The sequence below is a fragment of the Oryx dammah genome, unplaced genomic scaffold, assembly GCF_014754425.2.
Source record: "Oryx dammah isolate SB20612 unplaced genomic scaffold, SCBI_Odam_1.1 HiC_scaffold_26, whole genome shotgun sequence".
Taxonomy (NCBI): domain Eukaryota; kingdom Metazoa; phylum Chordata; class Mammalia; order Artiodactyla; family Bovidae; genus Oryx; species Oryx dammah.
The window spans coordinates 37,640,854-37,712,942 of NW_024070210.1; the positions used below are offsets into that span (position 1 = coordinate 37,640,854).

Genomic DNA, 72,089 nt, shown 5'->3' on the forward strand with positions numbered 1-72,089 from the left:
GTTAATCCACCCCACTCCCAGAGAGTCAGCGACATCACTGGTCCCAGCAACATCATAGAATGATTTTCAAGACCATAGTGTAAAGAAGACCAGCCTCCCCAGCCTGTCAATAAAGGATAGAATCACTCTTCTTGTCTCCCACCCCTTAATCTGCATTTTTCTTAATTTTTTTCTCCATATAATTGGGCTGATGGAAAGACCTTTGGCAGGAGGAACAGAACTTCTCACATCTACTTTCTCGTTCTTATGAAAGGGCTATTCTTTGTTGATTTACCAATGTTGGCCCCAGCTGGGATCATGTGAAAAAACTCTGCTGCTACTGCTAACTGCTAAGTCACTTCAGTCATATCCAACTCTGTGCGACCCCGTAGACGGCAGCCCCCCAGGCTCCCCCATCCCTGGGATTCTCCAGGCAAGAACACTGGAGTGGGTTGCCATTTCCTTCTCCAGTGCATGAAAGTGAAAAGTGAAAGTGAAGTCGCTCAGTCATGTCCGACTCAGCGACCCCATGGCCTGCAGCCTACCAGGCTCCTCTGTCCATGGGATTTTCCAGGCAAGAGTAATGGAGTGGGGTGCCATTGCCTTCTCCGAGAAAACTCTAGTGAGCACAATAGGAACTCCCCACTTCCTTTTCCTCCTGTTAACCGTTTGGAAGATTACAATCTTAGAAATGGGAATATTTCGTTAGGGTCATAGTGAAGGCCCTAATGGAACATTTGTTGCTAATACAATGCAGAACATGAATACTGAATTTATTTAAATGATCAGGAACCAGGAGAATAGAAATGGTGTCAGTTCCCTATGCCCTTGATAAGTAGATGAACAGAGTATCAGTAATGGAAGGCAGAACAAAATTGTGTTTCTTAAGAACAGTTAAGAAACGTTGGAATAGGAAAGGAACAAACTTTCCTTTGTTCTTTGTTGAAATTCAAAGAAAAGAAATAAGAGAAGAGTCAAGAGATAGATGTTTAGGAGTATTTTAAAGCACCAGTTTGGACTTTTGCTCTCATGGGATAGGTTTGGCTTAGATTTGCAAAGCTAGCATTCCAGAAGTTGTTTTATTTCTACCTAGGTATTAATTAAGCTATCACTAGGTGCCATTCTCACAGATAGTGGTTTTGAGGGTCAAAGATTGACATGCTTTTGATTTTTTAAAAAAGAAATAATATTCTCATAAAGGAGCTAGGCACAAATAATTCCTAGAATTATCCTTAAGTGTAAAGAATTATACACAATTGGAAGCATTTTCAAAAAATACGTAGGTGTGTCATTAATTTTATCCTATACTTATTTCAGTGTTATCAGCCATTGCTTATTCTAGTATTATCTTTCTTACTTCATTTTATCCAAGCCTTAAGAAGAACAAAATTTTCAAATTTACCCTGAACTCTTCTTGAATTTGGACCTCCAAGGGCCCTCATCACATTTCTGGGACTTTCAGCAGCTCTGTCAGCTACCGAAACTTCTCACTTCTTCCATGGAGGCTTTAGCAGCTTCAGACTGGTGTCTGCCAGTTTTGAACAAGCTTAGGCGACTCCGCCCAGTGTGCCCAGTGCCCAGTATCCAAGTACTCAGAGCTCTTTCCTTCCTCGGCCGAAGAAGAACTAGAGGGAGGAAACACCTCCTTGACTCCCTTTGTGATGGTTAACTCTGTGTGTCAGCCTGGCCCAGTTGTTTGGTCCAACACCAGTCTAGCTGTTGCTATGAAGTTATTTTTTTAGATATGATTAACATTTAAATCAATAGACTTTGAATAAAGCCGTTTACCTTCCATAATCTAGGTAGAGCTCATCTCATCAGTTGAAGGCCTTAAAATCAAAGACTGAGGTTTCCCAAAGGAAGAGGAATTCTCCTCAAGATGGCAGCATAGAAACTCTGTCTGCCTGCCCTAAAGACTTCAGACCCTCCACCCTCTCAAATTGCATGAGCCAGTTCCTTAAAATAAGTCTCCCCTTCTCTTTCTCCTATTGGTTTTGTTTCTCTGCAGAACCCTGACCAATATAACCTTTCTAAAGTTATTTCTAGTGAAATAAGTCAGAGAAAGACGAATAGCAAATGATATTACATATTTGGAATCTAAAAAAAATATATGGACTCATAGAAACAGAGAAAATGCTGGCGGTTGCCAAGAGGAAGCAGATGATGGGGATGGGTGAAGGGGTCAGAGGTATAAATTTTCAGTTATAAGAAGTAAGTTCTGGCATCTTCCCTGGTGGTTCAGTGGCTAAGACTGTGCACTCCCAATGCAGGGGGCCTGGGTTCTATCCCTGGTGGGGGAACTAGATCTCATTAAGAGTTTGCATGCCACACCAAAGATGCGTGTCACAACCAAAATCGAAGGTTCCGTGTGCTGCAGCTAAAACCCGGCACAGTCAAACAAATAATAAACATTTTTTTAAATAAAGATGTTCTAGGATGTAATGTACAGCGTGATGACCATAGTTAATAATACAGTATTATATATTTGAAAGTTGCTGAGAGAGTAGATATTGAAACTGTAATCACTAGAAAACAACATATGATTATATGAGATGAAGAATGTTAACTAGGCTATTGTAATTGTTTTGAAATGTTTACATACATCAAGTCATTATGTTTTACACCTTAAATTAGTACAATGTTATACTTGGGAAAAAAGAAAGTTATTCCTCTGTTTTTGCTTTTAGCATTTTTTTCTTTGAAACCAGAATTAAACTTCTAATCTGCTTCAATTACTTGCATTTATTTTCAAGCATTTCTTCATGGGTTCATGAGTTTCCTTAGTAATAGCTCTAACAGATTTCTACTGTGCAGCTTTTTTTAAAAAACCTTATCATTCATGTATCTTTTCCAGAGAAGAACATCTCAAAATTACATTTAGTAGAAAGTACAGTTAAAACATAAATACAAAGTGATTTCTTCATATTCCTTTGTCATGATTTTTTCAGCTGAAGCTCTTAAAAGTATTTCAAGTCTTTGAGGATATCTATTAGATAATGTCCATCTTTTTTTTTCCCCCTTTACTCCCTGAGGTTAGAGTTTAATTTATTTTCATATTTTAAGTAAAACATTTTTGGAAAGTTTTTAAGTGTTTTTGGTGGCATATTTGGCTTCATAAGTGCTTTGAGTCTGGAGCCTGTTTGGAATTCTCACTTTTCCACTTAGAACAGCAGTGGGACTGGACAAGCTACTTGTCTCTCCTCAGTGTCCTCATCCATAAAATAAGAATGACAGGAGAACCTGCCTAGTAAAGCCGTTGCATGGATGAAAGCTCTAGGATTGTGACTGGGGCTCATCAAGGGATATGAAAGAGTCTTCTGGGATGTGACATATTTATTAATCTGATCTACTAAGTGGTTTAGCTCTTCTGGGTCATGCTTACCGCCCTGAGCTTAACTCAGACTTTCCTGGCTATTTTATTCATTGTTTCTCCTTGGTTTTTGTCAGTTTTCTTGACCTTGTCAAAGTCAACTTTCATTTTCTCTAATTTTTTTTGTTTGTTTTCTACCTCCCTTATTTCCAACTAATCTTTTTATCTCTCCTGCTTGCCATGGGTTTATTTTGCTCTTTTTCTGGCTTCTTAGGTAAAGGATTAGGTTGTTGATTTAAGATTTTTTTTTAAATTGGAAGATAGTTGCTTTATAATGTTGTGGTGGTCTCTGCTGTACATCAACACTAATCAGTCATAATTATATATATATCCTCTCCCTCTTGAGCCTCCTTCCCAAGATCTTTCTTTTTTAAGGTAACCATTTACAACTTTAAATGTCCCTCTATTGTGTTAGCTCCATCCCATAAATTTGATATGTCGTGTTTTCATTTTCATGTATTTCAAAATATTTTCTAACTTTCCTTGTGATTTCTTTGATCTTTTGGATATTTTGGAGAGTGTTGATTAATTTCCATTTATTTGTGAATTTCAGAAATTTCCTTCTGTTGTTGATTTTTAAGTTCAGTCCATTATGATCAGAGAACATGCTTTGTATGATTTCGGTCCTTTTACATTTTATTGAGACTTGTTTCATGGCCTCGTACATGATTTATCCAGGCTCCCCTTGTGGCTCAGTGGTAAATCACCTGCCAAGGCAGGAGATGCGGTTTTGATTCCTGGGTTGGGAAGATCCCCTGGAGGAGGATATAGAAACCCACTCCAGTATTCTTGCCTGGAGAATCCCATGGCAGACTATAGTTCATGGGGTCACAGAGTCAGACATGACTGAGTGACTAAACAACAACAATCTCTTTTTAAAATCAGAAAAGGTATTTAATAAGTTTAAAGGTATTTAAAGAAGAGATATTTAAGTGAATTTAAGACATCAAAGACTACAGAACTGATAGTAAAAATGACAGAATACAAATGCAATTTGTAAAGGAGAAGGTGGAGCAGTCAGTAGTGATAAACTAAGAATTCTATGGGAATTTCTCCTAATAAACTGGTAGCATATAGAACATGTGACTACCTTAAGTTCCTTTTTCCTCATCTCCCCTTTGTCTAAAGCCTCAGTGATGTCCCACCAGAAGGGCAGCTTTCCAAGACTGCAAGAATGCCTTCTTCATGCACATACTTGCTGGGGCTTGTGTGGCATGTAGGTGTTTCTTTGGGTAGGGAGATAGAAACACCTAGAAATATGATTTAGTCCTTAAAGAATAAAGGAACCCACTCAAAGGGGAGGATAAAGTTCCAAACAATCAGCAACATTTTTTTGAGTACCTATCAAATGCAAAGCACCTCACTCAGGCTCTTGAGAGTGGTTCAAAAGGAAAAAAAAAAAAAAGCAGGAAACAGTTTATTTTCAAAGAAATGGACTGATCCTCAAAAGCAGAAGATACTCTTTACTATTTAACAACTCCCAGTGGGATTTAAAATCTACATTCTACCTGTGGGAGCATTTTTGCCCTTTACTCAAGAACCCTATTGTAGGTCCCCAGAGGAGACGAGGCCAGCTCTATTTCCCCAGTACAAGTGCCCGGCAGCAGCTGTGCCATCTATGTGCTCCCCACAGGACTTCTGCAGAAGTTGATGTCTCCAGGGCCACAGAGCTCCCCCTTAGCACTTAGTGGGAGAGTTGACCACTTGAGAATAAAGGAAACGTGTGTGAAAATATTTGGCATATTTAAGTGGTGTGTGTAAAGGGAATGTGATGTCTAGCTTTGTGTTTTTCCTTCTTTCCTGGGACCAGTTTGACCAATTGTTATCAGTTAGTAGAAGTTGCAAGTCTGAATAGAAGCTCTCTGTTCTGTCCAAAGGGTGAAGATAGCTGATGACTGAAAACTTGCCATTTCTAGAGAGAAAGAGGTGGCAGTAGCTCTTTTGCAGATGTTAGGCAGTGGTGAGAATTCTGGCCCTTTGTCCCTAAGTGTCATATTACACAAACTTCAACTTTTTCATTGAGCACTTTATTCAAGAGAGAGGAGTGAAGGACAAGTCGAGTTTTTAGCCTGAGGCACCAGAGGGATTGGGGGCAGGAGGAGAAGGGGACGACAGAGGATGAGATGGCTGGATGGCATCACTGACTCGATGGACGTGAATCTGAGTGAACTCCGGGAGTTGGTGATGGACAGGGAGGCCTGGCGTGCTGTGATTCATGGGGTCGCAAAGAGTTGGACACGACTGAGCGACTGAACTGAACTGAACTGAACTGAACCAGAAGGATAGAATTACCTTAACTAAATAAGCAGAGGCAGACTCAGGGGGAAGTTCACTTTGGGACATGTGAAAGGTGAGACATCTATCAGATATGCAAATAGAAATGCTGAACAGGCAGCAGAATATGTACGTGGTGGCAGGTCAGGGCTGGAATGTACATTTGGACATCATCCACATATATGAGACTGAGATTCCCCAGGAGAAACTGTAGTCTTCAGACGAAGAGCCTAGGCTGAGACCTGGAGCTGTCCCGTGTTTCAGGTCAGAAAGACGGGAGGAACCAGGAAGGAGACTGAGTAGCAGCCATTGAGGAGAGGAGGGAGTCCTGAGAAACAAAGGCAGAAAAATAAAGTGATCATTTGTTGAGGACGCTGTTGATGGGCCAAGTAAGGACAGAGAAGATGTGCCTTGGGTTTTACTACGTGGGAGATGTTAGTAGCCAGAACAAGGGCAATTTATGAGGAGAGGTGGGGGGAGAGGCCTGAGGGAGTGGGCTCAGAAGAGGAGGGAAGAGAAATTTCAGACAAGAGGAGTAGATTATTTTGAGGAGTTTTTCTGCAGAGGGAACAAAAAGAGTAGTAAGCTAGAAGGGGAAGTGAGGTGAGGAATGGAATTTTTTTTTTAAGTAAAAGGAATAATTCTCTGTATACTAATGGAAATGTCTTTTGGTTGTTGTTTAGCACTGAGTTGTGTCTGACTCTTTTTCATCCCCACGGAGGGTAGCCTGCCAGGCTCCTCTGTCCGTGGGATTTCTCAGGCAAGAATACTGGAGTGGGTTGCTATTTCCTTCTTTGGGGGATCTTCTTGACCCAGGGATCAAACCACGTCTCCTGCATTGGCAGGTGGATTCTTTATCACTGAGCCACCAGGAAAGCCCAATGGAAATGTCTAATAGAGAGGGAAAAAAATGTTAAATTGCTAAAACAATTCTCAGAATACTCAACACGTTCTAACTTTGTGCCAAAGTTTGTTCTTACTCTACACAACAAGTGCCGGCAATTCTGGTTAAGGAAATAGTTTCTGTAGAGACAAGTGGAAAGGCTTGTAGCGCTCATTTGAAAGCCACAGCCTCTGTATCCTGGAGCCCAAGGACAGGGCAAGTGGGTGAAAATGCTGACCTCGTTGTCTCAGCTTTGACCAGAGGATGCGTTTGTTTTCTAGGCATCCACACAAATATCACCCAAACATCCTTTCTGTGCAATGAAGGTCATAAGAAAACCTCCCTAAAACAAATTTGACTGTTTCATTTGTGATCAGTTGAAGGTACAAAAATCAAAGTTTCCCTTTACCTTATAAATAAGTGTTTCCAAAGAAAAAGCTGTCCACAGAATTATACTGGAAATTTTGTTGTTGTTCAGTCACTAAGTCATGTCCAACTCTTTGAAACCTCCATGGGCTATAGGATGCCAGGCTCTTCCGTCCACCACTATCTTTTGAGTTTGCTCAAATTCATGGGAAATTTTATTAGTCTGGTGCAAAAGTAATTGAGGTTTTGCATTGTTGAACTTTGCTGTTTGATATTGGAATACATTCTTAAATGTGGTTATGTTATATATCATTTTAATGCACATTTCTTGCAGTATGTTTTTTTTGCTAATGACTTATTACTTGCTGTTTATTTTATATTTATTTTAGACTATAGAATGATGTTAGACGAAAAGCAAATTTGAGTGATTTTTTAAAATTTTATTTTTAATTGAAGGATAATTGCTTTGCAATATTGTGCTGGTTTCTGCCATACATCAACATGACTCAGCCATAGGCACACATATGTCCCCTCATTCTTGAACCTTCCTCCCACCTCCTATCCCATCCCATGCTTCTAGGTTGTCACAGAGCACCGGTTTGAGCTCTCTGGGTCATAGAGCAAATTCCCATTGGCTGTCTGTTGTACATATGGTAATGTATATGTTTCTGTGCTTCTCTCTTCATTCATCTCACCCTCTCCTTCCTCCTCCCCCACCCTTATCCACAAGTCTGTTGTCTATGACTGTTGTATATATATATGATGGAATATTACTCAGCCGTAAAAGGGACCACATTTGAGTGAGTTCTAACGAAGTGGATGAACCTAGAGCCTATGATAGAGTAAAGTAAGTCAGAAAGAGAAAAACAAGTATCATATATTAACACATTTATATGAAATCTAGAAAGATGGTACTGATGAACGTATTTGCAGGGCATCAATTGAGTGATTTTTCTTTGAGTTCAAAATGGGTCATAAAACAGCAGAGACAACTTGCAATATCAACAATGCATTTGGCCCAGGAACTGCTAACAAAGATACAGAGCAGTGGTGGTTCAAGAAGTTTTGTTTTTTTTTTTAACTTTTGTGTAGCAGTTTTATTAAAGTGAAAAAGGACAGAGAAAACTTCTGACATAGACATTAGAAGGGGGATGGAGTGTGCTCCCAAGAAGTTTTGCAAAGGAGACCAGGCCCTTGAAGATGAGGAACGTAGTGGTGGCCATTAGAAGTTGACAGTGACCAATTGAGAGAATCATTGAAGCTGATCCTCTTATAAAGATGAGAAGTTGCTGAAGAACTCAGTGTTGACCATTCTATGGTCATTTGGCATTTGAAGCAAATTGTAAAGGTGAAAAAGCTCCATAAGTGGGTGCCTCATGGGAAAGTTGCTCAGTCGTGTCTGACTCTTTGTGACCCCATGGACTATACAGTCCATGGAATTCTCCAGGCCAGAACACTGGAGTGAGTAGTCTTTCCCTTCTCCAGGGGATCTTCCTAATCCAGGGATTGACCCCAGGTCTCCCGCACTGCAGGCAGATTCTTTACCAGCTGAGTCACAAGGGAAGCTCTGGGTACCTCATGATGTGACCTCAAATCAAAAAAATTGTCATTTTGAAGTGTCGTCTTCACTTAAAATGTAGGCAGCAACGACGAACCATTTCTCGACTGGATTGCTAAGTGCAATGAAAAGTAGATTTTATACAACAACCAGCAATGACCAGCTTAATGGTTGGGCCGAGAAGAATCTCCAAAGCACTTCTCAAAGCCAAACTTGCACCAAGAAAATGTCATGGTCCCTGTTTGGTGGTCTGTTGCCCGTCTGATCCTCTATAGCTTTCTGAATCCCAGCTAAACCATTACATCAGAGAAGTATGTTCAGAAAATTGATTAGATGCACCAAAAGCTGCAATGCCTGCAGCTGGTATTGGTCAACAGAATGGGGCCAGTTCTTCCCCAAGTCATTGCCCGACCACACGTCCCACAACCAAAGCTTCAAATTTGAATGATTTGGGCTACAAAGTTTTGCCTCATCCCCCATATTCACCTGACCTCTTGCCAACCAACTGCCACTTCTTCAAGCATCTCCACAACTTTTTGCAGGGAAAATCCTTCTACAACCAGGAGGAGCCAGAAAATGCTTTCCAAAAGTCCATCAAATCCTGAAGCATGAACTGTTATGCTATAGGGAAAAACAAACTTATTTCTCATTGGCAAAAATGTGTTGATTGTAATGGTTCCTATTTTGATTAATAGAGGTGTGTTTGAGCCTAGTTACAATGATTTAAAATTCACAGTCCAAAACTGCGATTACTTTTGTACCAACCTGAAATATTAGTTCTAAAAAAGGTTTCAGGCATTGTCTTCAATGCATATGCAAATAGTAAATTTCAATTTAGGAATTGATTTGTTATGAGCCCAAGTTTTCTTATATCAAATCAGTTCATTTCCTCCCACATTTCACTGAGATTCTTTATTAGGCAATGCTTTCTTAACCTACTTTGAACACACTAGAGTGTTAAAAAATATTGAAACTACTGTTTATATAAAAATATTTTGTTAACCTGATTTTTAAATAACTGAGAAAAACTTCTCCCTATACATATGCTTTAGAGAAGTTTTAAATAATTGATACCTTCCTAAGCTTTACTTAAAAAAAAAAAGAAAACCAGTTCAATTAGGACTTTTCAGTATTCCACCTGTTACCATTCCTAGCAGAGGAGAGCAAATCGTACTCTGGAGAATACATAGTTATGGTCAACGTACCCAATAAAGTCATTATATTTCTTTGAAATCTCTTTTTAAAATATTAACAACCCAATGACTATTTTGCTTTACACTATAATAACATCATGCTTTTTAAAGTATATTCAAATGTTTCAAATGATAATTTGAAAAGAAAGAAATGTTCCACTTGTCCCATTGGTTGAGTGAAGAGTCTGCTTTTCATGGATTCTGTCCACGTCAGAAAACTGGGCTGCACCGCAGGCAGCTGACATCAGTACCAGATTCACCATCTTGGCAATTCTCTCCTCTATTTTGGAGTCTCAGTGTCTCTAGAACCCACACCGACACCCCAGCAAAAAGGCAAACATTTTTTTCACTGCTTTATGGGCTAATAAAGGGGAAATGCTGAGGAAATATTTTTAGAATGCTGCTGGAGAGAGAATTACGGTGCAGCGTTTTCAGGTTCCCGAGATAAACAATTCCAGTAGTTGCGACATCCCACTCACAGGCCAAGTAACCAGTGTCATACGATCTGCTCTGGGATCCAGTCAGCTTTCTTTTTTTCTTTTTTACTGTTTCCACAGAATTCTTGTCAGGGCCCTTTTATGTTGAAGAAGATGACTAATGATGTTTTCTTGTTTTAAAGGAACATTTCCCCCCCTCCCCCCCACCCCACTAGCTGTGCTGAATCTTTGTTGCTGCTCTCTGGCTTTCTCCAGTTGCAGTGAGCTGGGGCGCCTCTCTAGTTACGGTGCATGCGCTTTTCACTTTTGTGGCTTCTCTTGTTGAAGGGCACAGGCTCTAGAGCATGGTTCCAGTAGTTGTGGGCCAAGTGCTTAGCTGCACTGTGGCATGTAGAATCTTCCCAGACCAGGGATTGAACCCATGTTCCCTGCATTGGCTGCTGCTGCTGCTGCGTCGCTTCAGTCGTGTCCGACTCTGTGCGACCCCATAGATGGCAGCCCACCAGGCTCCTCTGTCCCTGGGATTCTCCAGGCAAGAATACTGGAGTTGGTTGCCATTTCCTTCTCCAATGCATGAAAGTGAAAAGTGAAAGGGAAGTCACTTAGTCATGTCTGACTCTTCACGACCCCATGGCCTGCAGCCTACCAGGCTCCTCCATCCATGGGATTTTCCAGGCAAGAGTACTGGAGTGGATTACCATTTCCTTCTCCAGCATTGGCAGGTGGATTCTTAACAATTAGACCACCAGGGAAGTCCCAATAATGTTATCTGTTTCACTAGAGCCAAAACTTCCGCTATGCTTAAATGAACCAAGAATCTCAAAGAAATAGTCCTTATGATTTCCATCTAATTCTCAGTCTTCATTTTTATTATAGCAGTTTTACTGATATATGGAAAATTTACATTAACACCTTTGCAATTGTTATCTGAAATTATTTAGACTGAAAACAAACTAGAAGATATTTAGTAAGACAACTGAGTGAGACTTTATCATCAAAATGAACAAATTAGTCAAGCTATCCAGGTTTTTGTCTTTGGTCATCGCACAAAAAGCAGGTCAGCCTTGAGTTTTGAAACTTTAACCTAGTGTACTTCCCCCATCCTGTATTATTTTGAACCAAATCCTAACTAGCATATGATTTTACCATAAATATTTCAGTATACCAAAACGTTTGATTAAGGGCAATTATGTCAGGAGATTGGGTTGGTTTACAGGGGCCAATACTTTTGTGTATAACTCAAGTAGTAACAGTGATTTATGAGGTGAGAAACTTAGAAGGTAAATAAGTATCAATTGTATAATAGATATTTCAGCCTTTCTGGACTCACTGAGAAATCACATGTTTGTTTGTCTGCTCGGGTCAAAGTATAAGCCATGTGGGTCACAGATATCCACGAAACTTGTTTCTGCCTTGTGTAGCAACCTGCATATTCACTTTTTTTAAAAGGCTCCAGAGCTAATATCAGTGGGTTCCTTGATTACAACAAAGAATGCCAGAGTTTTCAGTCACTCTTTACACATAAAAATTTTCTACTCTACATTATGCATTCAAGAAAAACACAAGTTTGACTGACATGGAAAAGCAGAATTTTGCTAATTTTACTTGCACATGTGTCACAAAACCTTTATAAGAGGCAAACACTTTAAACATTTTTTTTCCACATCCTGAAATAAAACTGACACTGTCTGAAAATGTACCATAGTTATCCTAGAGCTTTGAGAACTGCAATTAAAATTTTCCAAGAACGAGTATGTCCCTGCTCAAGAGTTGAACGAATCTGAAGCCTTTGTGGTGCGTGTATGTGTGTGTATTTACTGGCTAGAGGAGGGAATGTGAAAAATGCTCTAGGGGCATGATGTGTGTAAGACTTCAAGCTGCTCCCTCTCCACGTTAGCAGGTATTAGGGGAGTAATTTCTTGGATTTGGAGGAGAGTGCAATAGGTGATTATTTTGCTTTCCTTCGCACCTCTTGCTCTGTTTTATTCCTCATTCTTTGAACCAGCCACTGAACTCATCACCCTTTTCCTACCTTTCCCCACAATTTTATGCACTGGAGCAGAGGGAAAGGGGAAGTTTGTGAAGAAAGGAACTCTTCCAGTTGTTTTTTTTTCCTCCCTTTAGAGGCTCTCTGCCCCTGCTCTTGAATAATTATTGATAGTTTTATTCATTTTGTAGGTGCTGGTCAAAGTGTAATTAGTGGTGTTGGAGAAGACTCTTGAGAGTCCCTTGGACTGCAAGGAGATCCAACCAGTCCATTCTGAAGGAGATCAACCCTGGGATTTCTTTGGAAGGAATGATGCTAAAGCTGAAACTCCAGTACTTTGGCCACCTCATGAGAAGAATTGACTCATTGGAAAAGACTCTGATGCTGGGAGGGATCGGGGGCAGGAGGAGAAGGGGACAACCGAGGATGAGATGGCTGGATGGCATCACGGACTCGATGGACGTGAGTCTGAATGAACTCCAGGAGATGGTGATGAACAGGGAGGCCTGGCGTGCTGTGATTCATGGGGTTGCAAAGAGTCGGACACGACTGAGCGACTGAATTGAACTGAACTGAACTGATTATGAAAAAAAAGCATGCCAAACCTGTCTCATGAAACTTTATTCCTGGCAATGGCTATTATCTATATAAAAATGTCATGACATTAATCAGTGTTCATTCATTCAGTAACTATTATATACCTGTGAAGTACCTGAGTGTGAGGCAGCTAGGAGGAATCAGAAATTAATTTTTAAAAATGGTCCCTGACCTTGAGAAATTCACCAAGGAGATAAAAGTTTGTCTGTACATAAAAACTATAATACAAATTGAAATGTGGCATGTTCTATGTTGGTACTTCTCTTAAAATGGTCTGAGACCACCTCCTAAATCAAAATCTCTGGTTGTTGCACTGGAGAATCTGCATTTTAGCAAGCGTTTCAAGGTGAGTCTCATACACATTAAAGCATTTTATACGTTTTAACATTTTTTTTTCTGGGAGAATATGAGAAAGGGATCAACTTCAGCATAAAAAGAATCAGAGGGCTTCCCTGGTGGCTCAGACGGTAAAGCATCTGCCAGAAATGCAGGAGACCGGGGTTTGATCCCTGGGTTGGGAAGATCCTCTAGAAAAGGAAATGGCAACCCACTCCAGTATTCTTGCTTGGAAAATTCCATGGACAGAGGAGCCTGGTAGGCTACAGTCCATGGGGTCACAAAGAGTCAGACACGACTGAGCGATTTCACTTCTCTTCACTTCCCTGGTGGCTGTGGATGAGAAATCGCCTACCAATGCAAGGGACACAGGTTTGAAGCCCTAGGAGCAACTAAACTCAGGTGCCACAACTACCGAAGTCTGCTCGCCTAGAACCTGTGCTCTGCAACAAGAGAAGCCACCACAATGAGAAGCCCACACACAGCAATGAAGGGTATCCCTGGCTTGCTGAAACTAGAGAAAGCTAGCATGCAGAAAAGAAGACCCAGTGCAGCTAAAAACTAAATAAATAAGAAAAAAGAATCAGAAAAAAATAAGACAGTAGAAAAGAAAATGAAGAAAATGTTATGACTTTTTCCAGTAATGAATAAATGACCAAGAAGAAAGGTTTTTTTCCCAGACTTTAAACTTTTTATTTTGTGTTGGGGTATAGCTGATTAACTGTGTGGTAGTTTCAGGTGAACACTGAAGGGACTCAGCCATACATAAACATGTATCCATTTTCCTCCAAACCCTCCTGCCATCCAGGCTGGCACATAACATTGAACAGAGTTCCATGTGCTATACAATAGGTCCTTGTTGGTTATCCATTTTGAATATAGCAGTGTGTACACGACCTTCCAAACTCCCTAACTATCCCTTCCCCCTGGCAACCATAAGTTCATTTTCTAAGTCTGTGGGTCTCTTTCTGTTTTGTAATAAGTTCATGTGGATATGAATCTTTTTAGATTCTACATATAAGGGATGTCATACAACATTTCTTCCTCTCTGACTTACTTCACTCAGTATGACACTTTCTAGGTCCATCCATGTTGCTGCAAATGGTATTATTTCATACTTTTTAATAGTTGAGTAATATTCCATCACATTGTATATGTACACATATATATGTGTACATATATATATATATCATATCTTTATTCATTTCTCTGTCACTGGTCATTTAAGTTGCTTCCATGTCTTGGCTATTGTAAACAGTGCTATGGTGAACATGTATGAATGTATGTATGGGGTGCATGTATCCTTTCAAGTCATGTTTTTCTCTGGATATATGCCCAGGAGTGGGATTGCTGGGTCATATGGTAGCTCTGTTTTTAAGCAATCTCCATACTGTTCTCCATAGTGACTGTACCAATTTACATTCCCATCAACAGTGTAGGAGGGTTCCTAGAAGAAAGGATTATTAGACTCTTCTCTTGATAGCTGATGTTAAGAATGTCATTAGTTCAGTTGAGTTCAGTCGCTCAGTCGTGTCCGACTCTGCGACCCCATGAATCGCAGCACGCCAGGCCTCGCTGTCCATCACCAACTTCCGGAGTTCACTCAAACTCACGTCCATCGAGTCGGTGATGCCATCCAGCCATCTCATCTTCTGTCATCCCCCTTTCATCCTGCCCCTAATCCTTCCCAGTATCAGAGTGTTTTCCAATGAGTCAACTCTTCGCATGAGGTGGCCAAAGTACTGGAGTTTCAGCTTTAGCGTCGTTCCTTCTAAAGAACACCCAGGACTGATCTCTTTTAGAATGTACTGGTTGGATCTCCTTGCAGTCCAAGGGACTCTCAAGAGTCTTCTCCAACACCACAGTTCAAAAGCATCCATTCTTCGGTGCTCAGCTTTCTTCACAGTCCAACTCTCACATCCATACATGACCACTGGAAAAACCATAGCCTTGACTAGATGGACCTTTGTTGGCAAAGTAATGTCTCTGCTTTTGAATATGCTAACTAGGTTGGTCATAACTTTCCTTCTAAGAAGTAAGTGTCTTTTAATTTCATGGCTGCAATCACCGTCTGCAGTGATTTTGGAGCCCAGAAAAATAAAGTCTGACACTATTTCCACTGTTTCCCCATCTATTTGCCATGAAGTGATGGGACCAGATGCCATGATCTTCGTTTTCTGAATGTTGAGCTTTAAGCCAACTTTTTTACTCTCCTCTTTCACTTTCATCAAGAGGCTTTTTAGTTCCTCTTCACTTTCTGCCATAAGGGTGGTGTCATCTTCATATCTGAGGTTATTGATATTTCTCCCAGCAATCTTGATTCCAGCTTGTGCTTCTTCCAGCCCAGTGTTTCTCATGATGTATTCTGCATATATGTAGTCATTATGTAGCGGATACTGCTGCTGCTGCTGCTAAGTCGCTTCAGTCGTGTCCGACTCGGTGCGACCCCAGAGACGGCAGCCCACCAGGCTCCCCCATCTCTGGGATTCTCCAGGCAAGGACACTGGAGTGGGTTGCCATTTCCTTCTCCAACGCATGTAAGAGAAAAGTGAAAGTGAAGTCGCTCAGTCGTGTCTGACTCTTTGCAACCCCAAGGACTGCAGCCTACCAGGCTCCTCCGTCCATGGGATTTTTCCAGGCAAGAGTACTGGAATGAGGTGCCATCGCCTTCTCCGATATAGCAGATAAATCACTTTCAATTGAAGATTAGGTAGAAACTCCTAAATTACATGGTTAGATGAATTTGAAATACAGAAATTTTCCTTTGTACTTGCCTTTAGGTTTGAAAAACTGCTGGAAATGTAATCTGAGCTCAGAAAATTTATCTGTTATAAAGCAACTTGGTATGACTTATGGTTGAAACAGAATTGGTTATCATCAAAACCACTTTACCATGCTATGAGTTTTGCATCTAAGCGCTGTTTTGTCTTGTAACTTTAGGTTGACTTTATTAAGAAACAATTAAGTCTGCAGCAAAAACTCATTTCCAAAGCTACTTTGTATTCAATAATAATTCAGTTCAGTTGCTCAGTCATCTCTGACTGTTTGCAACCCCATGAATTGCAGCACGCCAGGCCTCCCTGTCTATCAGCAATTCCCAGAGTCCACTCAAACCCATGTCCATCGAGTCAGTGATGCCATCCAGCCATCTCATCTTCTGTCGTCCCGTTCTCCTCCTGCCCCAAATCCTTCCCAACATTAGGGTCTTTTCCAATGAGTCAACTCTTCCCATGAGGTGGCCAAAGTATTGGAGTTTCAGCTTCAACATCCGTCCTTCCAATGAACACCCAGGACTGATCTCCTTTAGGATGGACTGGTTGGATCTTCTTGCAGTCCAAGGGACTCTCAAGAGTCTTCTCCAACACCACAGTTCAAAAGCATCAGTTCTTCAGTGCCAATGATAGTAATTGAGGGCAATTTTCTTTCACAAAAATTTTCAGTCTCGACCTGAGCTCAAAAAATTGTGTTAGAAACTTAACCATTGCTAAATCATTGAACTACTTCATGGGAGGGCACATAGTCATACAATTCTTTAGTCATTTAAAACTCTGTATTGACTCCTCCAATAATGAACAACTGAACAGTATCAGTAACATCTGTAGCCATATCAGTAACCCATCAAGAGCCAAGGAAAACCATTTGAAATCATTTGCCTTTATGTTTAATTGATTATTGATGTTGCTCCCAATGTCTTCAACTCCTGTAGCAACACTTTGCACCAAAAGTGAACTTGCCAGCAGTAAGTGGCTTTCCTTGCTTGGCTAACAAATGAGCCAGTAGGAAACTTGCTTTCATTGCAGCCTTTTTTCCACTTTTTTTTTGGTGAAGGAACTTTTCTGTGATGAGATATTCCCTTTAAATTTTTCCAATTTTTCTGATTGTTCCTCACCAGTGAGTTGGGAATATTGTGACTAATATTTAGATTGGTAATGTCAGCACAGCCATAATGTCATTGTATAATAAGCACAAGGCTTTGCCATCTCATTTGTTCAAAATAATGCACATTCCACTGTGCCTTAGAAGCATTTGAAGTCCACTCTGCTTGTTTTGACATGATGGGTATGCACTGATAGTGAGAAAAAAAATGTCACAGATACCATGATACATAAGGCACTTGAAACACTGTCAAGTTCTAACTGTGTCCGTGGGATTCATAGCTCTTGAGTGGCGGTGTGAAGCAGTGATGATAGCACCGTGGAAAGTCTCTGTCCCAACTTACTCAACTCTGCCATTGTAAGCACATGAGCAACCACAGACAACGCAGAGGGGACTATGCATGTCTGGATTCCATAAAATGTTATTTATGGAGACTGAAGTGATAATTTCATGCAGTCCTTTGCATGTTGTGAAATCTTCTTCTTTTGATATTTTTCAACTACTGAAGAATGTCAAAGTCATTTTTAGCTCCCAGGATGTTAATAACAGGTGGCAGCCCAGATTTGGCCTGCATGCCATAATTTGCTGAATCCTGCTCTAGAAGATGAGCAAAGGGAAGAGTTTTTTAAGAAAAAAATCTAGCAAATGGCACTGGAACTCTCAGTTCTGTGTTGAACCCAGAGAAAGCAGTTTCTGAAAATGTGGGGGCAAACTTCACATATAAGTGGATGGTAAGAAAGTGTCTATGAAAAATATAAGCAATCCTTTCATGAAATTTCCCTCTGAAAGGGGACAAGGAAATGAGAGGTAGCTGGGGGATGATGTTTTGCTGTTATTGTTGTTAAAATAGGAGAGGTTTGACCACTTAACCTTTATTTCCTCTTTCTTTTTTAATAAGGAAACTAATACCTATCTTAAAGTTTATTAGAAAGGTCAGATGAGATAAAGTATATTCTGTACCCAGAATGATGCCTAGCTTATGGTAGATTCTGAATAACTGATATTAATATTCGTATATGTTCATTATTTTTTGATAAACCAACAGAGTTCATGCTTCCTACATTACTTTTCTATTAGATTCCTAAACTATCTTATTTAAAATCAAGTCTGTACTCCTATTGAGATGTTTTGGAAATTGTTAAATAAATTGGAAGTTTACCAGTTGGTCAAGATTTCGTAACTTCAGTAATTTTGATTTTGTAACTCTCTCAGCTTTCCTTCTAGTCTGTGCTTAATCAATTTAGTCTGTCTCCATGTGGGAGCCACTTTCCCTTTAGATCTTTTTCATAATCTTTTTAAACCATAATACAGTGATACCAACCCTTATACAAATGAATCATACAAATCATATACTGATTTGGTATATTAGTGAGTTTTATTCTTACTAGTTTTTTTTAATGTATCTTTTTGCGTGTGTGCGTCCTGTACGTCATACATGGAGTTACCATATGACCCAGCAATTCCACTCTGGGTCCACAGGAAGATTTGGACACAAATGTTCATAGCAGCATTATTCATAATTTCCCCAAAGTGGAAATAACATACATATTCACCAACTGATGAATGGACCAATAAAGTGGGAAGTAACTGCCTAACAGAATTTTGTTGAGCCGTAAAGAAGAATGAAGTGCTGACGTGAGCCACAAAGTAGATGAAACTTGAAAACATTTTGCTAATGCTAAGTGAAAGAATTCCATCACAAAAGACCACATTTTGTACGATTCCATTTATTAAATTGGTAGAATAAACAAACCTATAGAGATAGAAAGTAGATTAGTAGTGGCCTAGGGTTTAGAAGAGAAATGGAGAATGACTGCTAATGGGTTTGCAGCTTCCTAGTGGCTTCTTTACTGTCTCTTGTTTGATAATCTGGTATCTGGAGTCTCCGTGGATATGTTTCTGTTGAATATTTTGCTGATGGGGTCTACTCATGCATCTGTCTATCTTTGGTTGTGTATGGTATTTTGTATATGAAATTTTATTTTTAGAAACAATTTTCAGCCTAGATAAATACTATGTTGCCTCAAAGAAGAATTTTGATCACTTTTTTCTAAGTACCTGGGAGAGACTACAATCAAGTAATCACTTTAACCCAATTCCAAGCTAGAGATTTTCTGGGCTACTCAGATGATTTGAATGAGCTGTAGACGGTGCAAGGACTGGTTCACTTCCACTTTAATTCCTGGTGTGCAACCAGATTGTGTGATTTGGTGAAATTCCCTCAATTTCTTCATCATGCTATTTAGAATTAGCTGTCTAAAGGCTGCACATGATTAGGTACTAAAGTGGATTAAACAAATACTTATCTTCACTTTCCCCTGAAAGTGTCCTAAAATGATAGTAATGTAATAACAAGGTAAAAACCCAAAAGGACTAAGAGAAGGGAAAAAGAGAGAACAGTAGATGACAGCTGCCCTGAATTTTGGGGGAGTCAGGACAGCTGATGGAGGAGTGATGTCTAATCCAGACAGCATGGTACAGGAAGCAGAGACCAATGTGAGTCAGTTCACCACAGAATCCCACAGAATATGTGTTGTTCCCATTATCAGTCACCAGGGGTTGGAGGCAACAACAACTTGCATTCATGTTTTATGGTCCATAATACTGTACCACCTCAAGGATACTTGAGCTCTCACATGTATTGCCACAGTCTGATCTAATACAACTGGACAACATTCTAACACATTATATTGATGATATTATGTGTGCTCGGTCGCTGTCATGTCCAACTTTTTGTGACCCCACAGACTGTAGCTCACAAGGCTCCTCTGTCCATGGGATTTTCCAAGCAGGAATACTGGAGTGGGTTGCCATGCCCTCCTCCAGGGGGTCTTCCCAACCCAGGGATCAAACCCACGTCTCCTGTGGCTCTTGAATGGCAGGTGGATTCTTTACCACTGAGCCAGTGGGGAAGCCCTTTATGACCTTAGTAAGGTCTCTTTAGCTTGATCCTCAATTTTTGAGAAAACAATATCATCAGAGGGCTTCCCCAGTGGATCAGCAGTAAAGAATCCACCTGCCATGTAGGAGACTTGGGTTCAGTCCCAGGGTTGGGAAGATCCTCTGGAGGAGGGCATGGCAACCCACTCCAGTATTCTTGCCTGGAGAATCCCATGGACAGAGGAGCCTGGCAGGCTACAGGCCATGGGGTCACAAAGAGTTGGACATAACTAAGCATGCATGTATACCTATGTAGTTACCAGTTAACACACTATAGTGGTCAGATCCATGAACTTTATTTTTAAAAGGCTATTTCTGAAAGGAATACCTTGCTTTTTAATAGGAACTAGACCTGCCCTGGCGACGTTAGGTATTTTTATTTAAACTTAGTTAGCTGTTTCCCTTAGCAAGTCACATAGGCTTGGTGTGCCCTAGGAAGAATGGTAACCCACAGTTGTTGGCATGTGACCTGAGAGCCAGGGATCTACGGCAGTGTGTTGTGGGGCTGTTGCCTGCTACAGAGACCAGAGAAGCCGGGGTTGCAGGAGTGGTGGATGGTGGAAAGAGGCCCGAGAGCAACTGTGTGGTGGAAACCAGGCTGCTTCTGTTTCCCTCCACAACTCTGGCAAGAGAGTACATGCACAAGCAGTGCACGAGGACTTTAAATAGACTTTATTAAATCATTCAATTGATCTTTGTTGAAATAATTGTCTTGTTTAATAACCACACAAAAGGCCATTGGAAGAGACGAGGTGAGGAAGAGAAGAGTCCAGGATGGCTTGGCCAACTGAGTCAGTTGTGATATTGTGTTGAGACTGCGATACCTTTGCGCCTCCAGATAATGTCTGCAGACAGTTGGAACAGTACCTGGGTCTCAGGACCAGGCCTAGATTAGAAGGTCCAGGCCTAGGGTCTCCCCTCCCTCATAGCCCCTGGGAGTTATTGATGGATACATGGAGGGGAAGACCTGTGCATGGGTGAGATAACCTAGCAGGACCCAGGAGAGAGGAACAGGCCCCAGGCAAGCACCCTGTGAACATCCACCCTTAACAGAGGAAGAAGACAATCCAGTAAGGTGCTCAAATGTCAAGAAGAAGAGATGGGAGAAATCAGCATCTCAGTAACCCCAGGGAGGAGAGACATTGAAAGGAATGGTCAGTAAGGCCTGAATAGTGTTGCCTGGAAATGACACTGAGGTCAGGGATCTCAGAAGTACATTGACGTAATTAGGTAGAAATCAGATAGCAAGAGATTGAGGAGAAAAAGGTGAAAAAGTGGAAAAAGTAATAGATCGTTCTTTCTGAAAGCTGAGCTCCAAACAGCATTGATAGTTGCCAGAGAAATAGTTTTTGTTTTGAACATTATTTTGAACATGACTATTTGCCAAGAAAACACACACACGCAAGCACATGCACAGAGCCTGGAGTTATAAGATGATAACTGATGTAGCAAGTTCCCGAAAGAGAGAATGGTTCTAATCTAAGGACAGTTGTATGGATTAGACCTGGTCAGAAGGTTCAAGGTTCACCTCTTTTTCTGCAGCAGTGAGAGAAGTGTCTCTATGTAGAGGGCTGAGAAGTAAAGCTGAATGATGAGAGGAAGACATGACTTTTCTCTTTAGAAGCTTAGCTAGTAAAGGCAAGGAGAAAAAAAGAGTTTCACTAGGGAATGCAAACACAGGTAAACCTATAGAGGCTTGCAGCAGAAAAGCCAATGGACTCTGTTTCCTCTGTGAAAGATGAAACAATGTGATCAGATAAGAGAATAAAATGAAAGTTTGAAATAGCCACTGAGGAGAATGTGGAGGAGTGTCTAATAGAATTGCTGAGTAGTATTTAGACCTGGGAATATATACCCTAAATGTGCACCAATCCATAAGCTTGTAAGGTTTCTAAAGCAAGATTCAGTCCAAGTGTAGAATGGGCAGGTATTTCTGTGGTGTGTGGAAAAAGACACCAGGAATCAAGGACATGATGGAAGCCCTTTCAAACTTCCCCCTGCCCCCACCTCCACAGATTTTTCATAGGTCAAAATATTGAGCATCTTGAGAATGGAGACTTTATCCTCTTCCAGGGCCTAGTCCCTTATATTCAGAAGACATTCAGATATTGTTGAATGATTGGATTAATCAATAAATGAAATCTGACTGCTAAACATTTCTGAATACAAGAGTTAGGTTTAAATTTTTATCTACTGAGGATGAATGTATTGATTAATCCAATGCATTAGAATTCTGTTTCAAGAGCTAATTCCCATAACTTAGTTATGCTTAAAATAATTAGACTGATAAAATCCATTCTGTAACACAAAAGTTTATTAGAATAAAAATACATGTACAGTATCCAACATTAAAATTATTTCACATGACATGTAGGTTTTACCTCCATTAGTTTTTTTTTAAATGCTTTTAAAGTCTGTGCTTTAAATAATGTGCACATCTGTAAACAAATCTTAGATTACCAAAGTATCCATTAGATACTGAACATGAAAATTTAGGAATTGTAACTTATCGTTATATCCTATTGCACTAAATATTTCTGTAAAATTTTGAACAGAGAAGAAAAAAAAGAGATGAGAATAAATCACTTGAAATGAGGTAAGTTGTATGAAAAGGTTTTTAGTAGCAAATATCACCAATGTTGAGATGAGAAGATTAAAAATATTCATGGAAAATTCACTTAAATGTTTGCATAGTCTAGGTTATTTTTTTAAATGAAAAATTAAAAATGAACAGAATTCCTTATTAGAAAAAGAGACAATTATCTGGTTCTACTTAAGATCTGTATACATTCTGAGTCTTTTATTTAGAAAAAAGAAGTGATACAAACATTCACAAGTTTAGCAAAAAGGAAAAAAAAAAAGTGAAGATTAGGACCAACATTTCAAGCTGCCTTACGGAAAGAAAATTAAAAACGGAGGTAGACGGTTAAATGTATTAGTGGCCACGTTACTCAAATGACTAATTTTTGTTTTGGTAGACAATTTTTATGCTTGAAGCCAAACAGTAAAAAATTTAGGAGTAGAGAGTAAGACCTAACACAAGTTGAAAAGTAATAAAAAGAACCCAGGCTTAAGACCCCTGTTAAAAATATGATTGTTTAAAGCACTACAGTTGATGCACTTTTTAAAGCAGGAGAATGAACCTTGTCCCTAAGCTTCCTAGGTTTATCTGAGGCAAAGCCCCAAGCCCCAGCAGGCCTGGTCAGTCAAAGTACGACTGTAGGGTGCCCCGGCGACGGACATCGCAGGTCCAGCAGTGGAAGCCTCCTCCCAGGGAATTGGCATTACGAATGTTAACCTTAATCGTACTGATACCTGCATGAAAAGAGAGAGACGTGACCAGTTAGATGGACTCGTGTGAAGATTCTCATAGAAGTGAGCCTAAAAATGGATAGGAATCCTGCTGTTCTAACCCTTAAATCTACCCCAACCTAGGATAGTCTTTCGATTTTTATTTTCACCAATTATATTTCATCTAATCTATTCCACTGCTAATATAAAACCTTCACCAGAAAGTCAACAGAGACTCTGAAGTCTATTTTGTTCTATTGACTATTCACAAGTCAACAGGTTTCATAAGCAGACATATCAGACAAATGATCAGAAACAATCCAAGTAGTAAAATGTTAAGTCCTTTTAGAATTATGCTTTAACTACTGGGTCAGACTGTTTCTATTTTTACCATGTCAATTTAAGAAAAAAGGAAAATTTAGTCACCTTGAAAAGTTGACTTTACCTACTCACATATAAGCAGAATTTATCTGACACAATTAGCTCAACCAGGCCACCTCAAGGAAATAGTGGAACAGAGCTCATCTCTGTGGTATTGCCATACAGGTGCCAAAGCATTTCAGCCAATTAGTTTAATCCGGCACCATCTGTATTAACATGGTGATGATGTACATGGTACAAGCAACCAATGGCATTTAGGAAGAATCTCTTGTGTTTGGCATAATTGGATTTTAAAAAGAAAATCTATTCTCCTCTCTCTCCAGGAACCCATTATTTTGAGAGGGAAGCTAAGCTACAGAGTTGCTAAAAAGGGTCCATTGGTATAGTTAGAAAGGCAGCATGAGTCATCTGGAAAGCCCTTCCTGAGAAAGTGAGACTGAGCAGGACTTTGAAGAATAAAAATAGGGTTTTGCCATGGGTTAAGGAGTGGGCTTTTAACCACAAGCATATGTTTCTTGATAGAAAGACATACCTATCTTAGATGGCTACAGTTGTATTAGCCCTAAATTGGAGAGAATTCAATTTGCTTTAACAAGTTCCCTATGTTCAAAAAGATTTTATTAAAAATAAAACTATATGGCTTCCCTGATGGCTCAGTGGTAACGAATCTGCCTGCCAATGCAGGAGATACGGGTTTGATCCCTAGTCGGGGAAGATCCCACTTGCTGTGAAGCAGCTAAGCCTGTGGGCCCCAACCATTGAGCCTGTGGGCCCCAACCACTGAACCTGTGCTCCAGAGCCCAGGAGCCGCGACTGCTGAAGCCCGTGTGCCCTGGAGCCTGTGCTCTACAGCCAGACAGGCCACCACAATGAGAGGTCGCACTCTGCGACTGGGGAACAGCCCCTGCTCACCGCAACTAGGAAGAGCCCAAGTAGCAACAAAGACCCAGCATGGCAAATAAATAATACAGTTTCTTAAAGTTATAAATCAAATATTTGGTACTTTATAGTATTTTAAGTTGAGAAACTATAAAATCTTAATGGATAAGGAAACTTAACCCAAGCAATTAAAAGCCAGAGGGGAAAAGTGGCATAGCATTAGGGGTGAAATAATTAAGTTGGGTTCAATCTAAAACGAATAGGCTAATCCTTTTGACTGATACTTCTTTAAAGAGAGATGTTTCAAAGAGGCAAACAATCTCTTTTGAGTAGCACACCTGAAATATAACACATAAAACATAACTTGATTTCAACAAGTGTACTGCCTGGCTTTATTTAGCAAATATGTGTTAATGTCAAATATGTGATATGTCATATAGAATGATACAGAGTGATAAACACACATACTTCTGCACCCTAGTAACAGCCATATGAAATTTTTTTCAACACTTTCAGTCTAGAATAACTGGTCTAAATTTTGAATACCAGGAAAACCAAACTCCCACCCAAGTAATAACTAGTCCTGCTTTTTTAGTTCAAAGCTGAAATGATTTACTGACACTCTTTATTTCATTTGTTTGTTCACATTGCTTATCTAAGTTACTTCTGTATTTGTATCCTTATATGTCCTTTAAAATATGTAATGACAATTAAATTACTTTTAAAGGATCCCGACAATTTCTTTTTTAAAATAATTTTTTTGGCTGTCCTGGGTCTTCGCAGATGTGAGGGCTTCTCTCTAGTTGTGGTGAATGGGGGTTACTCTAGTTGTGACGCTTGGGCTTCTCACTGGGGGGTTTTCTCCTATTGCAGAGCATGGGCCCGAGAGTGTGCTGGCTTCACTAGTTGCAGCTCCCGGGCTCTGGAGCACAGGCTCAGTAGTTGTACTGCACAGGCTTAGCTGCTCCACAGCAAGTGGGATCTTTCTGGATCAGGGATTGAACCCGTGTCGCCTGCACTGGCAGGTGGATTCTTTACCACTGAGCCACCAGGGAAGTCCAACAATTTCTTACTTGGGAAAGAGACAAACCATCTATGTGCTCATCTGCAAAGGGGTAATTCTCACCCTTGGGCACCAGGAGGTTAGATAAGTCATAGAAGATTGATACATTATTGTCAAGGGGTATCTAAGGAGCGCAGGTTGCATTTCCAACCTTTTGAGGTTGTGACTATTGGAAACAAATATACTGTCCATCTATGAAATAATAATGTGGTTCTTCTAAAAAGAATAGAAATTTAATTCGCTAAATCACACATCAGACCTATCATGTCACTTCTTATCATTTAATATTTTCAAATATGGCAACGTGTTTCATTTATTGTACATACCCAGCTTTTCAAACATCTTCTGAATTGGGACCTCGTTGGCATCCACCATAACACGCTTTTCATCTAGCATTAAGACATTCATGGAAAGCCATTTGGAGGACATCCAGAGTGGGTGATCTAAAAATAGCGACAACTGTTAAATCATGTCTGCTGCCATTCTTGGTTAAAGCAAAGAAGGTTCGAAAGTGAAGAATATTCAAGTGACAGCTCAATTCTTCCAGTATTTCAGTTTCCCTGTGAAGTTTTATTTTAATTCTAAGGCGATCTGTAAAAGTTATGAATCAACACACATTTGGATTTCACCTTGTTGTCTTTAAAAACTCATTTCTTGCTTTCCGTGATGTTGCTTTATACTGATTTTTTCCTGTATTTTCAATTTCATTTTCTATGGAAGGAGGTTGTGAACACAAGTCTAGCCTTGTTCTAGTACCTGTAGCCCCAAGCGCCAATTTATTCTTTACTGGGAAAACATTCTAAATTGCTAATATGTGGGCTGCTGTCTATAGGTGGAAGATGCTTGGCCACTGAAGTAATCATTGTAGGCTATGAGTATACAAAAGTAAACATACCATCTGGGATGACTGGTTTTGGAGGAGTAACTATGGTCCATCCTGCTTTCTTGAAAAGATCAATCTGCAAGACCAAAAAAACCCCCCAAACCCAAAGAGACTTAAATCTTTAATAGATACTCTTCTTATTCTTGACCTCCGGTAGTCCTTATGATTAACAGTTCTTTTTGAGACTCTGTCTTCTCAAATGCCAAAATTAAAAAATTAAAATTTCAAAACATTTGGATGATTTTGTCTGAATCTTAGTTAAAATGTACACAAAATCCTCAGATTGCCAGATTACAGTTAAAAAAGTAAGAGAAAAGTTAAAAGCTTTAAAAAATATTCTTGTGCTTTTCACAGGTTTCAGATATTTGAAAAAACCAAAGACACTTTCTTTGAGAAATTCTCATTAAAGAAAATGAAAATATTTCCTATTTATAAGAACACAGAATATGACTATGTCAAACCCATAGTCCATCCACTTCACAGTCTGTCACCTTGCAACTGTGATCATGGTATAAAAACAGATGTTAGGAGTGTACTCCCAAAGAACCGTAACTGTCCTTAGTGACCTATTACAACCCAACCATCCCTATGATCACGTACCCACTTAGTATGTCAATATATTATGTCTTAAAATATTTAATATGTATAATTTATATAAAATGAAATGAATAGGTAATTGTTGTCATTGGGTCTAAACATATGGAATGGAAATGAACAATGATATGGTAAAATAGTTAATCTCACAATGGTGTACTGCAACCCAGAAATAACACAAAATCACTCACCGCCCAACTGGAAGTAGAGGGTAGTGGGCAGAGGTAGGAGGCTGCAGGAGCAGCAGCTCCATTCCTCCCTGCAGGGTGGAGGTAGGGGGCTGAAAGGGTCCCCACTGGAGAGGGAAGAAGACACCCACTACCCAGTGGTGTGACCCCAGACATGCAGAGCTCATCTTGTTTGCAATTCAGCTGCTGAGGAACCTCACCTGCAAGTTATGAGTTAATACTACTCTGTTCAAAAAAACACACACAAATGCACAAAATTGAGGCTCTGACAGCAGCAAGCAGCCAAAGTTAAAGTCTAATTATCACAATTACAAATGTATATTTCTATGTTGGACATCCTGCAGTAAATGTAACAAGCAATCCAGTGTTTGATCATAATAGTATTGAGTATTGCTGACTGTCATTTAGAACCATTAGGAATCATGGAAGTGCTTAAAATAAAAGTGGAAATTCCTTCAGTTGCCAGACTCTATTTGTTTTCCAGAGTCCTAAGAACTCCCCTACCTGGTGACATGGTCGGTCAGGGTTGGAAAGCACAAGACCAGGCCCAATGATATTGAAGGTGGCGTCAATGTGCATGGGATTGGGGTCTTTAAAGGAAACAATGTGCACTCTGTAGTCTGGAGCGAGATGCTTACGCATCCATTCAATGCCCATGTAGTTTGTAACCTGAAAATAGAGAGAGAGACATCAGCCTGTAAACACTTGGTTCTGTGTTTAGATAAGTAAAAACGGGGTGAAAATATTTTAATTTGGAAATTTAAAATATAATAGTAAAGTGCGAAATTTCCAAGGCAGCCTTTGTCAACCTGGCTTCTTTGTACGAAGATATCTCTTCCAGCTCGAATGAAATCAGCAGCATCAAAGCATGGCTCAAACTCAGTTGTCACAAACTTTCCCTGAGCAGCCAATTTGTGTCTGTCTTCTACAGAATGGATGGGGTAATCCTAATTGGAACAAGAATGGACACACACAGTGCATTGGTTCATGAGGAAAAGGGCCTTTATCACTAAGAAATTAGTTCAATGTCATCATATTACTACCCTGTTCTAGACTAAAACATGCCTGGGAAGATGTAGGCCTATGCTAAGCAAACCAAAATAAACAAAACCAACAAGAAAGAAATTTAAAAACTAGTTGAGAAAAGTTTCTGATATTCAATACCTGGAAGCAAGTGATACAGAGGAATACAGATGAAAATATTCCATAACCCATACGTTGACTTATGAAGCTATCCATAGTATTGAAAATCAACAGGATGAAGCCATTCTGTTCTTTTAGAAAAGGAATTTGGCCCTGAGCCTAACTCCTACCGTAAAATGAATTGCCATGCATCCCCGGCTAAATCTGATCGGGTGTATATATTGGGTAACACATTCATTACTTCCTTCTGTCTTTGTTTTTTTTTTTTTGGCTACTCCATGCAGCATGTGGGATCTTAGTTCTCTGACTAGGGAATGAACCTGCACCTCCTGAATTGGAAGCATGGAGTCTTAACCACTGGACCATCAGGCAAGTCCCACTTGTCTTTAAACTCATAGAGGGTTTAAAGAAATTTTGACTTTTTGATTCTTTGCATAAGTGATTAAATAGTAAGAGAGACATAAGCCTGTAAAAACTTGGTTCTGTGTTTAGATAAGTAAAAACGGGGTGAAAATATTTTAATTTGGAAATTTAAAATATAATAGTAAAGTGAGAAATCTAATAAGGGACACATACACTTCCTTTTACTGTAAGTATGGCCTACAGACCAAATTCTTTTTCTAGAAGAGGCTGAAGTTCAGCCTAGTGACTCTTCTGTCTCCACCAATGAATAGGTACGTGCCTTTAGGCAAATATTCTTCCCTGTAACGGAATGAACCTATTCCCTCATAGGGTTGTGAAAAATAAACAGGACTGAAGAGGTAAATAAAGTGCTTAGCTCAAGATCTGGCACATGGTAAACAACAGTAAGTGTTAGCTATTATCACAATATAATTTACTCTTATTTTCATCATAGGACAATCATTTATTGAAAAGTAGGTGATCTCAGTTTCTGAAATACATAATAAATACAAGGTAACAGAGAATCTCTCAGTCTCTGTGGATTATTTAGAAAAGTTACTAATAAGCTTTCCTACAACTGAGGACTTACTTGGTCATAAAGCTCATCAGCCATTGTGGGCTTAGGAGCAGTTGTCCACTTGGCCCCACGGCGGAAGTAGTCTTTGATAATTGCTCTGTATGCACGGTACTCAAAGAAGCGAGAGCGCCAGGCCATGGGGGCCTCGATAATCTCATTTCCCACCACTATCAGGATGTCTCGAGGCATCGCACCATATAAACCTGTTAAGCCAGAAAATTCCAGAGCAACCTCAGTGATGCTGATTTCCAAGACAGAAGAGTCTATATAATATGATCCCTTTCTTTGGTAAAAAATAAATAAATAAAAATTACCGAAAACTTGTATGTGTATAATATACATAATTACATGCAGATGAAAAAATATTAAATGATACATGCTAGATAATGTTAACATGAATTCTGTATGGAGATAATGAAGCCAAAAAAAGAAGAAAGGAAGAAAAAAAGGAAAAAAAAAAAGGGCACCTCTTGTTTGAAGAGCTATCGAACCACCAAGTTTTCACCTTTGTAACTCCTAACAGTGTTTTTCAGGGGATATCAGTACTACAAGATGAAAACTGGCCCAAGGATCACTTTCACAACTGTAAATTAGAACACTGAACTCAGGGACAAGAACAATCTTGCAAGAATGTCAGTTAAAAATAAGATGGGAATGTCTCTGTCCCCGCCACTTTAAACAAAATTTTCCATTTTATTTTTAAACTCATTCACGTTTTTCATGTTCTTTGCTCACGATTTTTTTTCTTGCATTCAAGGCACTTCTAGGATTGGTCTCCTGCTGCTGATGTACATCCAGTGGTAAGCAGTAAACTAGGGGTGTGCAGGGATCCCTAATTTGTAGTGAATGTATTCCCACCATGTTCTGTTCCCCTTTTAATTTCTGTTCTTGAGGAAAATTAAATGGAATCCACTGTTCTTATGAAAGGAAATGCGCAGGAGGTTTAGAAAAAACTTCTGCTTCTTTTAAGGAGACTCTAGATTTACAATGGAGTTGAGAATGTATACATCTCAATCTTACCAAAAAGAATTAAACTGTCCCTAAATAATCTTTAAAGTTTCAAAAGATTATTAAAACAAAGGAATCTCTGAGAAACCATCAGAGCTTTCCCCTTACACATTGAGAAAAATGAAAAACTCTAAACACTAGCAGTTTAAATATTCAACATGACTTACCCGTAGACTCAAAATCAGGAGTTTTATACTTCAGTGACCAGTCAATGGGGTCAGGCCTCCTCACTGTCACTCCTTCCATTTTTAAAATATTGCACATTTCTTCAATTTCAGCAACAGCCTTTTTCAAATGATCTTTGGGAAAATAACTGCCCCCATACTTTTGGTAAAAAGGCCAGTACTTATCATATGTGTTGGCCTAGAACCAGAAGAAAGTAAATGAAACTTAACAGGAAAAAAAATACAACTCAAAATAGGTTCATAGGTTGTCAACAATAATTTGTATAACTTAAAAGAACTAAGACTGAGACTACATCCGGTCTAGTGTTCATCCCCAGAAACAAGCACACTTGATTGACTCTCTGGGGAGATAATCAATATTTGTTGAATGAAGATCTCTAAATTCTCTTGATGTTTTGAGAGCTCTTCTTCCTTCTGCCTGAGATCTCATACCTTACCACGTACAACATGACTGCCCTCACAGGGGCTTGGAATGCTCTTGGGCCAGTGTTCACGTGCTACATAAACAAAATAGGACATGGTGCTCCCAATGGACAGTTGCCATGAAGTCAAGTAAGAGAACAAACAGAACAGATAAAGAGAATAGAAGACAAAACCGTGGGCTGTCCAGGCACCCCGGAATTTTGTCTAAAAAACAGCACTTCAGGACACTTTGTAGAAAAATAGGACACTGCTCCCTTAAAGGTTAAGGACATGCTCTCAAATATGCTTTGTTTCTCTTAAAAATCCATTCATGATTATTTTCTCATTCAACAGAATCACCACTTGGCAAAACTGTGCAGTGATACAAGTCTGCTTTTACTGTTTCCTGTCCTTCCCAGCCAACATGTCTCTCCCCACCACAGCTCTTCTCTCCCCAATCCATCCAAGCTCTCCTATTGCCTCAGGTCTTTCACCATAAAAAGAAGTGATCTGATAAGCAAATTCACAAATTTTTAAGTAGCTGAAAAAAAAAAAGCTTAACATTTAGGAAGTGTCCAAGGGCTATCTATGCATATTAAAAGACACCTGATTGGAAAGAAGTTGAATGTTTTAAAAATGCCCAATCAACTGCCAAAAATTACTGTTGAATTAGGGTAGGTAACAACTGTAAGATGTTGGTTTTCAAAAGTATAAAACTCTGAAGGCTTTTGCGTTTAGATTGTTTTGCCTGTGCCAACTTCTCAGTCAAATTAAAGAAATATGTTGGGGAATGTAGGGGATGCATATGGATATAATTTATTGAGACAGAAAAAGCAGAATTCCAATCAAAAGATCCAAATGCTAAGAAAAAGCCTTGGACTTGCATCAAAAGATTGGCAAATCAAGGTACATTTTGTATGTCTTAAGTTTTTTTAAAAAAAATGTAAGCTGGTGTTTTTAAAATGTTTCTTTGTATTACTGATTAACCAGACAACTATGAGTCCTAATCATGTCCTATAAGGTTTCCATCACCAATCAGACAATTTCAGACAGTGGTTAAGTGCCATAAAGAAGGGTAAATTGGGTAATGAAATAAGACTGTCTAGATGTCTAGCTCTTTAATGTCCAGATTTTATGTCTCTACTTCCACTTTCATCTCAGCCTGATAAATATCAAACATATGGAAGCAGACCTGCCTCTTGTCAGTTCAACATCTAGGTTCACATCAATTAGGCTGGAGCTGAGCCTACTGGAGATGGACTAAAAATCTGAAGAACAGGTCTTCAGCAAACAGGGAGAAGCCAGTGAAGGTGTAAAACAGGGGCTGGCAAACTAAAGTCCATGGGCCAAACCTGGACTGCTGCTTGTTTTTTTTTTTTTGTCGATAAAGTTTTATGGAACACAGACACACACACATTCATTTACACATTGTCTGTGGTGGGTTTGCACCGCAGTGGGAGTTGAGAGTGGTGTGACAGAGACCAATGGTGTACAAAGCCTGAAACAATTATCTAGCCCTGTACAGAAAAAGCTTGTCAAGCCCTGTCTAAAGGATTCAGTTGCTTTCATTTTGAAGATCTATACGCAAACAATAAGCTCAAATTCTGGCCCATAAACAATGTTATCAAAATTAAAAATGTGAGTACTTTTTAAGATCAATCCACTCTTAAAAAACAAAAACAAATTAAGAGCACTCTATGGTTTTCTACTCCTAGGAAGTCCTGCAGTGGCAAGCAGAGGAGAGGATAATAATGGCTCTTTATTTTCCTCTCAGACACATTCTGGTACTACTCATCCGTTCACTGCTTCCTCCTTCTCATGCCAGGCACATCTCTTACAGTCCACCAGCGGACAAGAAGCCTTTGAAAGTTTTACACTGGCTAACAGCAGAGGCGTAGCCGTGTTGTCTCACTGGACACATTCCAGAGTAGCCCATGTGACTACTTGTGCAGAGTGGAGCCCTGCTTGATAAATATAAAGTAAACTTTCCTGGGAGAAAAAAAGTTATTTGAACAAGTGTGAATTCTCTTCTGTAGCTCAAACTCTGGCTAAAGGTTGGACAAAGTCTAAATGGTCAGGACAGACTCCATTTTCCAAGAGATAGTTGGAAATTATTTACACTTCCTTTAAATGAGTTAGCAATCATTTACCAAGGGTCTGCAAGATTTAAAAAAAAAACCCACTATATTAAATGCTTAGCATGTGATTTTTTAATAATCTGTTGCAGAGATGTGGCTGTATTCCTAGAAACTGGATAGTCATTCGGAGCCTAAAATCCTTCAGAGGAATTTGCCAAATAAATTTTAAACACTGTCTTTGGAAGGTTAGGAAATCTCAATAGAAACTTATTATTTATCCAGCTGCAAACTTACATTACATTAACCTTGATTGACTTTATATTTTTAAAATTTAGTCCTTTCATCAAGGGCATTATTAAAAAAAAACAAAAGCAAAAAACATATTTGATTGAAAGTATTCCCTCTGTTTTGCAGAATAAAAAGCCACATAGCTTTCAAAACTTGTGCTTCCTGATGACTATGTTCCTCATTCCCATAACATTTCTCTAGCACTTATATCTTCCAGCATATCTTATGCTATAACTACCTATAGTTTACTACATTATATTTTACTGGTCCCAAACTGCGTTATATAGCTGTCATTTTCCTCCAACTAGAAGGTAAGATGTTGCCTTCTAGTCTTAATTTCTTCTCTCTCAATACATAGTTTCATATGTGCCATAAAGCAGAAATAACCAGAAAAATGAATGAAACCAGTACTGCTAATGCTACTATTATTTACAATCATTACATCCTCAATGGACTTGGCAAATTGCATCCATACAACTATAATGAGCTGTAGTTTTTTCCTTTAAAAATAATTCACATCTAAAACCCTTTACCTTCTTACTTAATCTCACTGGATGGATAGCAAACCATTTAATATCTTCATTTTAGTGAGGCCCAGAAATTTGTGGAATCAAGATCACAAGGTCAAACAGCTGATTAATTGAGATTAGCTAATAAGCTTTTATCAAATAACTAATTCAATCCTGGTCTCCTGACTCTAGCCTAGCACACCTTCCAAAAGCCCATGAAATTCCAAAATATAAGGTCATAAATCAAATAACAAAGAACTCAAAATAATGTCTTAGAAGTCCGATTCCATAAGATCACATGATATAAAAGTCAATCATTCTAAAGACAAACAGAAGGATAAACTACACCTGAATTTGAAATTTAATTTCACCCAGTCCACTTCAGTATTCTTGCCTGGAGAATTCCATGGACAGAGGAGCCTGGTGAGCTACAGTCCATGGGGTCACAGAAAGTGAAGTCGCTCAGTCGTGTCCGACTCTTTGCGACCCCATGGACTGTAACCTATCAGGCTCCTCTGTCCATGGGATTTTCCAGGCAAGAATTCTGGAGTGGATTGCCATTTCCTTCTCCAGGGGATCTTCCCGACCCAGGAATCGAACCCAGGTCTCCCACATTGCAGGCGGACGCTTTACCATCTGAACCACCAGAGAAGCCCCATGGGGTCACAGAGTTGGACACAATTGAGCGACCAACACAATTAAAATGGTTAGGTGATGAGAAATCTAAGAAAAGACTTAAAAGATCACGCCTTTTTAAAACATGTGGATGGTACATAAATTAATCTGTTCATCAAATTTCACATGTCAGAACCAAAGGTAGTTTCAGAACAATCAGAAGCCTTCTCTTCAAGGTCTAACTCAAGAATTATTTCCTTCCTTTAGGAAGACTTCCTAATTGTCCAGACTTGGTCACTGTTTTCCCCTTCCCTCTCCTGGCACTTGAATTCAACTGCCTCCTCAGTTAGTTAGCATAAAATACAGAGTAACAATCTCAGTTGCTAAACATAAACATCATAAATATCCTCTCTCCAGATGGAAAGGAAGTTATTTTGTGCTAATAACTCTGGAGCCCTGATACAAGATAGGCAACATATCTGATGATGATGATTTTTGTTAAATTCCTCAACCCATATTACAAATAATATGTTAACATTCAGGAGGAATTTAAGTGTACCAAAGATATATTCATAACCTATTATTAATGGAAGCCTAGACTGTGCCTACAGTGTGGATGGAACTGTTACCCCATATACAACTAGAACACCAGCCCACAGAGGCTCTGGTTATAAAAATATTACAGATAAAGAGCACTAAGAGTTTTTAAAAGGGAAGATATTACTTGTTGCCAGGGAAGTCTTGGAAGGCTTCGTGGGAGGTGCCATGGGAACTAGGAAGGAAGAGGAGGAGGTTTAAACTGCAGACAAAAGGAGTGCATGAAAGTATGTGGGAGAGTTCTATGTGGGAGCAAAGGCCTGAGGCTTGTTTGGGGAACAGTGAATAGTCTAGTTTGGTTGTTTAAATGGTTACCTTACAAAGTCAGCTGAAAACGGGGGGAAATTATTAAGAGGCGAGAGGCTGGCAAAATAGAGGACTGACAGAAGCAGATGAGTAACAACACTGAATTCTGGTTTTAAAAAATCACTCTGACAGAAGCTGGAGGTGGTTTAGATAGCACAGCAAGTAAGGGAGACCAGTTAGGAGTTAACTTCCCTGGTGGCTCAGATGGTAAAGAATCTCCTGCAATGCGGGAGACCCAGGTTCTGTCCGTCGGTTGGGAAGATTCCCTGGAGAAGGAAATGGCAACCCACTGCAGTATTCTTGCTGGAAAATCACATGGACAAAGAAGCCTGGTGGGCTACAATCCATGAGTCAGACATGACTGACTGACTAACACACACACGTACAGTTAGGAGTTAACTGCAACAGTTCAGTTCAGGCACCAGATGAGATCCTGACCTAAGGTAGTAGCAGAGAGATGGAGCTAAGGTTCATTTTGACAAAAGACTTGTTAGATCTTGGAGAATGGACGTGCAGGATGTGACTGAAGGAGAAACAAAAGATGATTCTTTGATGTTTAGCTTGAATAAATAGGAATGCTAAAACCTGAAAGAAAGGAATGAAGAAGGCCCCAGTTTTGCAGAGTGGCTAGTAGCTGAACTCACATGTGCCACATTTGAAGTCCGGTGGCAACATCCAATAAGGAATTTAGTGTGTTCATATGGACAGAATTCAGGAGAGAGATCTGGACCAGAGTGGAGGCGTGGAATGAAACTGTGAGAACAGCTAAAGTGAAATTCTGTTCAACCCCAACATTATAGACAGTAAAAGAAGGTGATGCGAGAAACAGTGAGAAAACTAATATCCACTCCCCCACCCTCAGCAAAGGTCTCACAGAACCTGAAGGGAGGGAGTAATCCCTGGAGTAAATGATGTCAAATACTGCAGAGATGCCAAGTAAGGTAACATCAGCCACTGGATTTGGGTGGTCCTGAGTAAGCTAGAGAGAATGCATTTCCAGAGGAGTGGGCGCAGAAGCCAGACAGCAGACAGTGAACCCACGCAGACACGGGAAACCCTTGCTTTACCTTCACCTCCACAGTGAACGGTGGAACACAGGCATTTTCTGCTCTGCCCACGATCACTTCCTCTAGGGGGTCCCATTCGTTGAAAGAGGAGACAGGGCAGTCCTTGGGCAGAGGATCAGTGGCCTTGTCATCAGCTGCACAGGAATTCCGGGAGGAAGCCGTAGCTGCCTGGGTGCTCTGGAAAGTTCGCTGCACCCATCCTGTTACAGTTCTTCCAAGCTTCCAAGAACAAAGAAGAGATTATTGTGTGGTCCTGTATAGTACTTGTGGGATGGAGAAGCAGAAGTGGGATGAAAAGCCAGGCTAACACAGTCAGGCATTTAAAATCTTTGCAGAGAATGTAAACTGAGATGTTAGCCTATAGGCGGGTCGTGGGGTTATAGGAGATTGTACTTTCTTATTTATACATGTACTTTTAAACCTATTTTTTTTGAGTTGGAATAACTCTTTAAAATTCCTCAGAATATTTTGTCCCTAAAGACCATACACCCCAATTTATATCTCAGAAGAGTTTTCTGCAGTCAAGCTTTAAGCACTTCTTCTGTGGGTGATGGGTCACCCTTCTTCCCAGAAAGCCATGCAAAGCAACCTCCCTGCCAAGTCCAGCTGGGGGAGGGAGCCTCCTTCCCCCTCCAATTCAAAGGTTACTAATATTAAAGTTTCCCCACCTCCTCAAATGAAAATATAGAAGCATTTGTAAAGGACTTTATCTTGTAGAATAATCAGTTTCAAGCCATAAATTTCTCCTCACTGACATACACTTCACATTCTTTGGCACTGCAATTATGAGAGAGTGACCAAGTACCACAGGCTGCATTTTGCACATGGTCCACAGTACCCTAGCCAAGATAAGGATTAACTAACACAGGTGCAAATTTACACGACTGGAAAGGAGATCTAAGAACTTCATAAAAGCCTTTTGAAAATGTAGAGCCTATAAATTCTAGAGGAGGGAGAGTCCCTTATACGCAGGACAAACCTCGCCCTCCCCCCACCCCCAAATATTTGTTAAAAGTCTTAGGAAGGAGACAGGAGGGGAGCCAGGTTGCAGACCAAAACAAGAGGGAGTGACAGCTGTTCTGAAGCCAGTTGCAGGGGGAAGCCAAACTGCCCGACTATTCCAGCTCCAGGAGCTAGGGAGGGTCTGCAGGCGTGTGCCTGCATACCAGGGAAGCAGAGGGCAGGACCAGCCAGAAATCTGGGTAAAGATCGAACTCGCTCCGACTCCTCTCGCGTCTCAGGACTCCATGTTACACTTGGAACGGGCCTGCTCGCTCCCCCTCTGTCCCCGAGCCCCACTCCGCCCCTTCTCCCGTCCGTCCGCTCGACACGCCTGCCCAGCTCTCTGCCCACCCAGGGCACCCTCACCCCCGAGCCCACCCTTTCAGAGGTGTCGCCTGTCACCCCAACCCATCCGGTTGGGGAGGGCGGCGCCCCCTGCTCAGACAGCAGCTGTGTCCACCGGGTGTGGCCCCAACGCACGCCCCCTTTCCCAGGGACACCGCCGAGCTCCCGACAGGCGGCGGAGGCTCTTGAAGCGGAGCTTCCGAGGGGGCCCAGAAAGGACACGGTCGGGCAAAGCTGGCGGGGCACAGCGAGGGAAGGAGAGGGGGAGAGCACGCGGCCGCCCGACGAGGCGGCGGCGCACGCACCCGAGACCCGATGTAGTGCAGCGCTTCGGCACCGCGGCTCCCGCCGCGCAGACACCGCACCCGCAGCATCGCCCCGCGCCCGCCTGGTCCTCACGCCGACCGTGTCCGGAGCTCGGCCGCCTCCGCCCGAGCCTTCTGAGAGCGCGCCCGCGGCGGAGTGTCCTGGCGCGCGGCCTTTTGTAGCCTCGCCCCGCCCCGGCCGCCCCCCGTGCGCCCCATTGGCTGCCGGGAGCAGGTGGCGGGGCCGCCAGAGTTAGGAACTGCGCCGACCGCGGGGCGCGGGGGCGAGTCGGCGAGGCCTTCGAACTGACCTTTGGTTAGCGTGCTGATCCGCCCACTGACCTGTGCGGTGGCCTGTCGGGGCCCCCCGAACGACGGAGAGGGGGACGCTACTTCTGAGGAGGCTATGTAATGAGATACATATATATATATATAAAATTTTAAATTCACATTTATGGATTTAAATATGCAAATAATGAGTACAGCTTCAAGTTTAAGTTCATCTCGGTGCACAGGCTGACCCAGTGCCCTCCATTTTGCAGTGAACGAAACCACCTCAAGATTTGGGAGCTTCTTAGAGCAACACCGGGATGGAGACTAGAGGGGACTAGGTCTGTAACTCCAGTCATCCTCTCCCGGAGTGCTGCGCTGTCCACCCACTAGCCGGCTGGGTGTTTGGAATACGTGCCTTTCCAATAGTCATTGGCCGTGTGCCCCTGGCTTGAGAAACTCAGGAAAACGGAGATGAATGTGGGCCAGAAACAAGGGAGGACCGCAGAGAGTTTTTTCCTTTTCCCTTCTATTTTATGTATTTAAATTTTTGTTTCAATTTGATAAGGGTACATTTGTTAGGAAAGCAGCAACCCTAAGAGCGTGAGGTTTTAGTTGCTGTGGATTTGTGTAGAACTGGAGAATTCGCTTTAACGTTTAAATTGCTAGAAGGACAGGAGACAGATTTGAGTATTTCATGTCTGTACAGACAAAAGAATGTAATTGTTTAATTTTAATGAGCTGTCTTTTAAATTCTGGTGTCTCACACTTGTTTTCCACTTCACTGACAGAAGGCTCTAAGACAAGCAGGATAGCTTTGTGGAAACAGCCAGGGAGAGGGAGTTGGGAAAACTGGGTTCTGGTCTTGACTCTGTCATAGACTACTATGTGTCTTCTTGAGTTGCAATCTTCTTATCCTCAAAGGGCGAACAATCACATTTATTGTCTCCAGCACACAACTGGGCCAAAAGGAGAGACTGTAACATAGAATTTAATGTAGCACTGAGAGCTATATGAATGCGAGGTAGTGTTTCAGCAACTCTAACAATAAGGAGGCCTCGGAATGTGATAATCGGGTTAAAGGAGCCAGTAAACCTAGGTTTGCTACTCACTTGCCTTGTGACCTGGGATCAAATTCTTTCACCTTTCTAGTAAAGGTTTTTGGAAATCTCGAACATTTCTCGAAATTTACAAAATGCCTTCTCCCTATGATCAAATGCTGCCACGTCTAAGGTCTAATTCTTTCAATGTACTTAGTGTGGCCAGAGATGTGTTGTTGCTCCTCAACAAAGGGATGTAAGGGGACAGGAGGTCTATACAAGTGATTGACACTGTATGTATGTGTGTTAGTTGCTCAGTCATGTCTGACTCTTTTGCAACGCCATAGACTAGCCTGTCAGGCTCCTCTGTCCATGGAATTCTCCAGGCAAGAATACTGGAGTGGGTTGCCATTCCCTTCTCTGCGGGATCTTCCTGACCCAGGGTGGTTTCCTGCATTGCAGGCAGATTCTTTACCATCTGAGCTACCAGGGACATTACTCAGTTCCATTTCTGTCTGAGATCTGAGGACATCCCCATGTCCCTCATTAGACACCATTTTAATTTTGTAGAGGTAAGAACTGAGAATGTCTGGATATAATAAGACTAGGGTGTTTTAAGATTTACATTAAAAAAAAAACATTATAGCCATAGAACATCCCCTTATCTCCTGGAAACCAGAGAAAGTTGTATAAGGTGTATTGATAGAGTCCCCCAGACTAATCATACTGCTATAAAAACAAATCAAAGCACTTTCTCACCCTTTCTTTTCTTTCCTATTTATTAATTTATTATTATTATTTTGCTTTGAAAAAGTTTCTGTAACAATTTTCAAATTGACCTCATCAGTTGGAAGCACAAGTCTTCCAAACTGGTTTGTTTGTGTACTACTGAGCCAATTCTCCACAGTATTGATGGTGGTATAATACCTATTGCCTTGGTTGCTGCTTTTTCCATAGAAATGACATAGACTGTGAACTCTGCCTTTTTATCTCTCATTGGTAATAGGTTGATGTGACACCAATAACTTTTAACTGAACCAGTGCTTGTCAAGAATCTTGGTGGTCTCCTAGTTAACGGTTATGCATCAGTTCAGTTGGTCAGTAGTGTCCGACTCTTTGCAACCCCATGGACTGAAGCAGGCCAGGCTTCCCTATTCATCAGTGACTCCCAGAGTTTACTCAAACTCATGTCCATTGAGCTGGTGATGCCGTGTAACAATCTCCTCTGTCGTCCTCTTCTCCTTCCACCTTCAATCTTTCCTAGCATCAGGGTCTTTTCAAAAATGAGTCAGTTCTTCGCATCAGGTGGCCAAAGTATTGGAGTTTCAGCTTCAGCATCAGTCCTTCCAATGAATATTCAGGAATGATTTCCTTTAGGATGGTCTGGTTGGATCTCCTGATGGTCCAAGAGACTATCAAGAGTCTTCTCCAACACCACAGTTCAAAGGCATCAATTCTTTGTTATTCAGCTTTCTTTATAGTCCAACTCTCACATCCATACGTGACTACTGGAAAAACCATAGCTTTGACTAAACGGACCTTTGTTGGCAAAGTAATGTCTCTGCTTTTGAATATGCTGTCTAGATTGGTCATAACTTTTCTTCCAAGGAGCAAGCGTCTTTTAATTTCATGGCTGCAATCACCATCCACAGTGATTTTGGAGCCCCCCAAAATAAAGTCTGACACTGTTCCCACTGTTTTCCCATCTATTTGCCATGAAGTGATGACTCCAATGCCATAATCTTACTTTTCTGGATGTTGAGTTTTAAGCTAGCTTTTTCACTCTCCTCTTTCACTTTCATCAAGAGGCTCTTTAGTTCTTCACTTTCTGCCATAAGGGTGGATATTGGAGGTTATTGATATTCTCCTGGCAATCTTGATTCCAGCTTGTGCTTCATCTAGCCCAGCATTTCTCATGATGTACTCTGCATATAAGTTAAATAAGCAGGGTGACAAAGTACAGCCTTGACATACTCCTTTCCCTATTTGGAACCAGTCTGTTGTTCCAGCTGTTGCTTCCTGACCTGCATACAGATTTCTCAAGATGCAGGTCAGGTGGTCTGGTATTCCATCTCTTGAAGAATTTTCCACAGTTTATTGTGATCCACACGGTCAAAGGCTTTGGCATAGTCAATAAAACAGAAATAGATGTTTTTCTGGAACTCTCTTGCTTTTTCAATGATCCAGCGAATGTTGGCAATTTGATCTCTGGTTCCTCTGCCTTTTCTAAAACCAGCTTGAACATCTGGAAGTTCTTGGTTCACTTACTGTTGAAGCCTCGCTTGGAGAATTTTGAGCATTACTTTACTAGCATGTGAGATGAGTGCAGTTGTGTGGTAATTTGAGCATTCTGTGGCATTGCCTTTCTTTGGGATTGAAATGAAAACTGACCTTTTCCAGTCCTGTGGCCACTGCTGAGTTTTCCAAATTTGTTGGCATATTGAGTGCAGCACTTTCACAGCATCATCTTTTAGGACTTGAAATAGAGTTCAACTGGAATTCCATCACTTCCACAGCTTTGTTTTTAGTGATGCTCCCTACGGCCCACTTTGCATTCCAGGATGTCGGGGTCTAGGTGAGTGATCATACCATCATAATTGTCTGGGTCATGAAGATCTTTTTTGTATAGTTCTTCTGTGTATTCTTGCTACCTCTTCTTAATATCTTCTGCTTCCGTTAAGTCCACACCATTTCTGTCCTTTATTGTGCCCATCTTTGCATGAAATATTCCCTTGATATCTCTAACTTTCTTGAAGAGATCTCTAGTCTTTCCTGTTCTATTGTTTTTCTCTATTTCTTTGCATTGATGCTGAGGACGGCTTTCTTATCTTTCCTCGCTATTCTTTGGAATTCTGCATTCAAATGGGTATGTCTTTCCTTTTCGCCTTTACTTTTCACTTCTCTTCTTTTCACAGCTATTTGTAAGAACTCCTCAGACAATCATTTTGCTTTTTTACATTTCTTTTTTTGGGGGATGATCTTAATCTCTGTCTCCTGTACAATGTCACGAACATCTGTCCATAGTTCATCAGGCATTCTGTCTATCAGATCTAGTCCCTTAAATCTATTTCTCGCTTTCACAGTATAATCATAAGGGATTTGATTTAGGTCATACCTGAATGGTCTAGTGGTTTTCCCACTTTCTTCAATTTAAGTCTGAATTTGGAAATAGTAACATCCGCAACTAGTTGTTGGTTTTGCTTTGGCTCCATGTCTTCATTCTTTCTGGAGTTATTTCTCCACTGATCTCAAGTAGCATATTGGGCACCTACCGATCTGGGGAGTTCATCTTTCAGTGTCCTATCTTTTTGCCTTTTCATATTGTTCATGGGGTTCTCAAGGCAAGAATACTGAAGTGGTTTGCCATTCCCTTCTCCAGTGGACCACATTTTGTCAGAACTCTGCACCGTGACCCCTCCGTCTTGAGTGGCCCTACACGGCATGGCTCATAGTTTCATTGAGTTAGACAAAGCTGTTGCCCATGTGATCAGATTGGTTAGTTTTCTGTGATTGTGGTTTTCAGTCTGTCTGCCCTCTGATGGAGAAAGATAAGAGGCTTATGGAAGCTTCTTATCTTTCTTTAAATTATGAATAAGAATAATATTATGAATATGCATAATATGGTTATGCATATTCATGTCTAATAGTAGTATATTCCTGTAAGTTAATCTAAAGGCAAAATTTATGGTAATATGGCTGGGTGGGGGCAGGTAAGAGGGGAGAGAATACAGAATACATCAGAAGTATGGCAAATGATTCTTTCAGTTTCTCTCTCATTACTGTTGCTTTGGGGATATGCCCACCTCTACCTGCTTCCAATCAACAAAGTAAGGAGTTTTTGAAATGTGTCCTGAGATTAAATCAAAAAGCTTGCATAGTCATTGGGTCAAGAAAATAAGTAACAGAAGAGCTTATTGTAAGAATTCATTATTTCACTATCAGAATCTATGCATAGGAAGCAAGCATAATGTATTCCTAGAACTTAGAGATACAGATATTCTGTGAAGCCCGTAACACACACACACACACACACACGTGAGATTGGTGATCGGCAGAAGTTACCCACGCTGAGACATTTTTATCTTTAGTTTATAAGAGACAGGATATCTCTCAAATTAAATCAGAAAAAAAGTGAGATTACTTAATTTCAAACAGGTGACTAAAATATATTCTCATGACTGGAATGTAATTTAAAGAAAGATGCAATTTTTAAGAAGTCCCATTTGGATGGAATTAATCAAATATCCTTGGAAGGGCACACAAGACATGGATATTATAAATTTACCCTGGGGCAGGGGCCTGGGTGACTGGAGGACAAGGCAAGAGGGAGATTTTTTCACTCTCTACCCTATTGTACTTTTACATATTGAACATATGAATGTGCTACCTAATAAACAAATCAACATTTAAAGGGCTGCATTTATAGGGATATGATTGTCAAAATGGAGTTTTTTACAAAGGAAACCAGAGTGTACAATCTGTCAGAGTCTATTTATCCAGCTCTAACTGAGGATAGAGTCAGAATATTCTGGTCCCTGGAAAGGCTGATATCCACTTAAGACAGGAATAACTTCATGGGTTTTGAAGTTATTCTTTAAGAATATTTCTTTTATCATTTAAGAATATTTACTTCCTTCAGACTCTGAGTTTACCAAGTAACCTTCTCATTCTTGGGAACCTTGGCATGGGGAAAGGGTTATCCTGCAGGATGAGGACAAAGTGAAAGACAGGGCTGGAAAGATAAAGCCTTCATTATCAATCATTAAATAATTATTTCAGCTTATCCTTCAAAGTCTGCTGAGTTTGGTAGGTGAAGCTCAGTACTTGCTCTCAAAGTATGTTCTTCTTAATGTTCTCTGTTTCATGCCTGCCTGCCTGCTTGCCTATTTTTTTTTTTTAGCAACTTTTTTTTCTTTATTTATTTTTTATTTTACTTTACAATTCTGTATTGGTTTTGCCATACATTGACATGAATCCACCACGGGTGTACAGGCGTTCCCAAACATGAACCCCCCTCCCACCGCCCTCCCCACAACATCTCTCTGGGTCATCCCCGTGCACCAGCCCCAAGCATGCCGTATCCTGCATCGGACACAGACTGGCGACTCGACTCCCACATGATATTATACATGTTTCAATGCCATTCTCCCAAATCATCTCACCATCTCCCTCTCCCTCTGAGTCCAAAAGTCCGCTATACACATCTGTGTCTTTTTTGCTGTCCTGCATACAGGGTCATCATTGCCATCTTTCTAAATTCCATATATATGTGTTAGTATACTGTATTGGTGTTTTTCTTTCTGGCTTACTTCACTCTGTATAATCGGCTCCAGTTTCATCCATCTCATCAGAACTGATTCAAATGTATTCTTTTTAATGGCTGAGTAATACTCCATTGTGTATATGTACCACAGCTTTCTTATCCATTCATCTGCTGTTGGACATCTAGGTTGCTTCCATGTCCTGGCTATTATAAACAGTGCTGCGATGAACGTTGGGGTACATGTGTCTCTTTCAATTCTGGTTTCCTCAGTGTGTATGCCCAGCAGTGGGATTGCTGGGTCATAAGGCAGTTCTATTTGCAATTTTTTAAGGAATCTCCACACTGTTCTCCATAGTGGCTGTACTAGTTTGCATTCCCACCAACAGTGTAGGAGGGTTCCCTTCTCTCCACACCCTCTCCAGCATTTATTGCTTGCAGATTTTTGGATCGCAGCCATTCTGACTGGTGTGAAGTGGTACCTCATTGTGGTTTTGATTTGCATTTCTCTAATAATGAGTGATGTTGAGCATCTTTTCATGTGTTTGTTAGTCATCCGTTGCTTGCCTATTAATTCTGGGTAAACTGGTGAAATTCAGTTTCTGGATCTGAGATGCTGTGGGTCTGACTTGCTCTGAAAACACCATGTTCTCTGACCTCACAGTGTCTGTCATAGTGCATTGGAATTGCCTGCTCATCTGTTTGTCTCTTGTTGGGCTGTTAGCTCCCAAAGGGCAGGGAGCCTGTTTGATCTGCCACTGTATCCCAAGCACTTGTTGTTTAGTTGCTAAGTCGTGTCTGACTCTTTGTGACCCCATAGACTATAGCCCACCAGGCTGCTCTGTCCATGGGATTTCCCAAACAACAGTACTGGAGTGGGTTGTCATCTCCTTCTGCAGGGAATTTCCTGACCCAGGGATTAAACCTGCGTCTCCTGCATCGGCAGGCGGATTCTTTACCACTGAGCCTCCTGGGTATCCCAAGCACACTACCTGATGAAACATAAGCCCTTCATTGATTGTTCAAGGAAGGAGGTGCTGCTCTGGAAGCCCAGGCTTGAATAACTGGACCTCACTCTTTGATATTTGTCTTGCAGTCATTGATTTCCACATCCTTTACGTCTCTAGAAATCCTCTCACATAACGTCAGCTATCCCCACTATTCAGATGATTTCAGGTCGTTCTTCCCATGTAGCACCACTTTGTCTCCGAGGTGTCTGATCTACATTTCCGAAAACTTGGAGCTCAGAATATTAGCCTAGGAGCTCTGATATCAATTTTCAGCTATACTTTGGGCAAGGCACTCCTCCTCACCCAGCCTGAGATTTCTCATTGAAAATAAAGGAACTGGGAAAAAAAAGAAAGAAAAGGAAAGGAACTGGTCACTATATAATCAATATGTTTCCTGCTGGCTCTAAAATTGCTAAACTTATATACGGTATTTTGTCAGCACCTCACACTCTGTGTCTGCCGTGGAACGCACCCCAGCCCTTCTTCCTGACTCTTGTCAATGACATCTTCATAAACTGGTCATTTCAGCTTGAAATTCTCTAGGTATCTTTGCCTCATCCCCTTACTCTAGCCCTCCATATCCAATGAGTTGCAAAATTTTAAGAAAGCAGCCTCTTTACTGGCCTCTTACAGGTCTTTTTAGGATGTTTATTAGTTGTCAACAGCATGGGTCATTACTGCCCAGCATTTCTCAATGTGGTGGATTGTTTCTTCAGATAAAAAGTGCAAAACAGTAGCTCCAATTAAGTTAAACCCAGCTTTCTTCAAGATTTAAAATAATCTCAGCTTAAATTGGCATTCAAACTGACCTGGCTTTAAGAAAATTGAGGAAGAAACATATAGAACCTGCTTCAAGGAATCTTCTAGTTTCTTTCATTTCAGTCTTTTGATACCCTCTGGAACTTAAAAATAGTAAAGCACTATTCTCCTCTTTCAAGTCCTAAGTAAACTTAAACTAAAAGGCAAAGGTCATAATGATAATATGTAATAATGTCTTGATACATGAGTATATGGCAGGCAATTTTTGTTAACAGAAAAACAGCTGCATCTGTTCCAGCCCAGTCTTTTATTTTTAAATAGCAGCCTTATGGAGATATAATAAAACATAAAGTTAACTCTATTAAATAGTACCAGTCAGCAGTTTTTAGTATATGCAGAGTTGTCCGCCTATCATCACTAATTCCAGTACATTTTCATCATACCCAAAAGAAATCCTGTACCCATTAGCAAACACTCCCCTTCTACCTCCTCCCAGCCCCTGGTAACCACTAGTCTACTTTTTATCTATTGATTTATCTATTTTGGGCATTTTGTATAAATGGAACCATACAATATGTGGTCTTTTGTGTCTGGCTTGTTTTGATTAACAGTTTTTTCTTACTTTTAAAATTGGAGCCCAATAGACATTTAGGTTGCTTCCATGTCCTAGTTATTAGAAATAGTGCTGCTATGAATATTAGGGTACATGTTGTCTTTTTAAATTATGATTGTTTCAGGGTGTATGCCCAAGTAATGGGGTTGCTGGGTCATGTGGTGGTTTTATTCCTAGTTTTCAAAGGAATCTCCATTCTGTCCTCCATACTGGCTGTATCAATTTACATTCCCACCAGCAGTGCACGAAGGTTCCCTTTTCTCCACATCCTCTCCACCATTTACTCTTTGTTAATTTTTTGATGATGGCCATGCTGACTGATGTGAGGTGATACTTCATTGTAGTTTTGATTAGCATTTCTCTAATAATGAGCAATGTTAAGCATCTTTGCATGTGTTTATTAGACATCTAAATGTATTCTTTGGAGAGGTGTCTCTTTAGGTCTTCTGCCCACTTTTTGATTGGGTTGTTTGTTTTTCTGATATTGAGCTGTATGAGCTGCTTATAAACTTTGGAGATTAATCCTTTGTCAGTTCTTTCCTTTGCAATTATTTTCTCCTATTCTGAGGGTTGTCTTTTAATCTTTTTTATTGTTTCCTTTGCTGTGCAAAAGCTTTTAAGTTTAATTAGTTCCCCTTTGTTTATTTTTACTCTACGAGTTGGGTCAAAGAGGATCTTGCTGTCATTTATGTCAAAGAGTGTACTGCCTATGTTTTCTTCTAAAAGCTTTATAGTTTCTGGCCTTACATTTGTCTGGAATCCGTTTTGAGTTTATTTCTGGGTATGGTGTTAGGAAGTGTTCTAGTTTCATTCTTTTGCATATAGCTGTCAATTTTTTCCCAGCACCACTTATTGAAAAAGCTGTCTTTTCTTCATTGTATATTCTTGCCTCCTTGGTAAAAGATAAGATGCCCGTAGGTGCATGGGTAGTGTAGTGTTTTTAAGATTAATCCATATTGTAGCATGTATCAGTATTTCATTCCTTTTTAAGGCTAAATAATATTCCATTGTATACATTGATGTACCACATTTTACTTACCTGTTCATCAATTGATGGACATTTATATTATTTTCATTGTTGGCTTTTATGAATAATGTTGTTATGAACATTTATGTACAAGTTTTTGTGTCAGTGCATGTTTTCATTGATTTTGGGTGTATATCTATGAGTGGAATCGTGTTAACGCCATGTTTAACACTCGGAGGAACTGGGAAACAGTTTTCCAAAGTGGCTGCATGAGTTTTACATTCTCATGAGCAATGTATGGGCTTCCCTGGTGGCTCAGACAGTAAAGAATCTACCTACAATGCAGTAGACCTGGGTTCCATCCCTGGGTTGGGAATGTCCCCTGGAGGAGGAGGGCATGGCAGCTCACTCCAGTATTATTGCCTGGAGAATCCCCACGGATAGAGGAGCCTGGTGGGCTATAGTCCATGGAGTCACAAAGAGCTGGACATGACTGAGTGACTAAGCACAGCACACCAGCAGCGCATGAGGGTTCCAGTTTCTTCACAGCGTCATCAGCACTTGTCATGTCCATCCTAGTAGGTGTGACATGTTATCTCACCATGGTTTTAATTTTACGTTACCCCAATGAAGATGTACAATAATGCTGATGATCTTTCTATGTGTGTATTAGCCATTTGTACATCTTTGGATTACTTCAGTCTTAGGACAGATAAAAATTAAAATACCTTTATTTAGAAAGGAACTGATGCCTCTTTATAGGAACTAATAGCATGCTTTCAAGTGAGGCCAAATTAATAGTTGCTTAAAAACATTAATACAAAGGGAAAATATCTTTAAATATGTGGCATAGGACTCTGGGGTTAAAAACACACTTTTATCTTTAAAAAGTAGCAAAAGTTAACCTCAAAACTAAGTGATTGAGAGGAAATCCCTCTTTTTTTTCATTTTTATTGGGGTATAGTTGATTTACAATGTTGTGTTAGTTTCTGATGTATAGCAAAGTAAATCAGTTATATGTATACATCAGTTCAGTTCAGTTTAGTTGCTCAGTCTTGTCCAACTCTTTGTGACCCCATGGATTACAGCACTCCAGGCCTCCCTGTCCATCACCAGCTCCCAGAGTCTACCCAAACTCATGTCCATTGAGTCACTGATGCCATCCAACCATCTCATCCTCTGTCGTCCCCTTTTCCACCTGCCCTCAATCTTTCCCAGCATCAGGGTCTTTTCAAATGAGTCAGCTCTTCGCATCAAGTGGCCAAAGTATTGGAGTTTCAGCTTCAACATCAGTCCTTCCAACAAACACTCAGGACTGATCTCCTTTAGGATGGACTGGTTGGATCTCCTTGCAGTCCAAGGGACTCTCAAGAGTCTTCTCCAATACCAGGGTTCAGAAGCCTCAATTCTTCGGCGCTTAGCTTTCTTTATAGTCCAACTCTCACATCCATACATGACCACTGGAAAAACCATAGCCTGCATGAAACATAAGCTGGAATCAAGATTGCCAGGAGAAATATCAATAACCTCAGATATGCAGATGACGCCACCCTTATGGCAGAAAGAGAAGAGGAACTAAAGAGCCACTTGATGAAGGTGAAAGAGGAGAGCGAAAAAGTTGGCTTAAAGCTCAACATTCAGAAAACGAAGATCATGGCATCCGGTCCTATCACTTCATGGCAAATAGATGGGAAAACCGTGGAAACAGTGGCTGACTTTATTTTGGGGGGCACCAGAATCACTGGAGATAGTGACTGCAGCCATGAAATTAAAAGACACTTACTCCTTGGAAGGAAAGTTATGACCAACCTAGACCAGCATATTAAAAAGCAGAGACATTAATTTGCCAACAAAGGTCCGTCTAGTCAAGGCTATGGTTTTTATACATATATCCCCTCTTTTTTAGATTTCCTTCCCATTTAGGTCACCACAAAGCACTGAGTAGAGTTCCCTGTGCTATACACTAGGTTCTTATTAGTTATCTATTGTATATATAGTAGTGTGTGTATGTCAACCTCAATCTCTCAGTTCACCCAGCCACCTCTTTCCCACTTGGAGTCTGTAAGTTTGTTCTCTACATCTGTGTCTCTGTTTCTGCTTTGCAAATAAGTTCATCTGTACTGTTTTTCTAGATTTCACTTATAAACAATACCATACAATGTTGGTTTTTCTCCTTCTGACTTACTTCACTCTGTATGACAGTCTGTAGGTCTATCCTCACCTCTGCAAATGGCATTATTTCATTCCTTTTTATGGCTGAGTGATATTCCATTATTTATATGTACCACATCTTCTTCATCCATTCCTCTGTTGATGGACAGTTAGGTTGCTTCCATGTGGAAATTTCTCTTTTAGAGTAGATAAATAAGTAATAAATACTGTTTGCTTAAAGAATTAAACAATGGGCTCGCAGGAGACCTTATCATCAATATTTCTATTTTTTTGGAGGAGCCCTTGAGACTTGCTTAAGAGTTAGTGGATAGTGTAACAAATCTACTGTTTTGAAAAAAGTAAAGTTATCATTTTAATATAAATGACCCCCTATCAAAAAACCCAGTTCACGTGAGAGATGAAGTATAAGGCCCTGCCTCTGAGACTGCTCAATTAATATATGTTGACCAAATTAATTTTAAAATCACTTCCACTCTACTTAATAACAGTTACTATTTACTGAGTGCTTATATGTGCCAGATAAGAGTTTCATATATGTTATTTCATTCACTCATCTATGAGGAGGTATTCTTAAAATAATCTCATCTCTCATGTAGATGAAGAAATCAAGCCTTCAGGTTAAATAAATTGCCCAGAGTCAAACAGCTGCCAAGAAATTGACAGCCAAGTTCAAACCCAGACACAGACTTCAAAGCCTGTGCTCTTACCTTCTACAATTCTTGACTTTCTCCAGATTCTCAGGGAAATATCTATTGCAACACAAGGTATATGTGAGCTCCAGCTACTTTCAGTATTAAATCTGTAAGCTCCTGTGGTGTCACATGCTTCTCTTTATCTTTCAGGATATCTCTGAGTGTTTCATCTGGGAGTTATTTATCAGATAATTGTCCTTCTTAGGGTAACACCGAATCTATAAAGATTGTGTGGCAGTTAAGTGTTAGTTGCTCAGTCCTTCCTGACTCTTTGTGACCCCATGGACTGTAGCCCACCAGGCTCCTCTGTCCATGGATTCTCCAGGCAAGAATACTGGAGTGGGTTGCCAGGCCCTCCTCCAAGGGATCTTCTTAACCCAGGGATCTAACCTGTGTCTCCTGCATTGCAGGCAGATTCTTTATCATTTGAACCACCAAAGACATTTGTGTAATAGAGTCTTTGACAAACTGAGCTTCTACACATCACCTACAGCTGAATCCTGAAGACAGAGAAAAACAAGAACACAGTATGAGCAGTCTCACCAAGCTCAGGCATGGCTTAGACGCTTTACTGAGAATGCTGCAGCGGCAAAAGAAGGCATTTTAGAGTAGGCATGTCTGTTGCTCCTGCGCTGTAGTCAAAGAAAGGAGAACACCAGAAAGGGGGTAGATGCACCAGAAGGGTCCATCCCATTGGAATGGTTCTGAAAATAGACTACATATTCATCCCTACTTGAGTCAAACCTTAAGACTTTTAGCTGAGACCAAAATGGCTCTGGGCTACCTAGGTAGCACTATGGTAAAGAAACTGCCTGCCAAAGCATGGGTTGCAGAAGACACGGGTTCGGTTCCTTGGTTGGGAAGATCCCCTGGAGTAGGAAATGGCAACCATTCCAGTATTCTTGCCTGAAAAATCCTACGGACAGAGGAGCCTGGCAGGCTTCATCCATGGGGTCGCAAAACCGAGGACATGACTGAGTGACTGAGTGTGCAGGCAAAACGGCTCCATTCACTCTGCTGAAAGAGCTGTGCCTCACATTTCCCCATAAGCTGGCACTTCCCTTTCCTAACCCAACAGCCACTAGCTCTGCAGGTGTTGACCAGAGGTAGGCCATGTATTATCAGAACCCAAGAATGAGGAAGGCATTTGGTCAATTCCAGAAATGATGGAGAAACTACTGAATCACCATCATTATCTTACATAATACAGTGCCACAAAGATTTCTTTGCCTACGAATAATTCCTGGGTTTGCAGAAAATACCCTGGGATGCCTCAGTGGTGGGAGGGCAGCTTTCACTGGGCCCTCTCCATCAGCTCATTCATTCAGCCTAAATTCCTCTCCCAGTATTTTTTCAACCCTCTTCTTAAATCTGACTCCCTATTTTCATCTCAGGCCTAAGTCTTTAAAAAATGCTAAGAAATAAGAAATGAATTGCATGAATAACAACTAGAGAATAGTTAAAGAAATAAAAATGCATTAAGCATTGGGCTCCTAAGTGAATAAATAAAAATTTTAATGAATATTTCTTAAATGAATGAATAAATTTAGGATTTAGAAGAAATCAATTTCATCCTAGGATGAAACATACAGCCACGGACTTTCCTGGTGGTCCCTTGGTTAAGAATCCACCTGCCAATGAAGGGGACACAGGTTTGATCCCTGTTCTGGGAAGATTCCACATGACATGGGGCAACTAAACCCATGTGTCACAACTACTGAGGCCCTGGAGCCCATGCTCCACAATAAGAGAAGCAACCACAATAAGAAACCCTTGCACTGCAGCTAGAAAGTAACCCCACTTGCCCCAACTAGAGAAACCCCAAATGCACCAACAAAGCTGAATGCAGCCTTCAGTAAATAAATAATTTAAACAAAACATACAGCCACTATTGAAAGTTTCAGTTCAGTGCAGTTCAGTCGCTCAGTCATCTCCGACTCGTTGCGAGCCCATGGACTGCAGGCCGCCAGGCTTCCCTGTCCATCACCAACCCCAGGAGCTTACTCAACCTCATGTCCATCGAGTTGGTGATGCCATCCAACCATCTCATCCTCTGTTGTCCCCTTCTCCTCCCGCCTTCAATCTTTCCTAGCATCAGGGTCTTTTCAAATGAATCAGTTCTTAGCATCAGATGGCCAGAGTGCTGGAGTTTCAGCTTCAACATTAGTCCTTCCAATGAATATTTAGGACTGATTTCCTTTAGGATGGACTGGTTGGATCTCCTTGCAGTCGAAGAGACTCTCAAGAGTTTTCTCCAACATCACAGTTCAAAAGCATCAGTTCTTCAGTGCTCAGCTTTCTTTATAGTCCAACTCTCACATCTATGCATGACTACTGGAAAAACCATGCCTTTGACTAGACAGACCTTTGTTGGCAAAGCAATGTCTCTGCTTTTTAATATGCTGTCTAGGTTGGTCATAACTTTTCTTCAAAGGAGCAAGCATCTTTTAATTTCATGGCTGCAGTCACCATCTGCAGTGATTTTGGAGACCAAGAAAATAGTCTCTCACTGTTTCCATTGTTTCCCCATCTATTTGTCATGAAGTGATGGAACTAGACCTCTTGACCTTAGTTTTCTGAATGTTGAGTTTTAAGCCAATTTTTTCACTCTCCTCTTTCACTTTCATCAAAAGGCTCTTTAGTTCCTCCTCACTTTCTGCCATAAGAGTGGTGTCATCGGCATATTTGGGGATATTGATATTTCTCCCAGCAATCTTGGTTTCAGCCTGTGCTTCATCCAGCCCAGCATTTCACATGATATACTCTGCATAAAAGTTAAATAAGCGGGGTGACCTTATACAGCCTTGATGTACTCCTTTCCTGATATGGAACCAGTCCACTGTTCCATGTCTGATTCTAACTGTTGCTTTCTGACTGCATACAGATTTCTCAGGAGGCAGGTAAGCTGGTCTGGTATTTTCATCTCTTGAAGAATTTTCCACAGTTTGTTGTGATACACAGAGTCAAAGGCTTTGGTGTAGTCAATGAAGCAAAAGTAGATGTTTATCTGGAATTCTCTTGCTTTTCAATGATCCAGTGCATGTTGGCAATTTGATCTCTGGTTCCTCTGCCTTTTCTAAAACCAGCTTGAACATCTGGAAGTTCTCGGTTCACGTATTATTAAAGCCTAGGTTGGAGAATTTTGAGAATTACTTTGCTAGTGTGGGAGATGAGTGCAACTGTGTGGTAGTTTGAACATTCTTTGGCATTGCCTTTCTTTAGGATTGGAATGAAAACACCTTTTCCAGTCCTGTGGCCACTGCTGAGTTTTCCAAATTTGCTGGCATACTGAGTGTAGCACTTTCACAGCATCATCTATTAGGATTTGTAATAGCTCAACTGGAATTCCATCACCTCCACTAGCTTTGTTTGTAGTGATGCTTCCTAAGGCCCACTTGACGTCACATTCCAGGATATCTGGCTCTAGGTGAGTGATCACACCATCGTGGTCTTCTGGGTCATGATTATCTTTTTTGTATAGTTCTTTTTTGTATTCTTGCCACCTCTTCTTAATATCTTTTGCTTCTGTTAGGTCCATACCATTTCTGTCCTTTATTGTGCCCATCTTTGCATGAAATGTTCCCTTGGTATCTCTAATTTTCTTGAAGAGATCTCCAGTCTTTCCCATTCTATTATTTTCCTCTATTTCTTTGCACTGATCACTGAGGCAGGCTTTCTTATCTCTCCTTGCTATTCTTTGGAACTCTGCATTCAAATGCGTATATCTTTTCTTTTCACTTCTCTTCTTTCCTCAACTATCTGTAAGGCCTCCTTGGACAATCATTTTGCCTTTTTGCATTTCTTTTTCTTGGGAATGGCCTTGATCACTGCCTCTTGTACAATGTCACGAGCCTCTGTCCATAGTTCTTCAGGCACTCTATCAGATCTAATCCCTTGAATCTATTTCCCACTTCCACTGTATAATCATAAGGGATTTGATTTAGGTCATACCTGAATGGTCTAGTGGTTTTCCCTACTTTTTTCAATTTAAGTCTGAGTTTGACAATAAGGAGTTCATGCTCTGAGCCACAGTCAGCTCCCAGTCTTGTTTCTGCTGACTGTATAAGGCTTATCCATCATTGGCTGCAAAGAATATAATCAATCTGATTTCAGTACTGACCATCTGTGATGTCCATGTGTAGGGTCTTCTCTTGTGTTGTTGGAAGACAGTGTTTGCTATGACCACTGTGTTCTCTTGGCAAAACTCTGTTAGCCTTTGACCTGCTTTGTTTTGTACTTTAAGGCCGAATTTGCCTGTTATTCTCAGTATATCTTGACTTCCTACTTTTGCACTCCAGTCCCCTATAATGAAAAGCACGTCTACAGAGTTTGAATAATCTAAGGCAATTCTGTGTCATGATATTAAAAGAAAAAGAACAGACTATGAAATTATACATGTACTATTCCTTAACTGTGATGAATACCTATGCATATAAAATCCTGGAAAGAATTCACTAACATTTTTTTCTTAATTTATTTTTAGTTGAAGGGTAATTACAATATTGTGTTCATTTCTGCCATATATCAACATGAATCAGCCATAGGCATACATATGTCCTCTCCCTCTTGAGCCTCCTTTCTACCTCCCACTCCATCCCACCCCTCTAGGTTGTCAATGAGCCCTGTTTGAGTTCCCTAAGTCATACAACAAATTCCCACTGGCTATCTATTTTACATATGTTAATATATATGTTTCCATGCTACTGTCTCCATTTGTCCAACCCTTTCCTTTCTAGTGGAAGTGGTGAGTAGATTCAAGGGATTAGATCTGATACAGAGAGTGTGTAAAGAACGATGGATGGAGGATCATAACATTGTACAGGAGGCGGTGATTAAAACCATCCCCAAGGAAAAAAAATGCAAAAAGACAAAATGGTTGTCTGAATAGGCCTTACAAATAGCTGAGAAAAGAAGAGAAGCTAAAGGCAAAGGAGAAAAGGAAAGATATACCTATCTGAATACAGAGTTCTAAAGAATAGCAGGGAGAAATAAGAAAGTCTTCCTCAATGAACAATGCAAAGAAATAAAGGAAAACAATAGAATGAGAAAGACTAGAGATCTCTTCAGGAAAATTAGAGATACCAATGAAACATTTCATGCAAAGATGCGCTCAATAAAGGACAGAAATGGTATGGACCTAACAGAAGCAAAAGATATTAAGAAGAGGTGGCAAGAATACAAAAAAGAACTATACAAAAAAGCTAATCATGACCCAGAAGACCACGATGGTGTGATCATTCACCTAGAGCCATATATCCTGGAATGTGACGTCAAGTGGGCCTTAGGAAGCATCACTACAAACAAAGCTAGTGGAGGTGATGGAATTCCAGTTGAGCTATTACAAATCCTAATAGATGATGCTGTGAAAGTGCTACACTCAGTATGCCAGCAAATTTGGAAAACTCAGCAGTGGCCACAGGACTGGAAAAGGTGTTTTCATTCCAATCCTAAAGAAAGGCAATGCCAAAGAATGTTCAAACTACCACACAGTTGCACTCATCTCCCACACTAGCAAAGTAATTCTCAAAATTCTCCAACCTAGGCTTTAATAATACGTGAACCGAGAACTTCCAGATGTTCAAGCTGGTTTTAGAAAAGGCAGCGGAACCAGAGATCAAATTGCCAACATGTGTTGAATCATCGAAAAAGCAAGAGAATTCCAGAAAAACATCTACTTCTGCTTCATTGAATATGCTAAAGCTTTTGACTGTGTGTATCACAACAAACTGTGGAAAATTCTACAAGAGATGGAAATATCAGACCACCTTACCTGCCTCCTGAGAAATCTGTATGATGGTGAAGAAGCAACAGTTAGAATCAGACGTGGAAGAGTGGACTGGTTCCATATCGGGAAAGGAGTACATCAGGGCTACATAAGGTCACCCTGCTTATTTAACTTCTACACAGAGTACATCATGCAAAATGCTGGGCTGAATGAAGCACAGGCTGGAACCAAGATCGCTTGGAGAAGTATTAATAATCTCAGATATGCAGTTGACACCACCCTTATGGCAGAAAGCAAAGAACTGAAGAGCCTCTTGATGAAGGTGAAAGAGGAGAGTAAAAAACATGACTTAAAACTCAAAATTCAAAAAACTAAGATCATGGTATCTCGTTCCATCACTTCATGGCAAGTGGGTGGGAAAATAATGGAAACAGTGACAGACATTGTCTTCTTGGTCTCCAAAATTACTGCAGATGGTGATTGCAGCCATGAAATTAAAAGATGCTTGTTCCTTTGAAGAAAAGTTATGACCAACCTAGACAGCATATTAAAAAGCAGAGACATTAGTTTGCTGACAAAGGTCCATCTAGTCAAAGCTATGGTTTTTCTAGTAGTAATGTATGGATCTGAGAGTTGGACTATAAAGAAAGCTGAGCACTGAAGAATTGATGCTTTTGAACTGTGATGTTGGAGAAGACTCTTGAGAGTCCCTTGGACTGCAAGGAGATCCAACTAGTCCATCCTAAAGGAAATCATTCCTGAATATTCATTAGAAGGACTGATGCTGAAGCTCAAACTCCAGGACTCTGACCATCTGATGAGAAGAACTGACTCATTTGAAAAGACCCTGATGCTTCGAATGATTGAAGGCAGTAGGAGAAGGGGTTGACAGAGGATGAGATGGTTGGATGGCATCACCGACTCAATGGACATGAGTTGGAGCAAGCTCTGGGAGTTGGTGATGGACAAGGAAGCCTGGCATGCTGCAGTCCATGGGGTCGCAAAGCATCAGACACGACTGAGCAACTGAACTGAAATGAGCTGGTAAGGAACTATACTTGACAGGAGTTGATAAGGAACCACACATTGTGAGAGCTGACTATGACAGCTCTCATGACAAAGGAATATTTTAAGTGCCAAAGTCCTAAGTTTGAAAAGATCTTGGTGTGTTTAAGGAACTGAGAAACCAATGTGGATGAGGGAGAAAGTTGCCTGAGATAGGAAAGAGGTAAGTGAAATGAAGTCGCTCAGTCATGTCTGACTCTTTGCGACCCCATGGACTGTAGCCTACCAGGCTCCTCAGTCCATGGAATTTTCCAGGCAGGAGTACTGGAGTGGGTTGCCATTTCCTTCTCCAGGGAGGAAAGAGGTAGGTAGGAGACAAATCATGCAGAGCCTTTAGGTTATGGCAAGTTTTTGAACTTTATTCTAAGTAAATGCAGTGGGAAGTTATTGGAGGGTTTTAAGCAGGGCACTGCTGAGCGACTGAACAACTCCTTCCACCTTTCCCCGTGTCCGTAAGTCTGTTTTCTATGTCTGTATCTCCATTGCTGCTCTGTAAAAAGGTTCATCAGTATCATCTTTTTAGATTCCATATATATATACGTTAGTATAAGGTAATTGTGTTTCTATTTCTGACTTACTTAACTCTGTCTAAAAAGCTCTAGGTTCATCCACCTCATTAGCACTGACTCAAATGTGTTCCTTTTTATGGCTGAGTAATATTCCATTGTATATATGTACCACAGCTTGTTTATCCATTCATCTGTTGGTAACATCGAGGTTGCTTCTATATCCTAGCTATTGTAAATAGTGTTGCAATGAACACTGGGGTTATGTGTCTTTTTAAATTGTGACTTCCTCAGGATATATGCCTAGTAGTGAGATTGTTGGGTCATTATGGTAGTTTTATTTCTAGTAGTTTTTTTTTTTTTTTAAGGAATCTCCATACTTGTCCTCCATAGTAGCTGTGTCAATTTACATTCCCACCAACAGGGCAAAAGGGTTGCCTTTTCTCCACACCCTCTCCAGCATATACTGTTTGTCGATTTTTTGATGATGGGCATTCTGACTGGTGTGAGGAGAAATTCATTAAATTGTTAATGGTAGTTATTATTCTTGTATATAGATATATAACGGGTGTTATTTTTGTTCTTCTTTCCAGTGTTCAGTAACTTCTAATGTTTTCTCTATGAATCATTCTTACACTTATAATCAGAAAAAAATAAACATAAATGTCAGTATTTTTTTCTTCAGAAGCAAAGGGGCCTGTGTTATGCTATAAAGAACTCTCTCATTGTCACAGATGTTTTCTCTCACAGCTCAGCCCCAGGAAAACTGGAAACACTGCTCTGGGAGAAGGCTTCCCACAGCCACCTGGCTCCTCTCATGTCCACACACGTGGCGATCTGGCAGAATGAAGAGATTAGTGTGGGAAGGTGCTTCTGTCTGCCGTCCAGTTTGCCCAGCTCTCGCAGGTCTGCGCTTGCCATTCCATTCCTGTCTGTCTCACTTGTTGCTGGTGAGGAATTTTCCCAAATTGTCACTCCCAGCGAAAGGCGTTTCTCTAACTAGGTCTTGGGAGATGGAGACATAACATTCGCCAGGTTTCTGAACTCATCTCTCAGGTTGACTTGGGCCACATCCCAGGAGAAAGCACTTACCCCACACACCTCAGGATCATTTAAGTGGCAAAACACCCCCTCGCTGTGTCACGTTCTCACAGGAGAAAGGCCTGCCTACACAGAATTTTTCAGAATTTGCGAGCTTAGTGTCAGTGTAGGAGCCGCTTTTTAATATTTTCCTTAGGACTCCTTCATTTCCATTTCCACCATGCTGTTCAGAATTTAAAAGCAAAACGCTATACTAAGACTGAGGATCGCAAGGCCTGAGCCACGAATGTTCAGCCATAAGACGGAAATGAAATGATCTGAGAGGTATGAATGTTTAATGAGGCCTGATTTGGAAATGGCAGGATATACAGCCAACACATGGCCTTTTCTGGAAAGTTATATTGTTTGTGTGACAGCAATTAAGTCACCCCAGGGGACAGATTTCATGCATATCAACATTCCGCAGAGAGGCGAGTCTGCAACAGGAGACAATGTGCTTTTCTGACCCAGCTCTGTAACAGCCACATTTCTGACTTAACAGTCCATTTATGGCAGGGAAAATCCAGTAATCTCAAATTATCATACACAGCCAATTAAAAAAAATGTGTAATACTCTAGGGCAGGTTTGTCACTGACTCTGGTTAGGTTAACTTGTAATATTTCATGGTGATCTTGTTTCTCATGTCCAAAGCTTCTTAAACCTCCACAGGCAGAGTGAAGCAGTTCCACCCTGAGTACCAGCACACCTTGTTAATGTCTCTTTTACAGCACTTGTTACATGCCTGTAACCGCTTGTTTACAGATCTCTCTCTATCATGGGACCAAGACTTCTGGAGGGCAAGGGCTAGAACTCTTGTACTGAGCACAGAGATCGCCACTTAATAAATGTCTGTGGCACTAACTGCCTGTCAAAATGTTCATTTTTCCCCCTCAGAATTGGTACCACACTTAAAACAATGTTTAACACGGTTGAGAGAGATATATTTATAGAATTTTAGAACCAAGGGGGAACCTCATTTTGTTGAGGGGATAACCACAACTCAGAAAAGCCCAGTGACCCATCCAAATTCTTCGAACATTGCTGAAGTGAAACATGTAGACTACCATGTGTAAAACAAATAGCTGGTGGGAAGCTGCTGTATAACACAAAAGCTCAACCTCGTGCTCTGTGATGACCTAGAAGGGTGGGATCGGGGGCAGGAGGGAGGCTCAAAAGCGAGGGGGCAGTTGTATACTTAGGGCTGATTCACGTTGCGGTATGGCAGAAACCGACACAACATTGTAAGCACTTGTCCTCCAATTAAAAATAAATAAAAAAAAACATTGCTGAGACCATTTCTCAGTGCAGTTCTGTTTGTAAGAGTTAAATGGGCCTTAGGAAAATGGACTTTTCTTTTACATTCTAGGAATTCAAATCTGTAAGCCTTTAACTTCCAAGTTTAACAAAATGGTGCTAACAGGCCTCAAGAAGTATTTTAAGTGTGGATAGTATAGACCATTGTTTGGCCCAAGTCTGCCCTCTAAACATGAGGAAGATATGGATCAAGAGAAACCTTACTTTAATGTGTTAAAACTATTTTCATGAGTTTGTGGGACATTTTATTTTTATTTTTATTATAGTTTTAGATTTATAGAAAAGTTACAAAGCTAGTACAGAGTCCTCATAAATCTGTTCACCCAGAGTCAGTTTCACCTAATGTCATCTTACATTATCGTGTATATTTGTCAAAACTAAGAGACTAACACTGTACATTCCTATTAATGGAACTGTGCACTCCTATTAATGGAACACCAGAATTAATTCAGATTTCACCAGTTTTTCCACCAATGTCCTGTTTCCATACCAGGGTCCCATCCAGGATGCCACAGATGGTTAGTTGTCATCTCTTCTCTGAGCTTCTCTGCTCTGTGACAGAGAAGGGTCTTCGCTCTATGACAGCTTGTTTGTTTTTAATTTTTATTGGAGTATAGTTGATTTACAGTGTTGTGTGGGTTTCAGGTGTACAGCAAAGTGAATCAGTTATACATATATCCATTCTTTTTTAGATTATTTTCCCATATATGCCAGTGCAGGGTATTGAGCAGAGTTTCCTGTGCTATACAGTTGGTCCTTACCAGTTACCTATTTTGTATATAGTAGTTTATATATGTCAGCTCTGACAATTTATCCCTCCCTTCTTTCCCCTGGCAACTCTGTTTGTTTCTATATCTGTGAGACATTTCTGTTTTGTAAGTAAGTTCATTTATATTCTTTTTTTTGGTTCCACATATGAGTGATATCATATGAGATTTGTCTTTGTCTGACTTACTTCGCTCAGTATGACAATCTCTAGATTCATCCATGTTGCTGAAAATGGCATCATTTTGTTCTTTTTTATGGCTACCATGCCAGCTCTGAGGAGTACTGGTTAAGTATTTTATAGATTGTCCCTCAAATTGAGTTGGCCTTATGTTGTCCTCATGATTAGACTGGACTTATGGGGTTTTTGGAAGCATACCACAAAGGTTCCCTTCTCATCACATTGTATCAGGAGGTGAGTGATATTCCCATGCCATCACTGGTGAGGCTAACCATGATCACTTGGTGAAGAAAGGTATTTGCCAGGTTTCTCCACTGTAACATTAGTATTTTTCCTTTCTATTCTCTGTTCTTTGGAAGTGAGTCACTAGGATTGGCCTGGAAGGAAAGAAAGGTTGTATGTTTATATAGTATTTGGAATTCTTTTGTTAGGGAGATTTATCTCTTCAGTTCAGTTCAGTCGCTCAGTCATGTCCAACTCTTTGTGACCCCATGAACCGCAGCATGCCAGGCCTCCTTGTCCATCACCAACTCCTGGAGTCCACCCAAATCCATGTCCGTTGTGTTGGTGATGCCATCCAACCATCTCATCCTCTGTCATCCCCTTCTCCTCCTGCCCCCAATCCCTCCTAGCATCACGGTCTTTTCAAATGAGTCAGTTCTTCACATTAGGTGGCCAAAGTATTGGAGTTTCAGCTTCAACATCAGTCCCTCCAATGAACACCCAGGACTGATCTCCTTTAGGATGGACTGGTTGGATCTCCTTGCAGTCCAAGGGACTCTCAAGAGTTTTCTCCAACCACAGTTCAAAAGCATCAATTCTTCAGTGCTCAGCTTTCTTTATAGTCTAACTCTAACATCCATACATGACCACTGGAAAAACCATAGCCTTAACTAGACGGGCCTTTGTTGACAAAGTAATGTCTCTGCTTTTTAATACGCTGTCTAGGTTGGTCATAACTTTCCTTCCAAGGAGCAAGCGTCTTTTAATTTCATGTCTGCAATCACCATCTACAGTGATTTTGGAGCCCAGAAAAATAAAGTCAGCCACTGTTTCCACTGTTATCCCATCTATTTGCGATGGAGTGATGGGACCGGATGCCATGATCTTCGTTTTCTGAATGTTGAGCTTTAGGCCAACTTTTTCACTCTCCTCTTTCACTTTCGTCAAGAGGCTCTTTAGTTCTTCACTTTCTGCCATAAGGGTGGTGTCATCTGCATATCTGAGATTATTGATATTTCTCCCAGCAATCTTGATTCCAGCTTGTGCTTCCTCCAGCCCAGTGTTTCTCATGATGTACTCTGCATATAAGTTAAATAAGCAGGATGACAATATACAGCCTTGACGTACTCCTTTCCCTATTTGGAACCAGCTTGTTGTTTCATGTCCAGTTCTAACTGTTGCTTCCTGACCTGTATACAGGTTTCTCAAGAGGCAGGTCAGGTGGTCTGGTATTCCCATCTCTTGAAGAATTTTTCACAGTTTATTGTGATCCACATAGTCAAAGGCTTTGGCATAGTCAATAAAGCAGAAATAGATGTTTTTCTCGAACTCTCTTGCTTTTTCGATGATCCGTCTCTTATCCTCCCTTTATTTGTGGACACTTTGGTTTAATAGATAATAGCAATTCCTTGAATTTGTGGGAAGCTAAACTAAATTATAATTGTATAAGATAGTAAGTTTGGACAGATTAAAAAATAAGCATATGGTGTTAGAATATGAATTTAAGTAGTAAACACCTTTTTGGGGGATACCACCATGGCTACCCTGGTGATTCAGGTGGCAAAGAATCTGCCTGCAATGCAGGAGACCCAGGTTTGATCTCTGGGTCAGGAAGATCCCTTGGAGAAAGAAATGGCAACCTACTCCAGTATGCTTGCCTGGGAAATCCCATGGACAGAGGAGACTGGTGAGCTGCAGTCCATGGGGTCGCAAAGAGTTGGACATGGCTTAATGACTAACACTTTCACCATGGCTGAGAGGATTCACATCAGTAAACTTTCCAAACAACTGAAATGCATTTCTTTAATCACCAAGAGGTTTTTTTTTAAAAAATATATAAACTTCTCCCATTTTTTCGGCTGCCTTTCTAAGATGTATGCTTTTATCTTCTTGAACAGAATATCCTGAACACAAATATAATGTTGTTACAAAGATTGATCATTATACTGAAATTCACAATAATGATGACGATTAAACTTGACCTCTAAAGTTTTTTTCCAATCCAAGTTTAACAACTATCAGACAAAATTAATGTTGCTCTGTCCCCAAATGACCAGACTTCTTGTTTTAAACCTGAGGTTTTTACCTTCAGCTGGGGTATAGTGGTGTCAGCCTTACTTCTAGACCGGAAGGAAGCAACAGGTGTTCACATAAGAGCATGCAGGACAGCTTATACAAATCTCTCAGGGAGGTGGTTAAAAGCCAGATTCTGATTCATGCCTGAGATTCTGCATGTCTAACAACCTTCCGGGCGGTGCCAGTGCTGCTGGTCCATAGATCGCTCTTTGAGTGGCAAGGACCCAGGGAACTCTACTCACCAACTGTGCAGTCTGGCTGTTGGCAAGGCTTGAGGAGGCCAGGAAGTTCCTGGGACAGAGCAGAGCTGCAAAGAGCTTTGACTAGACATGGATCATTCACAAAGTACAGACAGAGCTTAGAAAAAGAAGGAGCTAGGTGACAAAAATAAATCACTCATTCTTCTAAAATAATCCAAAGGAAGGAAAGAGAATTCCCTTCCTTAAGAGATGTATAAATATTTTATGGTCTTTGTGGTTCCTTTGATGTTGAAAAGAAGTACTTAGGCCACATCAAAAAAATAATAAGCTAATGTTCATAAAGATCAGTTTTGTGGAGAGAAGTCCACTTCTACAGCTTGAGACTTCTTATCCTAAAATTACACTTGAGAATTTTAAGATGGCACTAATGTGCATTTTGGCTCAGACAATAAAGCATCTGCCTACAGTACTGGAGACCCAGGTTTGATCCCTGGGTTGGGAAGATCCCCTGGAGAAGGAAATGGCAACCCACTCCAGTATTCTTGCCTGGAGAATTCCATGGACTGAGGAGCCTGGTAGGTTACAGTCACAAAGAGTCGGACATGACTGAGAGACTTCACTTCCCTTCACTTTCAAAGTGCATTTTATATGATTGCTTCTATTATTTTCTCACAAACAAATGTTGGTTTGTCCTTCACGATCCAAGCCACCACAGCCAAACCCTTAGCTGCTTTCAAATTAAGCTAATATGACATATGGAATCTATTTTTTAAAATCTAAAATCATTCCTCACTATCCAAAGAGGGTTGGCTCCAGGACTCCTGTGGATACCAAATCCATGGCTGCTCAAGTCCATTATATAAAATGTTTGCATATAAATGATACACATCCTCCAGTATACTTTAAAACATCTCTAGATTACTTATAATACCTAGTACAATGTATATGCTTTGTGTATAGCTGTAAATGTTAGCTATGTAAATACCCTGCTACATTTGGTGGGAATGTAACTTGGTACAGCCATTATGGAGAACAGTATGGGAGTTCCTTTAAAAAAAAAAAATAGAGCTACCATAAGACCCAACAATTCCACTCCTAGGCATATATCCTGAGAAAACCGAAATTAGAAAGGATGCACACACCCTAAATGTCATTGCAGCACTTTTTATAATAGCCCAGGATGCTAGTAAAGTAATGCTCAAAATTCTCCAAGCCATGCTTCAGGAATACGTGAACCATGAATTTCCAGATGTTCAAGCTGGTTTTAGAAAAATAGAGGAACCAGAGATCAAATTGCCAACATCCGCTGGATCATGGAAAAAGCAAGAGAGTTCCAGAAAAACATCTATTTCTGCTTTATTGATTATGCCAAAGCCTTTGACTGTGTGGATCACAATAAACTGTGGAAAATTCTGAAAGAGATGGGAATACCAGATCACCTGACCTGCCTCTTGAGAAATCTGTATGCAGGTCAGGAAGCAACAGTTAGAACTGGACATGGAATAACAGAACGGTTCCAAATAGAAAAAAGGAGTACGTCAAGGCTGTATATTGTCACCCTGCTTATTTAACTTCTATGCAGAGTACATCATGAGAAAACGCTGGACTGGAAGAAACACAAGCTGGAATCAAGATTGCCGGGAGAAATATCAATAACCTCAGATATGCAGATGACACCACCCTTATGGCAGAAAGTGAAGAAGAACTAAAGAGCCTCTTGATGAAAGTGAAAGAGGAGAGTGAAAAAGTTGGCATAAAACTCAACATTCAGAAAACTAAGATCATGGCATCTGGTCTCGTCACTTCATGGCAAATAGATGGGGAAACAGTGGAAACAGTGGCAGACTTTATTTTGGGGGGGCTCCAAAATCACTGCAGATGGTGACTGCAGCCACGAAATTAAAAGACGCTTACTCCTTGGAAGAAAAGTTATGATCAACCTAGACAGCATATTAAAAAGCAGAGACATTACGTTGTCAAAGGTCCATCTAGTCAAGGCTTTGGTTTTTCCAGTAGTCATGTATGGATATGAGAGTTAGACTATAAAGAAAGTTGAGCGCCGAAGAATTGATGCTTTTAACTGTGGTGTTGGAGAAGACTCTTGAGAGTCCCTTGGACTGCAAGGAGATCCAACCAGTCCATCCTAAAGGAGATCAGTCCTGGGTGCTCATTGGAAGGACTGATGTTGAAGATGAAACTCCAATACTTTGGTCACGTGATGCGAAGAACTGACTTGTTTGAAAAGACCCTGATGCTGGGAAAGATTGAAGGCAGGAGGAGAAGGGGACGATAGAGGATGAGATGGTTTGATGGCATCACCGACTCAATGGACATGAGTTTGGATAGACTCCAAAAGTTGGTGATGGACAGGGAGGCCTGGCGTGCTGCAGTTCATGGGGTCAAAAAGAGTGGGACATGACTGAGCAACTGAACTGAGGACATGGAAGCAACCTAAATGTCCAATGACAGAGGAATGGAGAAAGAAGATGCAGTACATGTATAGAATAGAATGCTGCTGCTGCTGCTGCTGCTAAGTCGCTTCAGTCGTGTCCGACTCTGTGCGACCCCATAGACAGCAGCCCACCAGGCTCCCCTGTCCCTGGGATTCTCCAGGCAAGAACGCTGGAGTGGGTTGCCATTTCCTTCTCCAATAGTCAGCCATAAAAAAGGAATGAAATAATGCCATTTGCAAAGATGTGGATGGACCTAGAAATTGTCATACAGAGTGAAGTAATTTAGAAAGTGAAAAATAAATATGGCATAATATTTAGAATCTAGAAAAATGGTACAGGTGAACTTATTTGCAAAGCAGCAATAGAGTCACAGTTATAGAGAACAAACGTACGGTTACCAAGGGAGAAGGTGGGGTGGGAAGACTTCTGAGATGAAATTGGGATTAACATATATACACTACTATTTATAAAACAGATAACTAATGAGAACCTACTGTATAGTACAGGGAACTCTCCTCAGTGCTATGTGGTGACCTGAATGGGAAGGAAATATAAAGAATGCATATATGCGTATATATAACTGACTCATTTTTCTGCACAACAGAAACTAACACAACATTATAAAGCAATTATTCTCCAATAAAAATTAGCTTTACAAACCATGTAAATAGATACCAGAGTGCACAAAATTCAAGTTTCACTTTCTGAAACTTTCTGTAATTTTTTTCTAAATATTTTTGATCATGATTGAATCTACAGATGCAGAACCTGGGGATACAGAGGGATGACTGTGCAATGAAATTATGATTCCTGAGTGAAATGTCTTTATTAGGGCAACTAATGAAGGATTTCTTTCTTTTTAAAATTTATTTTAATTTTGATTGTACTGGGTCTTCATTGCTGTGCACGGGCTTTTCTCTAGTTGCGGCGAGTGGGGGCTTCTCCTTGCTGTGGCATCTGGTTGGAGCATGGGCTCTAGGCACGGGTTTCAGCAATTTCAGTGCGTGGGCTCGGTAATTGTGGAGCACCAGTTTAGTTGTTCCGTGGCACGTGGAGTCTTCCCTGATCAGGGATCAAACTTGTGTCCCTTGCATTGGCGGGCAGATTCTTGTACCATCAGAGAAGTCCATGAAGGGTTTCTTAACTGTGAGAAATCATCACATGCATTACAACAGGCTCTCTGAAATAGTTCTGGGCAGAAATACAGTACTGAGGGGAAAACATCGCAGACGGATCTGGAGACCTGAATTCTAGCCCCTGCTCAACCAGTAACCATTTGGATAATGTTTACCACTTGGGCAAGTCACTTAGCCTCTCTAGGCCTAACTGTATAAACTAGATGACCTCAGGGTTTATTTCAAGCCCTCGTTTTTCACCACTCCATTCCCATATCTCAGAAAGATGTTTTGCATACATTTCAAAATAATACTTATCCCTGTTTACCGTGTCATTAATAAAGCTGATTCTGCCAACTTGTGCTTAACCGTTGAGCAAGTAGAAATTGAATATTTTATCAAATAAATATCAGAGAAAAAAATAGCTTAGATTTGACCTCATTTCTTGAGTAGATATGTTTGTGGTTGTCAGCTAGCTAAGCCACTAATTTAGTTAATATTATACAGAGTTATTGCTAAACTCTCCTTTCCCCCAGATATTGACTAAAAATCAAACTTTATAGCATGGGTTTATAGCACGAGTTACCAGTTGGTAAAACTCTGAATTCATCATACTGGGTAACAAATATTATATTAGAGTTGATTTTATTTATTTATTTAAAAAATTTTGGCCGCACCACCCGGCATGTGGGATTTGAGTTCCCTGACTAGGGTTTGACCCCATTCCCCCCGCAGTGGAAGCACGGAGACCCCTGGACTGCCAGGGAAGACCCCAGAGTTGATTTTAGATGAAAAAAATGACTCTAGTATCATTGACTGAAAAGGTAAAGAATAAAAGTGCTGACTGCTGCCTGAAAAAATTTAGCTTGGTAAATATATATCTGAAACAGTGGCAGGCCTATGGCAGGATGAGATGCAATCAGCATAGCAGTGAGAACATGGGCTGCAGAGCTGTATATTCAGATCTGAAGTCTGACACTACTACTTGCTGGCGGTATGACTTTGTAAAGTTGCTTAAACCCTCTGGATCTCAGCTTTTTTGAATGTGACAGAAATAATACTAGAGTACCTAACTCATAGAGTTGTTAGGATGATTAAATAATACATGTAAACACTTAAAACACTACTCATTACATACTCTCTGTTGTTACTGTTATTAATAGGAACTGAAATGGGAAGAAGGAGAACTAGTCAAGACAGGAAGGCAAGCTTGGTCACATTAAGAAAAAGATGCTGAGAGCAAGTTCAGAAATGGGGAAATTAGTAGTACTTTACATGTCTACTTCCTACATTGATTATTCTCTGGATGTGACTACAATACTCTTGTATATAACTCTTCACTCTCTGCATGTGTGGGGGTAATATTTCAAAGTGACTTCATACATATCTCATTTGATTATCAGCCATCTAGGGAGGTAAAATCTCTTACCCAATCTAGCAAATACTGCTGACTCCCACAGAATGTGGGCAAGGCAAGCCCAGGACAGTCCATTAGAGCACATGAGCACAGTGCCAGAGAGCACAGTAGGCCGTCTCCTATCTGGACGCCCAGAAGTGTTGCTGGGCTCTTTATATGCCACTGGAGATGTAATGTGGGGTTGTTTTCTTTCCCAAGATGACATTATTGTACATTTCTTGAAAGCATTACGTTTAGTCATCTTCATAGCTTCACATCTACCACCTGTACTTCATGTTTGTTGGTAATAATAGTAAGCATATTTTGCATGCTTCACCCAGACTTGCACTTCCCTTGTGGCTCAGCTGGCAAAGAATCTGCCTGCAATGAAGGAGACCTGGGTTCAGTCCCTGGGTGGGAAGATCCCCTGGAGAAGGGAAAGGCTACCCACTCCAGTATTCTGGCCTGGAGAATTCCATGGACTGTATAGTCCATGGGGTTGCAAAGAGTTGGACACGACTGAGCGACTTTCACTTCACTTCACTTCACTACACGACTTCAACTTAACTGAGCGACTTTCCCTTCATGACTGAGCGACTTTCACGTCACTTCACTAGCCTGAATGTTGTATCAGAAAATAGCCATTTAAAGCACTTTCTTTGCTTAACTCTGGGAGGTACTTGTATTGCTACATCTTATGTTGTTTGCTTTTGCTATGATAGCAAAGCAATACCCTATGGAACAGTGCCACAAAAATATTTCATATAGAGTTACGGAAAACCCATAGAAATGGTCTATTTGGTGACGATAGAACATAATCTCTGGCTGAGTAACAGGAAATGTGTCACAGACGTCACTGGCTTATTATTATAAATTAAGACAATAATTAATATCGACCACTTTCTGTGTGCCTGGCAATATGCCAGGTGTTTTGTGTGAATATAACCCACATGATATTGCAGTATTCCCAGCATATTAGCAAACAGTAGGAGTTTAATAGATATTTGTTGAGTGAGTAAATCTATGGGATAGGAATTACTTTTATCCACTTTACAAATGATGAAAATCAGGTTTAGAATTTTAAGCTTTGCCTAAGATCACATAACTATTTTTTTTTTTACATAACTATTAAGTAACTAGTGAACCTAGTTGGTCAACTGAAATTTGATTATAGCATAACATAGTGTAGTGGTTCAGCGTGGGAATTCTGGAGCCAGCCAGACCACCTAGTTTTGAATCCTAGCTCTGCCACTTGCAAACTGTATTACCTTGGGGAAGTTACTTGGCCTTTCTGTGCCACAGTTTCTTCATCTGTAAATTAGAAATAATAATTTCAACCTTCCAACGTCATCAAGACGATTAAATGAGATCATACATGTAAAGCACTTAGAACTGTGCCTGGCACTCTCTAAATAAAACTATTACTATTCGCTGCTGCTGCTAAGTCACTTCAGTCGTGTCCAACTCTGTGCGACCCCATAGCCGGCAGCCCACCAGGCTCTCCCATCCCCTGGGATTCTCCAGGCAAGAACACCGGAGTGGGTTGCCATTTCCTTCTCCAGTGCATGAAAGTAAAAAGTGAAAGTGAAGTCACTCAGTCGTGTCCGACTCTTAGCGACCCCATGGACTGCAGCCTACCAAGCTCCTCAGTCCATGGGATTTTCCAGGCAAGAGTACTGGAGTGGGGTGCCATTGCCTTCTCCAATTACTGTTTAGTAGAGTCTTATATTACATACCAGTAGAGCTTTCTAGTTTTCAAAGAAAAATTTTTATAAATTATCTCATAATATCCTTATAAGGTCCTCAATAATCATTATAATTAATATAATAGTATCATATAGTATAATCTATAAAAATATTGAGTCACTATGTTGTACACCCAAAATTATTATAAGTCAACTATACTTCAATTTAAAAAATAATAATATCTCACTTAATCCTCACAATAGTCCATTTTATAGATTACAAGAATCAGGCCCAGAAGGTAAATGGATTGCTAAAGATCACAAAGCCACTAGTTAGGCCCTGTTGGGAAAAGGTAGAATGAAAGATTAAAGATAACACACAGTGTCAACTCTTAGAATAACTTTTAAGAAGGGAGTAGAGGCAAGACAGATAGGAAAACAACTAGCTCATTCAAGGCCTAATGAAGCCATGTACTAAACGGGGTTCAGGTTACATGTTGAGGAAAGCCAAAAGAAGAATTGATGAATTCTGTCTGGAGGTAGTATGTTTGCCTAGAATCCATCCGAAAGGCACCAAAGCAGATCACTGTTTTCACGGCAATGAAACATATTGCGTCTGTTTGAAGTCAAAAAAGTTTGAAGGTCTGGGAGTAGCAGATAAACATGGAAAGGAGTTTCCCAAAGAAAACTTTGAAAAATGCCTAAGCATTCATAATCACTCCCACACATTTGGGGACGTGGGAAGGAAACAGTGACCTTCATTTTAACGGACAAATGAAGTATTCAGTACCAAGGATAATGTGAACAGCGTAGAAAATGAATCGACATGGCCCGAGCCATGTAGAAATTATGTGAAAATAAGTAACTCTATAGACGACAGACTGTTTCATACACCTGGGTGCGAATCTTGGGAAAACCTAGAATCCGCAGTTGAGAACACTTCAAACTCAAATCTTAGGGCCTCTTTGGTTCTAGACTCCCTCTAGTGGTTCAACATTGGTGCTGTAATTGGTACTCTTCCGTTGATAGAATCCACCAAATTTGGGATCATATTAAAAGCAAATAAGCAGGGAAGTCCCTGGTGGTCCAGTGGCTAAGACTCCACACTCCCAATACAAGGGACCCCGGTTCCATCCCTGGTCAGGAAACTAGATCCCACATGCCACAACTAAGAGCTCGCACGCTGCAGCTAAATGTCCTGCATGCTACAGTGAAGACGAGATCTTCACTGAGTGCCGCAACTAAGACCAGTGCAGCCGAATAAATCAGTAAAAGCAAATAAGCAAAAGAACCACAAAACTCTTATTAAAATGGTTTCTCACAAAAAGAAACTATCTGATTGAACGGTATAATTCCAACTATTGAGGTAGTGGGAATAATAGGGCTGCAAATGGTCTGATCTAAAAAGGAACACAGTGGATATCACAGGCTGACTGGAAAAGCCAGTTATGGTTCTGCTGATGTGTGGATAAGAGCTGAAGGTCTAGGAGCAGGGTTCCTGTATGCTTTTGTTTGCAAACTAAGGTGAGAACTCAACTTTTTAGGGATAGAGAGAAGTGGATATTTTCTGGGTATATGGATCCTATAGGGTCAGAGAATTCTAGCTTGGCCTTGTATA

General features: G+C 40.5%; 1 protein-coding gene across 1 annotated transcript; it reads right to left on the minus strand.

The window, feature by feature from the left end:
* Positions 1-22,088: 22,088 nt before the first annotated feature.
* Positions 22,089-38,181, minus strand: GATM (glycine amidinotransferase). Its single transcript, XM_040226440.1, has 9 exons — positions 37,905-38,181; positions 36,253-36,471; positions 30,373-30,568; positions 29,210-29,400; positions 27,885-28,022; positions 27,580-27,744; positions 26,306-26,369; positions 25,737-25,853; positions 22,089-23,111 (listed from the first exon to the last, which is right to left on the minus strand). Exons 1-9 carry the CDS (start codon positions 37,971-37,973, stop codon positions 22,999-23,001), a joined length of 1,272 nt encoding a protein of 423 aa, XP_040082374.1. The 5' UTR covers positions 37,974-38,181; the 3' UTR covers positions 22,089-22,998.
* Between the last annotated feature and the right edge of the window lie 33,908 nt (positions 38,182-72,089).

What these genes read in the sequence shown, in the direction of transcription:
- GATM (XM_040226440.1), bottom strand. Translation starts at nt 37,973, where the DNA reads ATGCTGCGGGTGCGGTGTCTGCGCGGCGGGAGCCGCGGTGCCGAAGCG. An exon ending in TCCTGATTTTGAGTCTACGG is followed by an intron (nt 29,401 to 30,372) that starts GTAAGTCATGTT and finishes CTGGCTTAACAG; the next exon opens with GTTTATATGGTGCGATGCCT. An exon ending in GAAGATGTTTGAAAAGCTGG is followed by an intron (nt 23,112 to 25,736) that starts GTATGTACAATA and finishes CTTTTCATGCAG; the next exon opens with GTATCAGTACGATTAAGGTT.